The sequence below is a fragment of the Phyllopteryx taeniolatus genome, chromosome 2 (genome assembly GCF_024500385.1).
Source record: "Phyllopteryx taeniolatus isolate TA_2022b chromosome 2, UOR_Ptae_1.2, whole genome shotgun sequence".
NCBI lineage: Eukaryota > Metazoa > Chordata > Actinopteri > Syngnathiformes > Syngnathidae > Phyllopteryx > Phyllopteryx taeniolatus.
In genome coordinates, this window is record NC_084503.1 from 18,772,303 (window position 1) to 18,844,391 (window position 72,089).

The 72,089-nt window shown below is 41.9% G+C and overlaps 1 protein-coding gene across 5 annotated transcripts; it reads left to right on the top strand.

Annotated features, from left to right (window-relative positions):
- The first annotated feature begins 14,928 nt into the window (after positions 1–14,928).
- acsf3 (acyl-CoA synthetase family member 3) lies at positions 14,929–57,086 on the top strand. 5 transcript variants are annotated; one of them, XM_061764062.1, is made up of 11 exons: positions 14,929–15,008; positions 16,059–16,947; positions 19,829–19,984; positions 23,664–23,818; positions 24,323–24,468; positions 31,281–31,378; positions 34,126–34,252; positions 53,806–53,940; positions 54,393–54,504; positions 56,419–56,550; positions 56,682–57,086. In XM_061764062.1, exons 2-10 carry the CDS (start codon positions 16,234–16,236, stop codon positions 56,531–56,533), a joined length of 1,758 nt encoding a protein of 585 aa, XP_061620046.1. In that variant the 5' UTR covers positions 14,929–15,008; positions 16,059–16,233; the 3' UTR covers positions 56,534–56,550; positions 56,682–57,086. The 5 variants fall into 5 exon arrangements, 4 of the variants coding, with proteins under 4 accessions (XP_061620046.1, XP_061620044.1, XP_061620049.1 ...); XM_061764060.1 differs by having other exon boundaries at positions 56,419–57,086; XR_009786820.1 differs by lacking the exons at positions 54,393–54,504; positions 56,419–56,550; positions 56,682–57,086 and adding an exon at positions 48,896–49,208.
- The last annotated feature ends 15,003 nt before the right edge of the window (positions 57,087–72,089 follow it).

Genomic DNA, 72,089 nt, shown 5'->3' on the forward strand with positions numbered 1-72,089 from the left:
GCCACCTCATTATCGCCAGGTTACTATCTGTTTCACGACAATGTGAGGAGCTGCAGCAGTAACACAGTAATAACAGACTGTAGCAAATTCCTTTATTTTAAATTAATAAGTTCATTAAAGTACGTTTTTGTACACGATTTTATAGTACAAACGAGGAAAAAAAGCTTTTTTATTAGGAAAAGCAGGGTTTGCCTGATGAAAACTTGATTTAGGGCTGCGATTGAATTGTCAGGAAACAATTTGGCCCAGGGCCAAAATTAGTTGCCGAGCACTGATCTTGGGACTTGGTCTAATATACAAAGCATGGGTGTTTCTCATTAACAATGGCTAATTAATAATGACCCCATTAGACTACATCTCACAGGTTCATATTGGTACACCTTTTGAATAGCACTGTAAATGTTTGATATGAAGTACATCATATTTCTAGATGACGCAATATGACACAATAATGAACTCAAGCAGTCACCCAAGCATGGGCACGAGGATGTATCCTCTCATGCATCATTTGTGTGCAGTTCTAGGTCAGACTTATGCAGAATGGCCCACCCACCAGATGGCCTTGATCCAACAGGTGGTCTCTTATCAGGGGTGGGCCTGAGAGGTCTGACATCTGCCTTGCAAGGCAAGCTCGTCACACAAGATACAGTTGTTGGAAGCATCACTCTTTCCTTCCTCTGTATTTCCTCCATGTACATACAGTATCTTTTGTCTGGTACATACTGTCCAGTATAAAAGCTTTTTCCCCAACTCTGCATGTTCCTCTATCATATTTTACTCACATCACAGCTCAGTGTGCGCTCAATTCCATGTCTTGAGCTTCAAACAATGACAATCATTACCATCCATTGTGAATGTAATTTTTATCTTATACATAATCACAGATCGTTGTGTTTGTTTGGGCTCGATCACAATAATATATTGTGGGCATTATTGCAATTGTTTCCTGATCTTTGTTTAATTGCTTATATTGTATAGGAGACTTGATTCACGGATGGGTTGAGCCTGAAAATGTGGCAACATAATGGCAATGGATTCCCACGTTCAATTAAATGTTAATTAACTTTTTTCGTAAGGGAGCATCACAGAGCTGTTAAAATAATGAACAACATGCTTTCTCGATTGTGCCCATCAAGATATTGAAATGATACTTAGCAGTAGGAATTAGGATCTACTGTATTCCAGCTTCCTATTGTGAGAGAGGCAAGTTCAATAGCCCAGGTTACATTCCCATGTCTTTACAACTAGCTAATTTTATATGATAATGCCTGAAAACTATCTGCAGTATATGTCACAGACACAAGGCATTGCGATTGGCACATGTTCTGCAGTTTGCAGAAAAATTGGCCAGGTGGTGCAAGAAAAGAGTGTAACACACTGTGACCTCACCGTGAAAGTTCAGCCGAACTTGGTACTAAAGTTGAATTATTCATCACACGTCAATGCCATTCTTGTCTACCTTTTAATTGACAGGTGTCTAGGTGAGTCCATATGGCACATGTACGTGGATACACATATATAACACAGACACACATCAGTGCACACACTGGAAGGGAGGGACGTGCTCTGGGTTCACAATAGATGATTCGCACTGTGTATGTGTGTGCGTGTGTGTGTGCGTGTGTGTGTGTGCGTGTGTGTGTGTGTGTGTGTAGTGGAAGAGAAGTCTCGTTAGCACTACAAGTGTATGGCTAAATTAGTCTCCTCTATCCCCCCATCACCTGCTCTCAGACACTGCAGCTGTCACGCAGCTATCTGTCTCTGGATTTATTTATGAGAGGTTTAAAATTTCATTCCATACAGTATATCCAATGAGTCTACGCTCCAATGCTGTGTAATATTCTTTACCAGGAAAATAAAATAAATTGTTATCATAATGTATTATTGTTAAAGCAAATCCCCTTTTATCTATAGTGAATGTTAAGAATGCAGTATGTATACTAATACCGTAGTAATTGAAGATGATATATTATTATTCATTCATTCATTCCTTTTCCGTACCGCTTATCCTCACAAGAGTCGCGGGCGTGCTGGAGCCTATCCCAGCTATTTTCGGGCGAGAGGCGGGGTACACCCCGAACTGGTCGCCAGCCAATTGTAGGGCACATAGAAACAAACAACCATTTGCACTCACGTTCACATCTGCGGGCAATTTAGAGTCTTCAATTAACCTACCATGCAGGTTTTTGGGATGTGGGAGGAAACCGGAGTGCCCAGAGAAAACCCACCCAGGCACGGGGAGAACATGCAAACTCCACACAGGCGAGGCCGGGATTTGAACCCCGGTCCCCAGAACTGTGAGGCAGATGTGTTAACCAGTTGTCTACTGTGCCGGCCCAGCTAATACAAGCAAATAAAATCAAATACAAGTAGTTATGACCAAACCAACAATGAATAAGCCTCTTTAAAGAGGTGTGTTTTGAGTGAGTCCGAACGTGTTCCAAAGATGGCACTAAGCTGATGAAAGCGCTCTACCCAAGGGTGATCAGACAGAGACATGGTAGATGTTGAACAGATGAGGATGACCTAAGACAATGATCGGGTGGGTCTGTTAATGTGGAGGTTTGTGCAATACTGAGGGGAGAGATTAATGATCATTTTGAATGTGAGAAGCAGGATCTTATATGTGACGCAGTGTGTAATGAGCAACCAGTGAAGTTGCAATAGAGCAGGTGCGATGTGACTTAAACTGGAGCGGTCTTGTGAGAATGCGAGCGGCAGTTTTGGACCAATTGCAATTCAAAAGTTCAAACGCAAAAGCCGTCAAGTGCCATTTAGACAGAAATAGAGCCACACCTACGTGTACTAGCAGAATGTCTATATCACGCACAAATCAATGGTGCATTTCCTAACCCTGAAAACCAAACCACTAATAAGCAAAGCTGTTTGAAAATAAAGATTTATTTGCCGAAACCGCCAAGCGCCATACGCATTTCAGTGCAGTTACCGTCATCTCCATTTAAGCCAATCACGAGCCCATACGCATTTACATCATTACAATGTCATCACTCATCAGGTTTGTCCTCAAACATGGCTCAATGAATTGTCCTTGAAAATGAGTTTAAAATATGATTTAATATGATATGATTGCGTGAAACTGTTCAAGGTTATGTCACGAAACTCATCTGTGTAGTGATGTATCGGCCCGAAGAAACGGTCCCATTGTCACTTCAAAGAGCAGGCTGCAAGGCGGCGCAATCAGGGTGACAGTAGGGAATGAGCCCCTCCACTTTTTGGCCTGTTTGTGATGTGCCCCGTTGCTCCTTTGGCCACGTATGTTTTCACAACTCTTATCAGTAGCATAATTACATGTAGCAACTTATCAAAGTGCTGTGTATTTAATTTAGGAGCATGGTTGCCCTTTTTGTTGGATGTGCCCCATGATCACTCTGTTCCCCCAACTCCACAAGTTGTTCCGCCAGCTCTGGCAGGGTGTATGTTGCTTTGTGTTCCTTTCCTTCATCGACAAACAATTTTACACAACGTGTCGACGGTGCAAAAAGAGGGAATACAATTTTGGACCTCCTGTTAGTGATCGGGTCCACAGATTCTTCGAGGAAGCCTTCACCAATGTTGGTTGCAGTCAATTGGGTCAGGCTCTTGAGTAAAGCAGCAAAGAAGAAATTAACTGACTGAATCAATGTGACTTTACTATCCCTATGAAGGATTAGGATTAGGGGTTCATTTGAGATAAGTGTGAGTTCAAGAGATTGTAGTTCTAATACACTCACCTGTTATTAATCTTTATTCACATAGCATAATACTTACTATTTCAGTGTAATTTAATACTTATAAGAACATTTTGGACTTCACTGTATTTAAACAAAATTATTTTCTTGGTGTTATCTGGTTATGTGATCATTCACTGCCAGCCCTCACAGTTAACATGCATATTTGACGTACAGTATATATAGCTGTAAATGGAAGTGAATGAATTAAATGACATTAAAGTACTCTTTGAAAGACCTTTTCAATAAAAGTTGGATTTCTTTTTTCCAAATTGGCCTCTTAATTGCATAATACACATTATCTAAGCATACCCTCCCCCCCCCAAAAAAATACTAGCTTTAACCAGAAAACAGAACTTCATTTAACTCAAGTACTCAGAAAATGGAGATGTCTGCTTTTGCATTTGAACTCTTCAATATATGGGTTTGCTAAACCAGTGAGAGTGAGTTGCAATTACCATGAAAGGATGTGAGTCATGTGACTAGGGTATGAATAAGAGTGGCAGTATTTTCGGGTAAAAGGGTTGGATGGAGACTGGAGATGTCGTGGCGGTGAAAGTATCTGAAGGAATTACTGTGTGACTGAATTGAGTGTTATCAGGATGACATCCAGACTTTTCAGGAGGAGTTGGAAAAAGAGCCGATTTTGGTGGATTTGGTGGCAATTAAGATAATAAATTTCACTTAGAAATCACAGAAATTATGCCTATAGTTAAAATTAGCAGTAGACGGTGTTTTTTGTTTTTGTTTGTTTGTTTGTTTTAGGTAATTTATTCAATTAATGTGACAAAAAAATGACTTACCCATAAACTTTTAAATGTTAATATATCCTTAACATCCTCAGTCTATACTCTTCACTATCAGCTGATCCCTCTCAAAAAATGTTTGGTTCGAGCTCCTCCTGTGTCTAAAACTAGGAACTAAGTATTCTCAGAGCAGAGTATTCTATATCTATTTTTAGCTCTTTTTCAAATCCTAGTTTGGATTAAAACTTTTAATCTATGTTAACCTCTCAAATTTTATTCAAATGGTTCCAATGCATTACTACAAATTCTAGAATGTACTTAAACATCAACATTATAATTTTATCAAAATGTACAGCTACTGTACTGTAAATTAATCTGTTATATTACATGCTCAAACATCTGCTCCTGCCCTTATCTGCTGTTTGTCTGACTGCTGTCACTCTCTCATTTTATGTCTTGTTTCCATCAACTCATTATGGGATGCCCGTTTGTTTCCCTACTCCCTCAATACTGGAAATACGTAAGTGGGGGAAAGGAGCAAACTGAACAGAATGAAAGTGAACAATAGATGAACTAAGTAAGAAGGGTAAAATGTCACTGTGTCACGACCCCTGTAGTTGTCAGTATGGTGTCACCAGCTAAGGACCTTTTATTGATGGTCAAATCATCTGTATCTGCCACTTCAGAGGGGCCATGGCATATGGTCACATTTCGGGACAATAGCCATCATTTGTTTTTATTACTACTTGGATCAGTCTTTATTTCTTACTATTATTTCACTTTCCCCTCTACTCTAATTGGCATGTGACCTTCCTTCCACAGACAAGAGACACCCTCTCAGTACTGCTTCAATAAACAAACAATTAAAAGAGAGGAAGATGTATCTGGCGGACGTGCTTCACAATAGCAACGCGTTTAATTTGGGATTTCACAGTCCTTTGGAAGAGGGGACAGGGGGCAAGGCCAAATAGAGGGTCTCTTTCCTATATGCACACACACACACGCACACGCACACACACACACACACACACACGCGCACACACACACACACACACTGTTCTGGGCCTACTGTTTTTAAACAGCATGTAATTACATCTCCAAGCTTCGCGTCATGGCTCCCATTTTCAATTTAATGTATAGAAGTAATGCACTGTGGCCAGAAGAAAACATCCATCTCTATCTGGGTTTTTACATGCTGCTCATAACTGAAATGCATGGTGAATAATTCAATTTGCAGCCATATACAATCAAGACGTGTTGTGGAGGGTGACCGCACTTTCAATGCACGCCTAATGGATTGATTCAGTGATAACAGTGGGCTGAAGTAAGTAGTTTTCCTACTTGCTTGTCTAACCGCAGTGTAGCAATAAAGAACAACATGATGCTGCACGTAGATCAATATGAACCATCAGTCGACCAGATTGAAGCCTCTCTTCATTCAAATATTCATACCAAATAAAAATCATTTAATCCTCCTCTTTGGCTTGCATTCAGGTTCGTTTAGAACAACTAATCCTGTCGAGAGCCTCCCATGTAGGGCTCAAACATTGTTGCTAAATAATAACAACGTGTACATTTTTAGTACTTAGCATTGTTATTTTTTGATGACGAACCCATCTGAGTTGTAGGAGTTAGCAGCCAGGCAGTGGCGTGTCGTTTATTGTTTTTTTTTAATATCCATCATCCATTTTCAAAATCGCTTATCCTGTTCAGGGTTAAGGCAAGAGCTGGAACAACATCCAACAGAGTACATGCTAAACTGGTTGACAGTCAATCCCAGGGCGATTTTGAATGGGGCATTGGGTGGCAATCGATCCCACAACAGCTGTGTGAACCACTATATTACAGTATATGATATTTAAATACATCGCACCGATTTTAGTGTCTGTCATGAACAATACTTTTTCGAGCTTGTCCGTCTGTCTTCCAGTTCTTGTTGGCTCTCTATTCAGGCTTCTCTATACACTAAATTGTCTAAAGTATTAGCTCACCTGCCTTGACTCACATATGTTCTAAAGTGATATCCCCTTTTTCATCAATAGGTTTTATTATGACATCGGTCCACCTTTTACAGCTACAACACTCTTCTGAAAAAGCTTTCCATAAGGTTCAGGAATGTATGTCAGGAATCTTTGACCATTCTTCCAGAAGCGCATTTGTGAAGTCGCACAGTGATGTTGGACGAGAAGGCCTGTCTCAGTCTGCACTCTAATTCCTCCCAAAGGTGTTCTATCAGGTTAGTGTCAGCACTCTGTGCAGGCCAGTCAATTTCATCCACGCCACACCCTCTCATCCATGCCTTTATGGACCTTGCTTTGTGCATTGGTGCGCAGTCTGGTTGGAACAGGAAGGGGTCATCCCCAAACTGTTCCCACAAAGTTGGGAGCAATGAATTGTCCAAAGGTGTTGGTATGCTGAATCCTTCAAAGTCCCTTTCACTGGAACTAAGGAGCCAATATTTTGGACAATTCCATGCTCCTAACTTTGTGGGAACACTTATACCATTTCATGCCAGTACATTGACACAGGAGAAATTTACTGTCCCAAAACTATAAATTGCCCATATCAGAAACTGCCCCTTCCCCTGGACATACAGGACATGTGGGCTTGCTCACCTTCATTGCTGACATGTTGTTGTTCTCTGTCTTTGTGTTGGTATCATTTGCAGCACATATATATCTGATCACATTGTCGAGCAGCACACAAAGAGACATCAATTAGGCAGCTTGTCGCAGTCTCTGGCATCATGATTGCTTCGGCTCGGCCGCTGGCTCATTACCTGTCTCAAACATCCTTTGACGGGCTGTAACTTAACCCACCCTCTGCTAAAAATAGCAGGATGCACACAGGTCATGTTCAGCTAATGATCACGTTTTACAGGTCAAACTAGAAGAGTGAGGGCAGCATGGACTGTTTGTGAGGTGATCACTGTTAAGAACACAGTAACACATATCCTGTTGAAAAAAGTCGCTCACTACGAAGACTGTTTAACTCAAGGCCAAATCTACCTACTACACAACCCTAATCCATAAAAACGAAAGCAACTCCAAGGCACTATTCTCCCTGCTTGGCAATATTTCACACCCACCACACTCCATTCCCACTTGTACTCATTTGTTTTCTGTAATTCCCTTCTGTCATTTTTCAATGCAAAAATCATATAGATCCACCAGCAACTTTCTCCTTCCCTCTGCCTTAGTCTATCCTCACTGCCTCCCCCTGTCCTACCCGTCCACTCGCTTTCAAGTTTTACTCTGCCTTCTGCCATGGACATTTCAGAAATCATCAAATCAGCAAATTGATCCAAGCCCACCACTTGCCAACTTGACCCTTTTCTGGTAAAAGCTTGGCTCCCTTCCCTTGTCCCCCTCATCATTAACATCATCCACTCATCTCTCTACTGGTATTTTCCCCACAGCATTCGAAACTTCAGATCCAAATAATTTCAAAAACCTTCGTTCCATCTCCAACCTCCCATTTCGCTCAGATTTTTGGAAAAAAAATCACCAAGCTCCACTCCAACCTCACTTTCAACAATCTCTATGAACAATTCTGGTCTGGCTTCCTACTCATAGGTACCAAGTCCATGCTAGCCAAAATTGACAGTTTTAGTTTTTCCATTACACTTGAATATTCCTCTGTTTGCCCCCTCCCCTCAGGTAAAGAGTCTGGGTGTCATCGTCAACAGCACACTCTCCTTCCAAGCAAAAATAAACAACATCACTTGGTCTGCATACTTTCACTTATGAAACATCAATCGCTTCAGTCCTTCCCTCACCCCCCACACTGCCGCCTTTTTCATAGCCTCGTCCCTTCCTGCCTAGATTATTGCAACTCTTGCCTCTTTGGTCTCCCCCACAAATCACTACAAAACTACAGCTTCTCCAGAACTCTGTTGCCGGTATTATCACAATACAATCTGATCTGCACATTCAAGGCCATCAAGACCTTCAAGGCCATCAATAACCTTGCCCCGCCATATCTTGCTGACCTCCGTCATGTTGCAATACCCTCCCGCTCTCTCAGATCTTCATCCTCCAGCCACCTCATTGTCCCTTCTGCCTGTCTATCCACCATGGGGGACAAAGCCTTCAGCCGCTCTGCCCCCCGCCTTCGGAAATCACTTCCACCTGACCGCCAAAACACAGAATTATTAACCCTCTTCAAATCCAAACTCGAGACACACCTGCAGAAGCCTATAATGTAATGACAGCCCCATAATGTAATAAATGGTAACGATAACGTTACAACTTTTGGCCAATAATGTGAATAGGTGTGTGTGTGTGTGTGTCTGTGTATGTGTGTGTGTGTGTGTGTGTGTGGCTGCGCGTGCGTGTGTGTGTGTGTGTGAGTATACATATACAGTATATATGGTCTGATATAAATCCAAAATCAGTGAAGTCCTTGCTTCGTGTTGATACTCTCTTGTCACAACATTACACAATGCACAATTTGGAATTGGAGCTCTGTTTGAAAAATCCTGCCATATTAAATATAATAATGGCTAGCTTTATTAGACGCTGTCAGAGTGATGATTAAATTTAGCAATAATATATTTCTTAAACTTGAGAGGTGCCACAGTCCTCTGCATCATAGCTAAATAATTACATTTTAGAAACATGTCTGAGTATGATATAGTGCAGCCCCCCTCCTTCTTTACAGTACTTGTATGGTACTCTGCAGGGCTGTTGCTGCCACAATATGATTCATTGAGGAGCAGACTTTCTCATGCCATTGAATGAAGAAGTGAAAACTGACTGATGATAATGTCTATTTGACTATTGTTTATTAAATTGATCAAGCTGCTGCTAGCAGCTATTGTTAAAATGTTTATTTTAAGACATAAACATCCATAAACATCAAGTCAGAAACACTGAATCGTTGAATGACAAATTTAATGCAAATTGACAGTGACTTGAACAAGCATATTTTGCCTATACAAATTGCAGACAATTGCATATTTCACGTCGACAGTTAATCCCCAAAAGAATTTGCAAAAATAAAGAGAAAAAAAAAACATTTGCATATGTCAACATCCATTAATATTTTTCATGTATGTTTCCACGGATAAAGCAGAGGTAAATATTATAGTGTTGTATAAAAAGATACTGTTAATCTGTCCGCAAACTTCATGGTTTAAAAGAACCGCAGCTAATTAACAGCACACCATACAGGAATATATTTTAATATTGATCTCCTGCTGTCCCTGGGGCATTGTCTGCAAAATGTGTGAGTGCATTTGTGTATGTGTGTGCAAGTCAGTGTGTGCAGGCAAGAGTATGATTATGAATATTTTAAGAGCACATTTAACATGGCGAAGCTGGAGCAGGCTCGGTGAAGGATTTGTGCCTACTCTTCAGCTAATGACCTCAGGCGCTTCCAGCAAAGCTTCTTCATTTTTTAAAGAAAGTCGATAAAGCTGCAGCCCAGTCAGCAGCATTAAGATTCATACAGACGCCACAGGGACCCTGAAAAAAATTAATAACACGCGTGTCTAACAATCAGTCCTGCGATTTAGCGGAGTAACCAAGATCTCAGCCTCAAATGCAAAGTAGTAATGAACACATAGATGAGATCAATTCTGAACACGCATCCCTTACCTCTCAAGTCAATGTACAAACACAGTTTTGCTCCCTGTAGTTCCTTCAGGCCTCTCTCCACACACAAGCACGTGTACCGCACCAACATCTGAGCAAAGGAACCCAAACACTTAAATCCCTTTGCAGTCTGAGATTACACTGTGTTTCACTCCATTTGCCAAAAGAGAGAAAACACAAATCCATGCACCATAAAAGACATACATTTTCCCCTCTAAACAAAAGCCTTTTTTCACATTTTGTAGTGTTATTGTGATTTTTTTTTCTTCTGCAGATGTTATGAGTTCTCCCAACGCAAGGTCAGCCATTGTGCAGAATCCATCTAAATGGCTCTTTGTTTACATTTTGTGTTCACACTGCTAGTGGTGCTTAGCTGTCTGCCTTTCATACAGTGCCAAGGGACTAGGCACTCACATGAATGCAAACTGCAGGTATGTAAACAATTAACAAATGCAAAAAGAGTGGGCGAGGACAAATTATATTAAATGCTTTCAGATTTTTTTGTGTGCACCTCAGGTGGCATTTGTCTGGCTTTATAAGCAGAACAAAAAAATGTCTTCCTGGTGTTCGTAAAAAACAACAAAAACATCACACTATCAGATTTGATTTATTAACATTATCTGTTTGTTAAAGAAATCTTAGCCAAAAATTGTAAATATAAATTATTTTTTTCAGGGGAGTTTTTTTTATGGACAGTAGGTGAGTTGGCGTGACTTAGGGAGTGAACAATCATACAGCGGTAAACTAAATCCTCCCTGAGAGGCTAGACAACATATGGCATTGTCTCCAAGAGAACAACGCAGCACCCAAGCTGCCTGGCAGTGGTCGGAGCACGTGTGTCGTCTGTGGGAGAGACAGAGTGAGCAAAATGGTTCTTGAGTCTCTAAAGAGAAAATAATTGAGCAAATATAAACTGTACAATATGAAATGTAAGTGAATATAAAATGGCCACATCATGAACTAGTCTTTCAGAAACTGTTTCAGTGTCATGCATCATCTGAATATAGCAAAGTAAAGAAAATGAAAAGATAAGCATGTGAGTGATGTAATACAAGCTTGTGCAATTTTGTTTGTGTTCTATGCTGTAACCCTCTCATCTTGGCAGGCTGCAGACACTCAGAGATTCAGACAAAGGCAGCGAGCTGATTTAGACTCAAGGAGCGGAAGTCCTGATCATCTGCCTGCAGAATAGTTTCCATTTCCTTGTGTGGGAGTTAAAAGGGAAAGAAGAGAATCAATAAGGCTTTAATGGAAAGCCATCAAGAAATTCTGAACCTTACTAGAGCCAGAAGGCCAGGAAGCTCGACAGAATTTATTTAGGGCGAGTTACCTTAAGACTCCAGTTGAATCAACTTTATTCTGTCCATTTGACCACACAGCTTGCCTCTGTTATTCACAGACCAAGTAAATTAGAATAACACGTTACAGGGGAAATAATCTGTATTTTCAAAGTATTCCCAGTAACTTGTTCTTGCAATTTTATAGTAAACTGAATGAAAAACTTGCAGACGAATATACGTGCTCTCTAAGCTGTTGGAAAGCAAAATCCTGTGCCAACCCAAACAATTCAGACCCCCAGCATATAGCCACTTCAAATCCTCTCTCTTGCTCACTCTCTCTCTCTCTCTCCTTCTCTCTCTCGCTCTCTCTCTCTCTCTCTCTCTCCAAGGCCACAATGAGAGGGTTGTTTAAGCAGCTCATCAGCAGCCTGGTACCCCATATGTGCCTCACACCCCACCGTCCCCAGTGGGTTCCAGCTCTGTGCAGTGATACCATCTCATCTGCCAACATGGGCCACTTGGAAAAACCCCAATCCTTCCTCTGTTTCCCGCGTCTGCCCTTCCTGGCTAATGTCAGGATCTGGACAGATAGTGTAGCCAGTGTCTGCTAAAAAAAAATGCCTAACTCATGATAGTCAAGTTGGAAAATGTATATTAGGGTGGCAAGCAAAAACCAACTGAGGTCAACTGAGGTAAAGCACAACTGTAAATACTGTAAAAAAAATTATATTAAAAAAAAGCAAAACTCACTTAATAATACTCACGTAAACACAGTAAGATAATGCTTTGAAACAGACAGACTTTTGGTCAAATAACCAAGGTGTAAATCTTCTCAGCCAGTTATGACGTGGTGGGAAGCAGACAGACTACGATGTAGGGTCCAGTGTCATATCAGCCGTGTGTGTCTGCAGGTCCCGCACGGCGGCGGTCTGCTTATCCCCCTGCCACCGCACATATGTTTGGGACATGGAACAGTTGGACGTGGCCGATGGCTAAAATGGGTCAGGCAGACACAGATGGAGAAAAAAACTCCCACTGGGTCATTGTCAGATGACTTACACCCTCGGAAAAATGTGGCAACATGTGTGAGAGTGTTGTTGTGTCATTCGAAAGGAAAACAAGAATTTAAAAAAACGGTACTTTTGTGCTTCGTTGTCACCTTCTGGGGCGTTTTTCCCCTTACATCTGTATATGGTATCTCATATGACCTTATGGCTACTTCCATCAAGGAAATTATGGTTTCATTGTTGTTGTTTTTTTAGTAGGAATATGACGAAAAACATTAAATATTATTGGGTCCGGTACAGGCTCACAGGTTTATCTTTTCCACATATGATAAAAAAACAACAACAAAAAATGATACAGTTTCCAGTACAAAAAAGGGACCCCACTGAAAAGTTGCCAACCAACCCTTTCTTTTCATATCACAGTCATCATGTCTCTAGAGCATGTCTAACTCCTTTGTAAGTTGATGTCATCTTCACATAAAGCTGCTACACTCTTTCCCGGCAAGCCGTGGTGTCAAAGCTAAAATGGATTCTCCCCAAACGTTCTTGATATGTCAAAACCCTCATTAGAAAACTGATGTGAGGCAATAATCATGGATTTGAGGTCCATCCATATGTTCTTTATTCTTTTTATCTTATCACGTCAAACAAATTTTTGATACAAAGTGAAAGTAATGTTAATTCCTTTTTATTTTATTGATTTATTTATTTATTGCTGCATTATTTTTTTTGTATTTTTTTTAGGTTTTAAAACACTAGTTTGTGGTAATCCAAATATTACTTTGATGTAGTCTCCTCTTTCAAACCATGACGTTCATCCTAGTTTGTTCAGTCATACAAAAGTAGTATCTTGCATCTTTTACCTCAAATGAACCATCACATAACATGCCATGATTTCAGCCATGCATTAGTATGTGGATGACATGTGCTCTGTAGGATAGTCATATGTTGATAATGAATGCCTTGGATTAAAGTCAAGTTTGCAGCTGCAGCATTGGAATAATCCATTGGCCGCTTTTTTACCCTAGAGGAGCCACAGGTAGTTGATGAAGTGGCAGTGCCAAGACTCCCAACTGGCAAAGACGCAGCGCAGCTGCCGGGAGTCAGCACGGCCAGATGCCGTTGCTGATGTACCATGTGTTCCAAGCAGGGCAACAGTGTGTTTGTGTGAGAGCCGGGTGGGAGGGAAGTGTGCGAGACGCTTGCCAAGACATTCTCTCGCTGATGCCAACCTGACACATGCTCGGGTAGTCCCCGTGGTTCACGGTACCATATCAGCCTCTCTCCTGAATCTGTAGGGGGTCCTCTCTTCCTCAGATGCAGCCCTTTGCCAAGATGGAAGTTGGCACCTGCTTACCGCTATTCTGCCCATCGGCAGCGAGAACGTTTCAGGTAGTCCTTGTCGAATAATGTGTTGGCAGCAGGCCATTGCAGCTTTACTTGGTACGATCATGTCACTATAACCTTTACCACGTATCCTGAAAGCATCATGTCCACTCATACATAAATATAACCTTTACCACGTATCCTTAAAGCATCATGTCCACTCATACATAAATGTAAACTATGCCTGTCATGATCCTCTAATCTTCTGTCATGCCAACACATCCTCCTGTTGTTTAAACGAGCCTCTTGATGGCTGCGATTCCTGTGCCCGCAAGCAAAAAATATGGCTGACTTCCAGGAAACAAATCCCAAAACATTGGTCGTTTGCTCACAGGAGGCAACATTCAATCATCCTCAGGTTGTATCCTCGGAAAATTCGTCACCTTCATCTCCAGGAGAAATACCGAAGGGAAAAATCACAATAAATAATGCGTTTTTAAGAAACAACGTTATTACTGTAGTAGCATAGCATCCTCTTGAATAGTGATTCCCCACAAATGGGAAGGGTTGATCTTTGACGATACTATTGCTGAGAGCGGAGGGGTTCTCTGATACAAAGAATCCACATTCATTAGGAACATGCCATCATCGTTTGCGGTGTAGGGGGTTTTTGAGGGAAGTGAAAACTTTTTGAACGTGTGCCATGTCTGTACCATTCTGTTATCCGAGGCCCTCGACTGCCAGCTGGCGGCTGAATGCGCCTACTTTCACAGTGATGCCAAGCTAGTTGGCCCACTCACATGTGATGTAAAGCCAAATGTGTCTCTTTGTGGTGGCTACATATATGCAGTACTCACCCCTCCCATGTCCCCCTCTTTTCTGATGAGCACCTCTCAACTGCATCTGTAGCTCTTCAATAATGCGAGTTGATATTGACAGTATCGACACAGCTTGAAAGTCATCAAAAATAAACGCACTTTTTTTTTTAAGTTTAATTGTATTCATGATAGGAAAGTTGGAAAACATAATGAGGAAAAAACCTGAAACCAATTAAAAAATATATATATATATATCCTAAACATTTTGCTATTTTTGTGAGGAACTAAAAATAAAACAACACTGAAAGTATGAACCATTATATATAAATTGTTTTTGAAAATGGGATTTTATGAGTCTTTCTGACCTACTTTGCAGTGGCCTCAACGCAGAAAGCTCTGATAATCGTGTTCACACAAGTAGGAACTGTATGTCGCACGTGTTCGTGTTTCGAGCCGGCACTATAATTGGTTACACCGTCCTTCACCATAAGGCTACCGGCGTCTAGGTAAGGTGAAAATAATATTGTAATGTACAAGGTGGCATGTTAACAGTAGTGATCTTTTGTCAGACAGAATATTACACAATTTTCTTGTTTGTACACGTTAAAGGGTATTTTATTTTGTCAAATGTCAAACCGTCGCATTTTCCATTCACTTCTGCAATAGTGTAAGGAGTAAAATTTGATTTAGTCTGGGACAATTTAATGAGTTTAAAGGTTGTTTTTTTTGGGGGGGGGGTTCGTATATATTATTATTTACCCCTCTTGTTGTTTAACACATTACAGACACAAAGTAAAACCCCATACAGTCCTGAAGTAATGAAAATGAAATAGTGTAATCTTCCAAGAATGAGTCTTCTCTCAATTAATAAAGCATGATTTTATATGATCGATCATGATCCATTTTTGAAGCTTTTTCTTTAATGTGAAGCTTTAGGTAATTAATACATGTCATATAGTTGGTGTTGCTCCGAATGGGGTTAGGACAAATTGTCTTTACTAGTTGTGTTAAATCATGAAATATACTTTGGTTGTTGTTTTACACTAAGTTACTTGATGACTTGGGCAGCACGGTTGGTGTTTAGCATTTCTGCCTCTCAGTTCGGCTCCTGCCTTCCTGTGTGGAGTTTGCATCTTCTGCCCTTGCTTGCGTGGGTTATCTCCGGGTACTCCTGCTTCCCTCCATGGCCCAAAAACATGCATGTTACGTTGATTGAAAACGCTAAATTGTCCATCAGTGTGAGTGTGAATGCTTGTTTGTTTCTTTTTCTCCTGTAATTGACTGGCAACAAGTCCACGGTGTACCCCACTTTTTGCCCAGTCAACTGAGCTCGGCTTCAGCTCACCCCTAACTGTATAGAGCACAAGCGGTGTCATGATTAACTGCCAGTAGACAAATATTCCTATATATATATATATATATATATATATAGTCTTTTATAATTGAATAAATAATTGTTACGTGTATATTACATTATATTATACCTATTCATATGTGCCTTAATATTGAATTTAAAATAATAAAACCTAACTATCTTGTTATTTCTCTCTGATCAGATGCGGAGGAGGCTTGTGCATTATTTAAGGAAATGTCCACCAAAGTTAAAGGTTGATTGATTGCTTCTAAATCAACACATTTTATCCTGACATTCATCTACTGTACGTGAGAACAAGAAGACGTCATCCATCATGATTTTTAAAGTCTGAACATTCTGAACAAACTACCTCAACCATGTTGTCAAGATGTGTCGTTGCACGCAACTCTCTGAAGTGGAAGTGTTGCTGGAAATCTAATGTTGACATTAATTATTGGTCTTCCAATCCAAGGTGTTGCTTTTTTGCAAATGTAGTCCAGAGGAAAACTCATACATGGATGAGAGCACCCTCATCAAGGATAAGCCGGAAGCCGGTGTTTGCTCGTGCTCCAGCATTTGAAAACAGAACGGCCGTGATAGACAGTAGTGGCAGCCACAGCTACAAGCAGCTGTATGCTAACAGCTTGGGCCTTGCAGGGAGAATCAACGCCGCACTACACTCTGACTTAGGACGGCTGGAAGGTAAACCAATCTCCTTCCTGTGTGCTAATGATGCTTCTTATACGGTGGCCCAGTGGGCGACTTGGATGAGTGGTGGGACAGCAGTTCCACTGTACAAAAAACACCCACCATCAGAACTGGAGTACATTATCACAGATTCGCAGAGTGCCCTGCTGGTGGCGGGGGACCCCTATGCTGAAACGTTGGAGCCCCTGGCACAGAGACTGGGTCTGCCTTGCCTGACACTTCCCCCTACTTCAAAACTCAGCACGTTACACAACAGTGACAACCAAGACATGGAGGAGGCCAGCAAGGACTGGGCTGAGAGGCCGGCCATGGTTATTTACACCAGTGGTACTACAGGGAGGCCCAAGGGTGTTCTACATACACACAGCAGCATCCAAGCTATGGTAAATAATGTCGTTCTCTACTTAAACTACAGTAGAACATTCAGTCTATCAAATAAGGACTTCTACGTTAGTTAGTTATTCTTCTCCATTCTTCATTTAATCTTATTGTAGTTATTCTTTTCCATCACCATGTGCCATTGAGTTTGACAATTGCTAATCATACAAAGGCAACACAAACATTTCAAGTGGAAAAGTCAGGAGGTATACCAGTTTCCATTGTCCGTATATTTCTAGCTACTGGGACGCCATCTGATGGAAAAATAACCTCGCTCATTCTTTAAACGTGGGGTTGTATAATAGGTATATTTGTTAGTCTGGGGCTGGTACGTTTCAAGGGTGACTTTTCATCAAAGGTTTTTACTTTTAAAGAGGAAAAGATAGCTCCTCGAGCCAACACTGCGGTGTGCCGCTATGTTCACCGTCAACTTGGTTTTGAGTTTCAAAACGTTTCCCATGTTGACACTATGCCTTTGCATGGGTAACGGGAAGTTACCACGGCTCTTTACCCCAAACACGGAAGTGTTGCGTGCAGAGAGTCCAGTCACTGCTGGAGGCTATGAAGCAGCACAGTAGAATTCGGGACATCGGCATCATGTCCATGAACATTTTAACATGTTGAAATAGTGGTGAGGCTTTGGTGACTGTCTCGGTACACTATTGCAGTGTTTCCCAACCTTTCTTGAACCAAGGCTCATATTTTACATTGGGGAAAAAAATCTCACAGCACCAACTTAAAAAATCACTAAGAGTAGTTAATTGTGCTGTACCTTCTGCCATCTAGTGGAAGCGCATTTAACTGTTATGCCTGTCACTATATGTCCCTGGCGTAGATAATTTAACTAATACATTAATTGTCATGATTGATCATTTTATTTGAAGTGAAATTGAATAATTTACCGTGGCTATATCTCACTACATCAATCAAGGCAATTTTAATATCATCATATACTGATATATTTTAATCAACGTGTTTTTATATTTGAAGTTAAAATAAAATTCTGCGGTACTACTGTTACAGTAACCCATTGAGCATTTTTATGAGACAAGTACCTAGTGACTACTTTTGTTCACATTAAAACATTTGAAGACCCTCAAATAGCTATTTTTAATTTTGAGCCCTTCTACAGAATGTGTCAGGCATGAAGGAGAGCTCCACTTCATTATCCCATTAATTCAAAACATATTTTTGAATTCAAGAACGGTGTGTAGACATCGTCACATCACCTCCAACACGCACACAAACACACACACGCACACACACATTTTGATTAGCATAATTCCGCTTTTGTTCCAGTCTAGCTTTCTTAATTGGCTCTAATTTATGCCATTAAAGATCTCACAAAGATTTTGCTCTATGTTTTAAATTCAAATTGACCCACTTGTCCATTAGTGTGGAAAATCAAATCATTCCAAATGATGTCAGAGCTTCATCTGTCTCTGCTTGATCTGTGGTGGTGAAGAAATGATTAGATTAAGGAGTGTTTTCTTGGAACACAACAAATTCAAGTTATCCAAGTTCCATGAAAACTTCACTATCATGTTTGGAATTAAAGATGATAATATAATTGTTAATTTCCTTTTTGCAGTGCAGCTAAACATACCTGAACAAATTAAACTGCTTCAAGAAGGCTTCAATTACTATATCTATGGGAAGTAAAATGGAATTGGTCCCTTATACAAAGGCTTCCACACTTATGGGAAGACTTTCTATAAGATTTCAGAGTGGGAATTTTTGTCATGCAGAAGGAAATTTGTGAGGTCTGATGTCGGACTCAATTGTGTTTGTTGAGGTCAGAGTTCTCATGTTCTTCCAAATGGAAACCATTTTGGGACATGGCTTAGTTGCACATGCTGGAACAGAAGAGGAGCAAAATGTCTTGGCAAATTAAATGATTTACATTCAGAAGAACTCACGGATCCAGCCCAACATTGATTAATTAATTGATTAAGTGGTGTTGTAGTATTGAAAAAGACTCCTTTGACATTTCCACATCAATCCATCTGTCTGTCATCCCTGTTTTTCTTTTTCACATCCCCTTGCCTTAATTGCAGTGCCCACACACTGAGCATTGCTGCAATTTGTTCACGTAATTGTGGGGGAAATAGAAGTGTTTGCCAATTTCCTCGCCTTATTAGTCGGGTGCATATTCACTGTGTTTTTTGCATGACCATAAAACGTGCCGCCAGGAACAATAGCGAGCAATGAACAACATTTGCCTGATTAGTTTCTGGATTGACATACCACCGTGGCCAGTGGTGGGATTTCTCACATGCTAAGATTCCAGCTCTGACCTATATGTACCAGTGTTCCTGCAAATGTATCAGTGGTGATCAACAATCTATTTAAGTCTTTCACAGAAAGAGTGGAAATGTCTGTTTGCATACTAAATAGTATCAGCCACTAGTGCATATTTGTACAGAAACCATAACACTTGAACAATATGAGGCTATTCAATGCTGAAAAGGCTCAGAGTTTCGTTACTACCTTTTCAACGCAACCAAAAGGAAAAAGCACTCAAAGATGATCTTTTAATTTCTATTACTCACCCGACCTTATGTCTTCACTTAATGATTTGACACAAATGGTTTATAAATTGAGATGGAAAATTTAAATGTTCACTATTGTTCAGATGAAGCTCCCCATAGACAAACAATGATTCAACATAGGAACAACAATGACCTGATTATGTTAACTCCAGGAGGTACCCCTGAATCATGATAATCATGCTAATTGTGTTAATCACTACAGTCAGGATTCACATGAAGGACAAATAGCATTCTTGATGTTACTGTTGCAAGGAATTCAAATAAGTCTATTGCAACATCTATTTAATCTGAAAGCGTACCATTTAACAATCGTGACTTTTTCTGTCCTCCTCAGGTGGAGTGTCTGGTCTCTGAGTGGGCGTGGTCCCAAGATGACATCATTCTCCACACGCTGCCACTCCACCATGTCCACGGCATTGTAAATAAGCTGCTGTGCCCTCTCTGGGTCGGTGCCACTTGCGTCATGCTGCCTGAATTCCATCCTCAAAAGGTTGAGTCCCACACTGTACAGATACCAGTATGAAAAAAAGTATAACTAGTCGTAGTAGGCAAAAGTAAGAGTACTGATTCAACTTCTTAAATGAACTTCAGTATAAACCTAAAATGTAAAAATGAAATTACAAAATGGATATAGGAATAGGAAAAGTTTCTCTTTTTTATTAACTTGCAGTGGTCGTACTGAGAAGGAAAGAAAAAAATTACTGGACACGCTTGAAAACGTGTTGCCTTAGCTTTGCTATTGTTGTGAACTGACAAATATGAAATGCTAAATTAGCTAATGATTAAAACTTAAAAAATTACACTTTACCAGTTTGTGTTTTTTCAGATTAGAAGGATAGTTTTTAACACCAGAAGCTGGTGTTTTTAGGCTGGCACCTTCTTGTAGCTGATAACATCAAACTATTCTCTTAAATAAGTCCATGGATGGGGAATATCTTGTTTCTCTGAATCTGTTACATTGTCATCATTAATACCTACCAGTTCGTGTTCTTCCATGTTGCTGCTGTGCCTTTTTTTCTTTTTTTATACACCTTATAAAGCCCCAAGATCTAGGTCAATTAAGATTTCAACTGCAATGGACTTACCCTGTCTCTATGGAGTAGAAAGTACAGAATCTAGTTTCAAATTTAGGGAGTAAAAGTAAAACGTTGTCAGAAAAATAATCAAGTAAAGGTACCTGAAAAATCTACCTTAGTACAGTCACGAAGTGTTTGTACTTCATTACTTATCACCACTGTTTTCTTGGTACTGTTTCCAGGCGTGAGAGTTTCAACTCTCTCAACATGATATCCTCCGTCTGTAAGCCTATATGGTTATCAGTTTCTCTCTTTCTCCATTCTACTTTTTTTCTCTCCTTGCTTCATCTCCTCTTCCGCTCTCCTCTGTCAGTCCCCTCCTTCCATCCCTCGCATGCTGTCAGACTAAGTGTTTTGGGCCCAGTGATTAATTGCCCTGTGTGGCTTTGTATCTGACCAATGCCGACTCACGGTAAGAGCTTAAGCAGCAAGCAGATCAATCGATGAGCTGACATTGAAGAATGATGGCGCTTGTTTGGCCCTGAGAAAGGAGGGGAGCAAGGTGTGTGTGTCTTCAGAATTCAAAAAGAGTGACCATTCAACTCTTTTCCAACATATAGGTGTTTTTGTAGGACCTCAAGAGCTTTAATGGCTGTGAGCATAGATGGGAAGCAAAGACCCTTGAAGGACACTTGGATCTGTCAGAAAGGCATTACTACACTCTCATCATACTCGTCAGTATTTGACTGTTATCCCTGACCTTGTGTACCAGACCACAAAGCCCATTCAGAGGGGAATAAAAATATTCTTTGTCCTTCCCCTGAAGTTGTAGTTGCTTGATGAAATGTTCGAGAATCTGTTTGTTTTATCCCTCAAGTTCCCTGAAGGGTAAGCCAGGCGGTACTTTTTTAAAGATAGTCCTCTAGAGGTACAAAATGTTCTTGTCATTGACACCATAATATACTGTAGATGGGGCAGATTGTTTTTACTGGATGTCTTGCTCCAAATCAACTATCAGGAATATTGGTATTATGGCTCTGGCTGTTATAGATATTTAATATTTCAATGATTTACTGACACATTTACATTTTAATTGTTTTTAATGCAACGGTATTACAAATGGCTGCAGTCAATGAGTTCTTCCGTTATCACCTAATCTCCTGACTCCTTAATTTGATCTTCATAATCAATTTATAGAGCTGTAAAACGTTAGACGATATTGGAAAAATGTCCATCATGATTTCAACCCAATCCAAGGTTAATTCGTACAGTTGGCTTTTTTCTTCTTTATTACATTGAAAGACTAAGAAATGCAATGCAATCTCCTTTCTTTCATTCTTTCTTTCTTTGATCTTGTGACCGGGAATCTTCAAATTGTATACTGTATCTATCCTGCCATTTTTATTTTTTTTTACAACAATCATGATGGGTGAAGTGTCTCAATACACGCAATGCCTTTTTGTTTATTGTTTTAGCTACCAACTATTTTCAAATAATTTAACATAACGTGTTTTTTTTAATGAACAAAAACAATCCATATGTCATAGAATATATTCAAACATGGTTTTGATTACCTGAGGCTGCATCCACTGACAGCTTTCAGCACATTTTGGATGCAAGCTGTGTCATTTTATAGGAAAAGCCAGCATTTGTATTTCACTCCCACCTTGAGTTCAGGTTCCAGCAGCTCCCAGAGGTATTCAGCATGCAGCCCATTCGTTTAGGTTCTCACTGCATCCTGTCCCAGAGGTGGACGCTAGCTCTTTGACGGACATAAATTGCCTTCCTCTCCCCTTCTGAGTGGACTTGGGGGAAGCGCTCGACTGGACTTGATGGACAGCACCCACAGTGGTCAAGTCAGAGCCAGTTAATAATTCGCCAGTCACTATCTACCGGCAGCAGGCACACCCTCCTGTTTAGAGGAGCTTGTAAATACGACTGTGCTATAAAAGGAAGCAAATGTGAGAGGTGATTTAAAAAAGAGGACCTGATTAGAGGATTATAAAATCTCAATGGTGTCGTCTTCATTTTATGAATTGTGAAATTTTGGGGTGAAAAAATTAATAAATACACTCAACTGTCTAAAAAATGTTTTTTGTTGTTGTGATTGCAGTCCACAGCTCTGTAATCAGATCCCATCCAAAAGAGTGGGAAATATGTAGAATGTGGTGCACTTCTATACTACTATAATTTATTACCACAATAATACCCATATTACCACTTTTGGAAATGTCTATTGGATCCTATTCAAAATTGCTGTCGCTGTTTAGCAATTTTTAAGTCCAGGAAGTGAAAATTAGCTGAACAGGTGAAATTGGAGTCCGTGAAAAGGAGTGACTACATGAATGCATGTGTTAAGGTGAGTGAGCGAGAGACTGGTGGTAGTGAGCAGAGACAGGAAGATGAAGGAGAGGAAGTTAAGAAGAAAAAGAAGTACATCACTTGGTAAATTGAGGTAGAATTAATGTAGACGAAGTGAGGATAAGTTGACAGAGAGACAGTTGGGGAGGAGCATTTGTCTTCTAGAGAGAGATAGAGGAGACTAACTTAAAGAAGATGTCGTTCACCTTCACTTAATTCATGCTGCCGTCTCATCTTCCCATCCGGCTCTAATGCGACGCGTGAGAAGGGGTGTTTTTTTATTTTTTATTTTATTTTTTTAAATGCTTTGTCCTTCATGAGGATTTTACGTTATTTGAACAATGTTTGTGTATAATGTATGTGCTTGTCCATTCCATTAATGAAAACATGTTTGAAGCAGCTCCTCTATATGTAAAAGGGCATGTGTAGCCTCTCCTATGAAGTAAAAAAGCACATTTATCAAAGGTAGCTGCATGAAAGACCCTTCAACTGACCAATGTGTCAGTTATGCCCAACAGCAGTTTCCTGTTTTCCTCTCTGTGACCTTTTCAAAAGCTTCCTTTTTTTGTGTGTGTGCATTGACAGCTTTAATATGAAGCTTCTTCTCCCACCTCTGCCTTCCATTTGCATTGAACAAAAGAAACAAAAAGGCACTTTTCTAATGGCATGCAAATGCGGATGTTTGTATTGGTCCTGTCCATCACTGTCCTTATCACCCTCTTCCTTCTGCCCTCTTCAGTCAGAAGCCAAGCTCATCTCTGTTTTTGCCCCGTTCCCTCCCTTTCTTCCCAGGTATGGGAGATGCTGCTGAACTCCAAAGCTCCACTGGTTAATGTTTTCATGGCTGTGCCAACTATCTACTCCAAACTGATCGACTATTACGATCAGCACTTTACTCAGCCCCATGTCAAGGACTTTGTCAAAGCAGTGTGCAAAGAAAGGATAAGGTATGGATTGTGAAATTAACAAAAGAACCAGTTCATGCAGGCGTGAACGTGTGTGTATACCAACTGATATTTAAGAAAATAAATTTGTATACACTCAGTGGACACAACTCGAGGTAGTCTGGCCCAAGTTATGTAAAAATGACAAGATGTCCAGTTCAGTTGCTTTCGAGAGAGCTATTAACTTAATTGATCATGTTTGCCATTGTGGGTGAAGTTTGTCGTTGACCCCGTCATACAGTTAAATAAGTTAACCAAAACACTCTCATTATGATGCAGTGAAGTTCTACAGAGCATTATTATTATAAAAAATTTGTTTTTCTTTCATACAGCTCTTGCATTTGATTAGAGGATGCACCTAATGTTGTGGCCTGTGAGTGCAGGTTTAAGTGATAACATACAGTATAATTTAATGCTTTATTTTATTTTACTCTACTATTACTACATCTCTATCACTCACACATTAATATCAGGTGACAGTTTCAAACCCTAACCATCTCTCCTCAGACTCATGGTTTCTGGGTCTGCTGCTCTCCCGCTGCCCACTCTGCAGCGCTGGGAGGACATCACGGGGCACACACTGCTGGAACGCTACGGCATGACTGAGATTGGCATGGCACTGTCCAACCCTCTGAAGGGCCCTCGCATCCCAGGTACTCACATGGGTCACACGCACATAAAACACGCAAACAACTTACTATAACAAACAAATATTCAGGAGCTGTTGATATTCGTTCCTGCCTGAGTTTAAGCAAAGCAAATTTATTTATATAGCGCATTTCAGCTGGCACGGTGATCGACTGGTTAGCACATCTGCCTCACAGTTCTGGGGACCGGGGTTCAAATCCCGGCCCCGCCTGTGCGGAGTTTGCATGTTCTCTCCGTGCCTGCGTGGGTTTTCGCCCGTAGGTGTGACTGTGAGTGCGAATGGTTGTTTGTTTCTATGTACCCTGCGATTGGCTGGTGACCGGATTAGGGTGTACCCCGCCTCCCGCCTGACGATAGCTGGGATAGGCTCCACCCTAGTGAGGATAAGCGGTAAAGAAGATGGATGGATGGATGGATGGCTAGCGCATTTCATACACAATGTGCTTTACATGATTAAAAACATTTAAAAACAAAGAAAACTGATTATAAACATTTAAAACAAAGAAGAACAGCGTACAGTGCAAGAAATATCATTTAAAAGTGGAAATGCTCTAAAAAGCATGAGAAAAAAGTTTTTTTTTAATCTGGACTTAAAAACATTCACACTCGGGAGTGACGTCGCTTCTGTTGGCAACTTATTCCATTCGTGTGCAGCATAATAGCTAAATGCTGCTTCACCATGTTTGCTTTGGACTCTGTGCGCCACTATTTGACCTGAGTCTGTCGATCTCAGAGCCCTCCTGGGTTTATATTCCATTAGCATTTCTTTTATGTATTCAGGACCTAAACCATTTCGTGGTATATAGACCAGTAGCAGAACTTTAAAATCTATTCTAAAGCTAACTGGGAGCCAGTATGAAGACTTTAGAATTGGAGTAATATGCTCTGACCTCTTTTTTCTGGTCAGAACCCGAGCTGCAGCATTCTGAATAAGCTGCAGCTTTTTAATGCTTGTTTTAGGGAGCCCAGTCAGAAGACCATTGCAATAGTCAAGTCTACTTGAGATAAAAGCATGGATGAGCTTCTCCTGGTCTGCTTGGCACCTGCAAGCTTTCACTCTGGATATGGTCTTCAGATGGTAGTTTTACTAATTGATTTGATATGACTGTTGAAAGTCAGGTCGGAATCTATCAGTACACCAAGGTTTCGGACTTGGTCTTTGGTTTTTAAAGAGAGTGACTCCAGATATTTACTAACAGCAATCCTCATTTCTTTATTGACAAAAACAATTATCTCAGGTTTGATGTGGTTTAATTGAAGTTTTTGGCTCATCCAGTTATTTATCTGTTTTAAACAGTGACACAACACATCAATTGAACTGTAGTCATCTGGAGACACTGCTAGATATAACTGTGTGTCATCTGCATAGCTATGATAGTCAAAATTAAAGTTGTGAAGAATTTGAGTCAGTGAAAAGTATAGCATATACAGGCTGAACAGGAGGGGTCCAAGAACTGACCCTTGAGGGACCCCATAGGTCATTGGCATTCGATGAGATTGAACACTTCCAATGGTTACAAAATAACTCCTTTCCTCCAGGTAGGACCTGAAAGATTTAAGGACTGTTCCATTTAGTCCTACCCACGTTTCGAACCTGTTCTGCGGTATATAATGATTTACTGTATCAAAAGCCGCACTGAGATCCAACAAGACCAGAATTAACACCTTTCCCGAGTCAGTATTCAACCTATCATTTAGCAATTTGATAAGAGCGGATTCTGGACTGTGATGAGTTCGGAAACCTGATTGAAATTTGTCAAAAAGTCAATTTAAGTTAAAAAAAAATAATAATAATTTGGTTCAAAATAACTTTCTCAACAATCTTGGCAATGAAAGGGAGAGTTGAGATGGGTCTAAAGCTTGCTAACATGGAAGTGTCCAGCGTTCTATTTTTTAGAAGAGGTTTAATGGCAGCTACTTTAAGAGCTTTTGGAAACTCGTCTGAATGAAGTGAGCAATTGATTATTTGCTGCAAATCAGCTAGCACAGACTTTGCATTAGCTTTGAAAAAGTCAGATGGTAATGAGTCAAGACAGCTTGTTGATGGTTTCAGCTGCTGAACCATTTTCTCTACAGTTTTTTGCTCAACTGTATCAAATTCTGATATGGTAATAGAATTTTTCCTGGGTGGCTTCAGACGTAGTATCATTTTATCATTTTGCTGATTTGTGCTGATATTTAACCTGATGGATTGTATTTTTTCACTAAAATAACAAGCAAATTCATTGCATTTATCTGCTGTTAGGAGTTCTGGAGCTATCTGATTCACGGGGGTTGTGAGCTTATCAACCAGAGCAAAGCAGAGTGCGAGTATTGTTGAAGTTCTTACTGATGATTTCAGAAAAATGTTGCTGTCTAGCCTTGACTACCTCTTGGTTAAAATTACAAAGACTTTTGTCTGTAGAGGTCATTGTCAATTTGGAGTGTAGTTTTTCTCCACTTACGTTTTGCTTTCCTACACTTTGATTTAGAGGTCTTTACCATCATTGTGCTCCTCCACGGTGTTCTCGGTCACCTCAAGAATGTCTTTGTTTTAATAGGAGCGACAGCATTCATGGCATTTCAGGTTTTCCAGGTGAAATGATCCCAAAAAATCGTCAACTGTCTCAGCATTCTCAGTTTGTGGCACAGCTATGGTCTCCATAAACTTAGTGGCAGTACTCTCATTTATGTACCTTTACTCAATAGACATTGAGGTTGTCTGAACTTTTGGAAGAATCTGTAATTCAAAGAATAACTCAAAAATGATCAGAAATAGCCATATCCTTAATGTCAGCTGATAGAATTTCAACATCCTTAGAGATGACCAGGTCTAAGATGTGACCTTGATTGTGGGTTGGACTCTTAATATGTTGAGAGAGGTCAACTGTGTCGAGTATAGTAGAGAGTTCTTTCGATTTCTTTCCCATGTTATTGTCAACATGAATGTTAAAGTCTCTCGTTATGACAAATTAGTTGTAGTCAGTACAAATAAATGACAGCAGTTCTGAAAAATCCACCATAAATTTTCTATTGAATCTTTAGGTCTATAAATTATTAGAACAATAACCTTTGGGTCACCTTGAACTAAAAAAACAGAGATATTCAAAAGAGCTAAAATCATCCAGTAAAATTTATTTACCACTCAAGTGACAAACCTTTGACTGAAACTTTGTGTACAAAAAATATTAAATGGAGATGTAGGTGGGATAATTTTCTTTTCTTTTAATCGTACACATATTTTTGTCAGGAAATATGTGGGGACTATATTTTTTAAATGGTCAGATATTATATAGAATAAAGGCATGACAAAATATTCTTTATAAAGATGGTGCATGATATTGTCGATCATGGGTACATTTATTCCTATCAATATGGTACTTATTCTGTGACTTCTGTCACTGTTTTTTCAGACTAAATACACGGCGACCACCATATTAGGGTTATCTGGACCAGGGTTGTCAAGTTAATTTTTGCCGTCGGCCACTTTATAGTTATGGTTTCCTTCAGAGGGCGGGCCCGTTATGACTGTGAAACCATATAATTGTTTAATCGCCTCATCGTATTATTATATATACAGTACACAACAAATTGATGGTTAACTAGTTTTGAAATCAGAAGTCAAGGTAATATTTTGTTCAACTATTGTTCAAGCTTCTGTAAAAAGGGTTTTGGTAACCAGAAATGCTTAAAATATCTCAACGGAATTATTACATAGAACAATTTGAAATGTTTGTACAGATTTTAGCAAGAATTATGAAAGTTGGCACACGTGATTTGCTTTCACGGACCACATAAAATGATGTGGTGGGCCGGATATGGCCCCTGGGCCTTGAGGTTGACACCTATGATCTGGACAGTCTTAATGAGATTCAAGCATCAAAAACCATTTGCAGCCATGTATCCCTCCATCCATTTTCTATACCACTTTAGAATTGTGGGTGAGGTAGAGTCCCAGCTGACTTTAGGCGAGAAGTGGGGTACACCCTTAGCTGGTTGCCAGTTAATCGCAGGGCAGGCACAGACAAACAGCCATTAATACTCACACCTACTGTATGTACAACATGCAAACTCCACACAGGAAGGCCAGACCTGAGAATCGAACCTCTGAACTGTGTGGCAGATGTGATACTAGTGGTGCATGTTGAGAAAAATATTTGAAACAACTCTGAATGTAATGCAGTGTAATTTAACTCCCTGCAAACAACAGCAACCATAATGAATACAAGTATTTTGTCGAACAGTGTCATTTAAAACTAAGCACTAAAAGATAAGTTCTGGCCATATCTGCAGCCTGGAGCAGTGGAACCCTTGACTGATGTTTCTGAACGTTTCACAGCAAGCATTTTCATACGCCATATTTTATCCACAGTCAGGTAAAATCCCATGATCCCAAATCTATGCGTTGTTCACACATGCACAAATAAAAGCAAAGTCTTGAAATGAGGTCGCATTACGGGCTTTCTTCTCATTTCTCTTCTTCAACATCTCTTCCTCTACTCCCTCCACCTTGTCCTCCACTTCCCCTCTCCTTTTTCATCCTGCCATTCCCTGGCCACCTCTCCCACTGACAGGTAAACCTAATTAGCTTGCAGGTTGTCTAGTGTCTTTATGGGGGTTTTGTTTTTGTTTGTCGGTCATGTGTTGTTTGGCAGAAACAGAACAGGCTGCGTTTGATTCCTCTCAGGTGGTTATTAGTATTAGTTTTAGGAGACATTTGCTTGGCTATGGATGCTTTCACAGCAGCACAAGCACGTTCACGGAAGAAATGTGCACAGTTGTGGCGTAAACAGGCATGGGTTGGTGCATGTTGGAGTGGGGCTTTTATTGTTTTGTCTTAAAGTAGGTTAAAATAGATCAATAGCAAGAAGAGGAAACAGAAAAAGAAGTGGCTACCCTCTGTGGCTCTGTTTCATCCAATTTTTCTTTTTCATTTCATCCTCTGAAAACAGAAAAGACAGGTCCTATCACACTTTGTTGACGTTTTTTATACATTCCTCTCTGTATGTGGGGCATCTATCTATGTCTAGCCTATTTTTGTTGTGTGTCTTACAGTTTTAGAACATTCCAGATAAACAGCATATGTGATTCTAGGTCATACTGCCCTTGCAGAGATGTAAATATGTGGGATGATCTCATCTTCATGATTTGCATCTCATGAAAATATAGATGCGCCAATGTATCACCTGTATATCTGTAGTGGCAAATGATATTGTAGTCACATAGATTACTTTAATTTATTTCAAGGATAAATGTTTTTTTTCTTGATGTGAGATAAGCAAATGGTCAGCTGTACCATACACATGCGTGTTAAGTGTTCATTGTAGGCGTGACAACAATGCTGGACCAGTCTCTGCTGCTCAAGATAATCAGTTTTATATTCTCTAAGTGTACATGTTCTTTACTGCTACTGTGAAAAGTGAAAAGATTTATTACTTGTATGCATCCAATTGTAAACCCACCTCGTCGCTGACAAAGGGTGTTCAAAAGACTTGTTTGAATAAGCCCCATGATGACAAGCACAAATGGGTTTCTTTTCACAAAGATATCTCCAACTACCAACCCAACAACAAACCATATTGCTGTGTAAATATGCCCTACTCTTTCAAAACCTCATCAGTTCTCATAATAATCTATTTATGTTTGTGGTCATCGCAAATGAAACGGTATACAGTAAGGTCCTGAGGCGAGGTGGTACACATACATACAAGTGCAGAAGATCTGTACTGTCACCACTAGATTTGCTGAAGTAAGACTTGGCTTTCAGAACATTCCCATTTTAGTTTTGTATGTTTAAACTGAGTTTTGTATGTTTAAACGGAATGTGCTGTTTGTTTTACTTAAAACCTGATTGCAGGTTACCTGATTATTATTATTTTTTTTTTAAGCTTGTCCGCTTAATTCAACAATTTTAACAAAACTACGTTACACAGAAAGGCCTTGTCCGGCACTTAGCTGCAGTCAGGCAGTATTGAAAGAGGCAAGCTAAAAGGTTTGAGAGCAAAAGTAGAGCCAATTTAAGTGGTTTTGTAAAGGTATGAAGTACTACAGGCATTTTGTGTCTGAGGAAGTGTGTATTGTTTTTTTTGTGGTAAGTTAATGTTCTAGGTAAATGCTTGACTGTTGAGGAAAAAAAAGGTCTGTGTAGACTATTGCATACGTTTCACATTCTTATAAGCTAGCACAAATGTGACAGTATCCTTTTAAACAGTGAGTTACCAGTTTGTGGTCCAAACAGCGACTTCAGCACTGCTTCTGAGCAGGCTGGTGCCAACTGAGACGAACGGCTTTCAGGTCACTGTATTTTCCAAGCTCAGCAAACTATTTTGTGACCAGTTTTACCCTGTGGGTGGAGGTTAACATCATCCTGGAGGAGAGCATTCTCTCTGTGGTGGAGAAAGCGGTTCATGATGGTAACTCTGATGTTTATTGGATGCCGCTGGTCCTTTTTTTTTTTTTTATTTATAACTGGTGGTCTGCCATGTCCACCACCTTAGAGATTTTGTTTGCACAATACAGACCGTAGTTTTGTTTAGAACATGTTGACATATATTTTATTTGAGAGGTCAATATGGACCAAAAATGATATCACCTCTTAGTTTTGTTGAATGAATGGCAATTATTCTAAAATGTTTAAGACCCTTCCAATTTATCAACTTCCCTACTACATTAGGTAGGGTAAATACACTGTAATTATTTTGGTTTACATGAGCAAAAAGAGATGATGTCTTTGACTATGCACTTAGTTAGTGTTTGTGTGTGCATCCATTTGTGTCTTTTTTGTTGTGTGTGTGTGTGTGTGCGCGCGCATGTGTGTGTGTGTACATCTGTGTGACAGGAGCTGTCGGGTTGCCGCTGCCAGGTGTGGAAGTGCGAATTGTAATGAATAACACAACCAACACCACAATTGTAGAGGGAAACCACAGAGAAACTCAGGTAGGTAATAATTTGGAATAATACATAAATAATGCCTTAATGGCTAATATACACTTTCCAGCCACAACAATAGGCTTGTGTGTTCTAATGATCCAGAGAGCGTTACTGCCCGGAGATTGCTCCTGGTAAGGTCACACTTGGCGGGCCAGTCTCTCAGGGAGGTTCTAGACCCACGGCATGTTGGCACATCTGCCACCGACAAACAGATGGACAGCTCAAGTACAGATTGACCATCGTCACAGGCCCCGTGTTGCATGGAATGTCAATTTTCTCTTTCGCCAAAGAACGGCCACCGCACTATCGAGAGAGCTCAACCGCGACATAACCCTGGCCGGACTCTGCAAATCACGGTAGGAAGGCGACGGTGAACCCACACCGCAGGCGTGCATTATCTCAACTGACTAAAACAAAGAAAGGCGGTGTGGCCTATTTGCAAGTCGCTCATCAGCTGGACATGGTGAGCGACAGACTACTGACAACCCGCTTTTCTCTATCAGCCTGGCAAGATGACAGTTGTCGTTGCCTATGCCCCCACTGATGTCACAGATGCAATGCTGGCCTTCTTCGACCAGGTCCATAAGATTGTCGGGCAGACACTCCAGCTGGATTCCCATCAACAACAGAGTCTCACAAGGCTGTGTGGCTGCACCAGACCGACAGTATTTAATTGTGTCATCCATCTGTTGACCAAAGTCTGTTAGCGGGTCCCCAGTTTGTCCTTTGGCAACTAACATCTCACTGACCTTGAATAAGCTGTGAAACCATACTGCCCAGCTCTTCTTACAGCCTTTTGTGCTGGAACAGTTTTTCTGTGCAAAAGGGGAGTTTGAAATACTGCCTCTGCGGTGCGCTGGGCGCTGGCCCCATGAGTCAAGCCAAGAGAAATGTGAATAACCACCACCAACCCTATTACTATGGTTACCAGGTCCTCGACTGGCAACCATTATTCCTGTACCGTGATCTTGTGTGGTGGGGTGTAGTATATTTATATTAGGGGGACTGGTAGGGGTGAGGCGAGACAGTCACAGGGCAATAATGACCCGTAACCGTCACCCCCACCCAGGCCAACCAGCTCCCCAAAGGATGTCCGAATGTATGTGGTGCATTAAAAATCTATGGGGGAAAGGCATGGCGGGCCAGAGAACAGGCCGGAGTGCCGGGACACCTCACCGAGTGTCCTCCCCAGCCTGACACCGGCATCCCCCCACAGATGCTCGCTCCATCATGCCTCGTGCCAGTACCCCAGGGGACCCTGAATGAGATGTGAATGTGCCCAATGTGTGAAGTATGTACAGTGTGAGTACTAAAAATGTACAGTGTGTGTGAAGTAAGAGGCTAGACTCCTGCGGGTCTGGCCCAGCCCGACCGGCTGGAAGACCACAGAGAAAAAGGGGGCAGCCCCTCCCCACCTTACAGCTAAGAGTGCATCGCCCAGTGACCAGAACAGGGCCCAGAAGGCGGCCCGTCCAAGGCAGGAGACACTGACGCCCTGCCATAAGCCCCAAGTCAGCCGGGGACCTCACACAGTCCGAGGGAGAGAGGGGCGATGACTGCAGCGGAGCGCCCAGGGGAGAGGAAAGAGGAGGACACGGTCCCAGGACGCAGCAGCACGCCTGTCACCACGCAAACACCCAACAATAGTCATACTCAAGTTTGCATTTCTATACCAAGCAAAGTACAACAAATATAATAAAATGTATCAGTACATGAATACCTATCAAACAGTTCTATTCAAAGCTGAGTATTATTACTAGGGATGCACCGATACCACTTTATTCGGACCGCGTATGAGTACAAGTACTTAAATATGTGTACTCGCCGATATCGAGTACCTACACTTATATGTTGCAATTTTGATGAAAATGTGTTTTATCTTAATCAAATATTGTTTAAAAACGCAGCAGCATGAGCATGGCATACGTTTCACTCAAATATAACACTTTTTAGAGTAACAACTTACTGCCATTATAACATTATAACTTACTGCCATTATAACATCCATTTGCATTATTCTAAAGGTCTTGCCACACATTTCACTTAAATGTAGCCTGTAACAAAGATTTCAGTTATGTGGTGTCTCAGTCTGAACACTAGTGGACACGATGCAGAAGAAGCACACATACAGTAGAGAGTGCATGAAGAATTAAGAAGAAATGAACAAGAATGTAGTCTGGTAGTAAACCCATAGGATGCCCTGTTAGCTCTCTGTGTTAACTACGAAATAATGTGGGTCAAAGGAAATCCAAGACTGCTTTTTGAGAATAGCATGTTATACAATAAGTGTGTCATAAATGAAGTGTTACTTTATCATACCATTACTTCCTTTGCTGGATGTGCCGCCTGCCTGGCTTCGTGACGGAAACGCGGCTGTCTCAGCCTAAGCCAAGCAGTGTAGAGCGGAGATCGTCCATTTTTCAGAGCATAATTTGTCGTCTCCTAAAAGTGTTGTTATCCATGTCCTCAAAGTATCTCCACAAAGCAGACATTGCTCTTACTCCACCTATGGGAATTTATATGTCAGGTGGGAAAAGCGGTATCAATGTGTACACCCAGAAAATCTTTTCGCGTCAGAGAGTATGCGTACTACAGACATACGATATCAGCACTGGTACCAATACTGGTATCAGTGCATCCCAAAACATTATCTTTGTAAAGACAAACTTTTAAGTTTGGTCCAGCTCTTGCCTAGTAGTCAAAAACTCTCCTTTTAAACTGTCTTGGTCTCTCCCTCCCTCTCAATATTGCAGGTACGGCCAGGTCTAGCTGGGAAGGAAGGGGAGCTCCTGGTCCGAGGTCCATCTATCTTTAAGGAGTACTGGAACAAACCTCAAGACACCACAGAGTCTTTTACAGATGACGGCTGGTTTAAAACAGGTATCAAACACTTTGGGCTCTGTTTTCGTGACTAGCACAAATCTGGCGCAGCGTGTGGCGTAAATACAGCCGACTTTATTTGCCGCAAATCAAAGCGGCTAATTTCATTCATTCCCTTTAAGTGAGGTGCAATGATGATCTCACATGCATGGAGAGAGCGAGCTGTGCATGACTGGAGCATTGTAACTTGGCCGGTGTGGCAAAAGACAACCTGATTAAATACAGTATGAGCTGGTGATAACTGCAGGCGACCTAAATATGGCTGCGGAGCTCATGAATCCACCCCCACCCATAAAGGATCGTTTGTGCATGGTGATAATAATAATGATGTGTTCAATGAACGGCTTTCTACAAAGTTTCAGAGGGTTCGATGTCCACTGTTCACATATTTATGAATGAAATACGTCTGATCCAGCCCACATTTACGCGTAGCTCGTATATCTGTTTGCCCACTCTGCGGGGAGGCAGGCTAGACCCAGTTTTGTTACTTTCGTGGACCGGCGCCTTTAAAATAGGATGTCTGCGCTGGTGTGGTCATCACCATTGCTGAGTTCGATCCTGTCCAATTGAAGCGGGTTATTGCATGCGATGGCTCCTTTTTGTGGGCGACTTCCATGGTATGCCTGAATTGCCTCCATTTACGATCGTTTGTAGTTCTACAGTAATGATTAAAGAAAGAGCTGATGAAAAATCATTGGCGACGTAAATGTGTTCATGGACCTCATTGAGCTATATCCCTTCTGACGATCGTGTACCCCAGCCCCCCAATAGCGGCGTACCAGCCAGTACGTCGATTTAAAAAAAAAATATATATGTAATGATGATGATGATGATAATAATGCATTGATTTCTACAATGATTAATAGATTTGGATGCCCACCGTTAGAATAAGTCTATCATACACCACACACATCTGATGACCTCGCGTGTCTGTATGTCTGCATGTACACAGTCTTGTGCTTGCACAAAAAATTCATCACTGAAAATAGAACCCTCAGTCACCAAATTTGTCTCTGTGCAGAGGCCATAGGACACACCCTCGCGGCGCCGACACCGCCCAGTTTGGCGCAGAGAGGTCTCCAAAATCGGCAAACACGTGCCGTGACCCTTGCGCTGGCATGAATATCAAGATATACTCCATTTGCACTCCAGCACACGTCTACGACGATAGAGCCCGAGATGTCTCCTCTCATTCTATCGCTGTCTTCCTTCATATTTTATATGTACTTTACTCTTGAACTGGATACATACACACACACACATGTACACACAGAAACACATACATTTCCTTGGATAAAGTGAATTCTGACACGAATTGCATAAATTGTCTTGTTAGAAGGAGTCACAAAAGGAGGAAAATAGCGAGCTGGAAGATGAGCTTGGAGAAGGGTTTATGGAGGAGGGGTTAGAAAGAGTCCGCTCAGACAAGGTGCGGATGACTAGTGGATGGTAGGAGCTGGAAAGCAGCAATGCAGTGATGGAGAGCAAAGTTAGGAGGGCAGAGTGTGTTTAATTGGCCTTGCACCCTGGAAGGACAGAGATCCCCAGAGCACAGCACGCTGTTGTCACACTCCATTTAAGCCACTGGCCACATAATAAGTGCCTGAGCAATCAGTTCCCCACAGACCGGTCAGTACCTCAAGCCACCCATGCGCAAACACTTGCACGCACACACACACACACACACACACACACACTATATAATGTCAAAGGTGGAATCAAACACAGCAAAAAGTCCTAAAATAGTCTACTGTTTACTGTGTACAGTCTTAAGTTTACCGAGAATGTCAGTTAACCAAGAATATAAGCAAAAACAGGTCATTAAGAAGTCTGAGCATTTTGGTAGAACAAACTTGGAAGTAAGTTACAACAAGTCAATGCTTCTGTGTTGCCTTATTGTCTGTTTAAAAACGGGGGTTTTGGTTATTCAGAGATCCAGATGGCTACGTTATATATCCGTGAAGCTGAGAATAAAAGGCATTTACTTATATGTAAATTGAGGTCTACAGTTGGTGGAAAGGTATTTCAGCCCTTTATAATTTCTTAAATTTCTGGATAAATTGCTTATAAAATGTAGTCTGATCATCCAAATCACAATAATAAACAGTTTGCTTAGACTAATACCACACAACTATGTTTTCATATTTTTATAAAACCTTACATGCAAACATTCACAGGACAGGGAGGAAAAAGTCAGTGAACCCTTGGACTTAACTGGTTGACCCTGCTTTGAGAGAAATAACCAGACATGCACAACGATGAGGTTGAATTCCTCTTTCCAAAACTTGCAGTTCAGCAAGATTCCTGGGATGTCTGGTGTGAATAGCTTTCTTGAGGTCACGCCACATCATCTCAATCGGGTTGAGGTCAGGACTTTGACTGGGCTGCTCCAGGACACATATTTTCTTGTTCTGAAGCCATTCTGTTGTTGATTTGCTTTTGTGTTTTGGATCATTGTCATGTTGCAACACACATCCTCTTTCATTTTCATTTTCAATAAATTTTTCCATTAATGTTACCAAGCTGACCAGGCCCTGAGTTAGCAGAAAGCATGCTCATACCATGATGGTCCCTCCACCACACTTCAGAGTTGGAATAAGGTTGTGATGTTGGTGTGCTGTTTTCCTCCACACATGGCATTGCGTGTTGCTCTCAAACAATGTAACCTTGTTTCCCGAATATTTTTCCAGTAGTGCTGTGGAACATCCAAGTGCTCGTTGCCTAATTTCAAATGTGCACCAATGTTTTTTTTTTTTTTTTTGCTATGAATTAAAATCGGCCATGCATTCCTGATTTCTAGAGGTTTTTCTGCCGAGAGGCCTGAAATCAGGTCATTCCAATTTCTCGATCTCTCGATCTTATCCACGTCAACTAGCAAAGCTCTCCGCTAACCTCTCTGCTCACGAGCCAGCGCTGTCACCATAACAAACGTGTGTACTCTCACAAGTCGGTCTTCTACATGCAGGCAACCAATGTTGCCAAAAAGGGGGCGTCTTAGTCAAATACGGACAAAGCTGATACAAAACTGGGTCAAACAGAATTAGCTGTCAGAGGGGCCTTTTCTGGACACTCGTATGACAAAACCAAGGTGGTTTTTTTTTTTATGAAATTGACACTTTTATACAAAGTCCATGTTAGAGAGTCACTCTATGGAGGTCTAAATAGCCAAAATGCGGGACCTTTAAGATAATAGCTCGACTACTAGTGACTACTTGTCACTATATGGACAATTTAATCCATCCATCCATTCCATCCATTTTCTGAGCCGCTTCTCCTCACTAGGGTCGCGGGCGTGCTGGAGCCTATCCCAGCTATCATCGGGCAGGAGGCAGGGTACACCCTGAACTGGTTGCCAGCCAATCGCAGGGCACATACAAACAAACAACCATTCACATTCACACCTACGGGCAATTTAGAGTCTGCTATTAACCTCGCATGCATGTTTTTGGGATGTGCAAGGAAACCGGAGTGCCCGGAGAAGACCCACGCAGGCACGGGGAGAACATGCAAACTCCACACAGGCGGGGCCGGGGATTGAACCCCGGTCCTCAGAACTGTGAGGCAGATGCCCTAACCAGTCGTTCACCGTGCCGCCACAATTTAATCCAGTGATTATAATTTTTTTTTATAGCTTTTAGTTTATTACTCACTATGAATTGCTGAACAGCCTGGCGTCAGAATTTGTAGATATACTGTACATTGTATGCTGTGCAGGCAAATCATCATGTGTAAAATTGCTAAACTGGTTACATTGGTCATTCGGAGTTCGGCATCTTACACTTTGCACTGTTCTTCGCTTATGCCTCACTTCACCCCCACACTCTTTATTCTCACACCTGCTCCATAGTTCACAGGCCAGCTTTCTCTGTCTGGTCCTCACACTTCTCTGACTCTCAGCCGATCGCTTCTCAGCTTGAGCTTTTTATTTTGCCTTTTCGAAGTCATCTAGGATTTGCTTGGCGTAAGATCGCAGAGAATTGAGTGACGCACAGCACTCCACTGCTTTCCAGATATCTGACTAAGTTGTGTTTTTATGTATCTTATGCATCATTTGCTTTCAAGCAACCCCTCCATCAGTGTGATGATTGTAACAAGAGCTGGGAGCCTTTGTTGCAGCCTCAAAGAGATTTTGTAATTGGATTGCTCTACATCAGCATTTAACAGATTTAATGGTTTGGTTAGAGAGATACTTTTTTTTATCGTGACGAAAATTCTGTAACTGATGGGCCATTCTTTACTTTATGGGTCTTAAGGCATACTTGCATGTCTTAGTTCAAAAAATAAAATAAATCAATCAAATGTATGTATCCTATTAGTTACATTCATCTAATTTTCTTATTTTCACTTTTTATTCATGCTACCAGTTCAAAAGAATAATTAACTGTCACAGAATTACATTACAGATGTATGTAGGCCGACTGAATATTAGGTCGAATAATTGTCTGTGGAGTACTGTGGAGATGGTCTACAGATCCAATTTCTGGAGAATGATTTGCTCATATAATTAAGTGCACTGCATCTGCTATAAATAGCTGTAGCTATAAATATCATTACATTCATCCTTATCATTTGTACTCTTGCTACTCTTAGCACTGCTCCATGAGTGTACCGTAATCTTCATTCAGCACACACACACAATATGAAACTTTGCTGGCTCCTTCTTTCTGAGCCAAGCAAATGTGCATTGTATTAGATAAACCAGCAGAATTGTTGAGTTCAAAGAAAAGAACTCATTGGCCATAGAAAATGAAAAATCATTGTTTTTGTGCCAAGACCCAGCGAGCAAGATGAAGTCTTAGTCGAAAGGCGCTTCATTGAAGACGCTGACAGGTGCAAAAAAAGATGAACTGGCCAAAGTAACATGGAATTTAAGAATTCAAATCAATAGCTCCTCAGCAGGCTAGAGGTGTCTCCACCAGTGTGAGTGGGCCTGTAGAACTTGACTGGCAGGTCTATAGGGAAGCTGTCGCCTTCCCCCAAGTGCTCGCTCTTTCCACTCAACCTCACAAACATCTCGAAGCACATTGATTTTTTTGTACTTTTTTTAACACCCCTTTTGTGCTCTTTGCCCGCGTCTGTCCATCGTTTCCAGAGCTACGTAGCGCTTCCAGTGGCAGCTCATCTGTTGTTGTTGCGCATGGACGTACGCCAGTCCCATCTCCAGAAGACACTGCTAATGGAGCCATAAATAAATTGATGAACTTGTAAATAAGCCATGGAGAACAATTATGTATGTATGAACAATATGTATGTATGAACAGTATGAACAATTATCTCAATTTTGGAGTTCAGTGTCAAATAACATCTGGTTGGTTCTAGCAGTTCAAAATGAGAAGTTTGTGATGTTAACTTACTTAATATTTGGGCGCCAAATGTTTACAGTGGCCTAAAAAAAATGCCAGTTTAATCTTGGTTTTATTCTCCATCAAGTCAAGCAAGTCAACTATTTTACAGATGGAGTTTTGTTAATTATGGTTCAGGTGGTAGAGGGTCAGCAGTTCGAATCCCAGCTTCGACTTTAATGTGTCAAAGTGTCCTCGGGCGAGAATACACTAAACCATAAATTTCTCCCAGTGGGCCTGGCAGCACCTCGCATGGCAGCAGCCGCCCACTGGTGTATGAATGTGCTTGTGAATGTGAGCTTCTATAAAGCGCTTTGGGCCCCGTGATGGCTTAGATAAAAGCGCTATATAAGTACACTCTTTACCATTTACCATTTTATCCGAGAGTTTACATTGGCTGCATTCTACAGTTTGGGGCTTTTCTCTTCCCAAGATGCTCTTGTTATATTTTGGTGAGAAGTGATTTGATCATAAAAACTACATATAAAACTTAAATGTCAATGCAGCGTAAGATGTATGTCAAACCAAGTTCCATCAGGATCAGATCCAAATTGCAAATGTGGCAGCAAATAAATTAATCATGTTCATGCAGTTATACCTTCATTTCATCAGATCAGATTTAATTTGTCAATGCTTTAGGATCTAATTACATTTTGTTCCCTTGGATCTAGAATTTCTTCTGGATCTGGATAAAGCAGTAGCTTCTTTCAGCTATTAAGAACCAGGGTTGAAGCTGTTAATTCATATATTTTTTTTTAAATGTCAAGCCTTGGCGGAGGTCTGTGTTCCTTTACTTCTCTTGTTTTATCCACTCATCCATTTTCCTACCGTTTGTCCTGTTCAATAGTAGGTGACTCTTGTACTCCATCTGAATAACAGTTGAGGCACCAGTCATTTTCTGTTTCCAACAACTTAAGCAATGTCCTTATAAACACATGCCTCTGAAAACGTGTGACCAGATACGTGTTTTGTGTGTGTGTGTGCGCGTGTGCAACTTCCTGCTTTGTCCGTGTACTACTAGTCTACTGTGTGCAGGGAGGGGTATGGCAAGAACCGAGGAATTTAATTCTACTGCATATCCAGAACTTTTTAAATGATTCATAAATATGATCCATTGTAAAAACACTGATCCACAGATGGCAGTCTTTGTTTCCTATTGGTTGATTTCCAACTTTCCAAACCTTTGCAGCCATTGCAACCTGGTCAGCCCCCCACCACCTCCACCCCCAATTGGGGGGTTCAGATCAGGGGATGTCGTCAATTATTGGCAACCCTGGGCCTGGGAAGCCCTTAGACAGACTTGTGATTAAGGGCTATAAAAATAAACTTGACTTGACTGGCTGTCTTCCACATCAGCGGTATACTGCTCTGTTTCTATTCTTTCTAAGAATACAGTATATTACTGTGTGGCATTATTTGTTTTCATCGGCATGGGTTTGTTTGTTTGTGTGAAACTCTGTGGCAAACATTGGCCTTGGCGGAGGTCTTCACTTTCTGAGTGCTCTTCTTATGTATATCCACGTAGTCGACAAAGAAGTACTAGCCCAAAGTGAGGACTGTAATCAGTGTGTCTCAGCTTTCGGATGTCATCGTCATGTTTTCCAACTTCAGATTTGTGTGTTTGACTGTAGAACAGAAGCATGTAAATTGTAGTTAAGTAGTTTTCTCGATGGGCGTTGCAGATCTGAGACAGACATCAATCCTCAAGTTCAGCTTGTTATCGGCTTGTGAAGAGGCAGAGAGCAAGCAATCTCATCAGAAACATTACCATAAAGCAATTCAAGCTCCTTTAATTGCATTATATTAAACAAATTAGATCAGTCATCCAAGTGCAAAGTGCTGTTTTGTGTGATATTAATTACCAAAAAAGGAGCTGTGACAAAAGTTAAGGATGATAAATAATGTCAGAGCTAAGATTTCAGCGCTTTGGCTGTCTGTTATTTATCCTCATTAACTCCTCCATCTTGGCTTTGGGGCTTTAATGTAGGACATTAATATTCATGTATGCTAAGTGTTTACAGTCCCTCTGAAAAGAGGCAGGACTCACATTTACACTGCTAGTCTTTGAGCAGATAAGGGTTGCCTCCTCTCAGTAATCGAGGGCACTCGGCTTGAACCTGCTGCCGTAGGTTCTGCTGAATATTGTGAGCAACCATGACTCCACTTGTACGCCGTCTAAAAGGAAAGTCATGCAGCTCACACTTCACCAGTGTCAACGAGCACAACACTCCTCCCCAAATATCATGTGTAGTTTCAACTGTTGTGTTTGTATGCAGTTTCCCTAATGTGAAAATGACCAGTGCCAGTTAGTGACCAACTGTATGTGTATGTATATATATATATATATATATATATATATAGAGAGAGAGAGAGAGAGAGAGAGAGAGAGAGAGAGAGAGAGAGAGAGAGAGAGAGAGAGAGAGAGAGAGAGAGAGAGAGAGAGAGAGAGAGAGAGAGAGAGAGAGAGAGAGAGAGAGAGAGAGAGAGAGAGAGAGAGAGAGAGAGAGAGATACCCCACCTGAAGCCGTCACCTTATCGTGGTGGTGGGTTTTGTGTCCCAATGATCCTAGGAGCTAAGTTGTCTGAGGCTTCACCCATGGCACACAGGTCCTTCGTGAGGGACCAGACAAAGCACGGCTCCAAAAACCAAAAAGCCTCCGTCTGCCTTCGGGTGGGGGGGAAAGGTCCTGACTGTTTGTGCCTATGCAGTTCGATGATCGACTTTGTGGTCGTGTCATCAGATTTGCGGCTCCATGTCTTGGACACTCAGGTGAAAAGAGGGGCGGAGCTTTTAACAAATCACCTCCTGGGGGTAAGTTAGCTCCAATGGTGGGAAGGAGTTTAAACTCCCACCTTCGGCAGAACTTCACCCACGTCTCGGGGGAGGCGGGGGACCGTGTTCCACGCCTCCATTGCCGAGGCGGCCGACCAGAGCTTTGGGGGTAAGGTAGTCTGTGCCTGTCGTGGCGGCAATCCCCGAACCCGTTAGTCGACACCAACTGAGAACAAGGGGGTTTATGTGGAAGTTACATTTTAAAACTCACAAAGACCTAAAATGGTGCGGTATATTAAAAAATAGTGATCATCATAAAAAAAAAATAAACAAATGAGTCAAGAAATTAGTAGATAAAAATAATAAAAATCGGGAAGAAGATGACATCATGTAAAAGCCAGTCTAAAAAAAGTGTGTTCTAAGAAGTGATTTAAAAGACGCCACTGAGTGTCCAGCTCCTGATGGAAAATGCTCTATCACCTTTAGTTTTAAGCCTCGACTTTGGAACAACCAGAAGGGAGGATGTGAGACCTGAGGATGTGCAGACTGCGGGCTGGCTCATACGTCGTTTAAAGTTCAGTTATGTAGCTCGGAGCTAGGCCCAACCATGCTTTACAAGTGATCAGTAAAATCTTCAGATGTTCAAGCTCTTGTTTGATAAGTGTTGATTTTATCCTGGCTATGGTGCGTAGGTGAAAGAAACATGACTGGACAACTTTATTATGCGTTGTGATAGTGAAATCTGAATCAAAAATGACTTCTAAGTTTCTGGCTGTGTAGGTGATGTCAGAAAAGGAACCAAGGCTGGATTTGATAATTTCAGTGGTATTTTGTGAGTTCAATAGAATTATTTCGGATTTGGCGTTATTAGGATGTAGGAATTTTGCGCCATCCAGAAACTTATGTCAGAGAGGCATTCATCAACAGCAGCTAGGCTTCTCGGGTTCCTCTGGTCACAGGGGAAGGTATATCTGTGTCGTCTGCATAGCAGTGAAAGGATACTTTATGGCACTCAATTATTTGGCCAAGTGGCAGCATATTCAGTAGACGGAGAATAAAAGTGAGCCTACAACCGAACCTTGCGGTACACCACAAGCAATGGCCGAGGTAATTGAGCAGTAGTTAACTATGGTGACCGCAAATGTTCGCTCTAAAAGATAAGAATAAAACCAATTTAGTGTAGTATCCCTAAACCCCACCCAGTGTCTAAGCCGATTTATTAAATCTGAATCATCTTTATTTGTCAAGTATGTCCAAAAAACACACAAGTAATTTGTCTCCGGTAGTTGGAGCCGCTCTAGTACGACAACAGACAGTCAATTGACAGAGAACACTTTTGAGACATAAAGACATTGACAAAAAACAGTCACTGAGCAATAAAGGGTTAATAGTTGTCTGATAATGCCAGTACAATTTTTTTTTTGTTGTGCAAAAGATGCAGAGTATCAAAATAGTGTGGTGGACTGTCGAAAGCTGCACAAAGGACAAAAACTCACATAGTTCCATGGAGGGGGTCATTAAAATGAGGAATTGGGGGGTGTAGTAAAAGAATGTAAAACTTGAAATAAAATTCTAGGGTCTGAGTGGTGTTATAAAATTAAATTTGAATAAAATGCTGCCCTTGCGTCTTTAACTACCTTCTGGTAATTTTTCAGTGATTCTTTCCAGTTATTGTAACATACCTGCAGCCCTGTTTGCTTCCATTTTCTTTCATTTCTTCTTTAGATTCTCTTGAATGAGTGTCTGGCTTCTGTGAACCGGGGCTGCTGTGTTTTAGATGCTTGCTTTATTTTAAAAGATAGTCCAAGACACAGTTAGTGACCAACTGTGTGGATAAGTCATTAAAAAGAGAGATGAACTCTTCTGTGTTAAGATCTGGGTTGTAGGCAGTTAAAGACGCAGTTTTAAAAAGCTCCAAAAACCTGCTAGCAGACGTTGAATTCAAAACACGATGAAAGACAGGTGTGTTATTGATAGAAACTGGCTGGGATTTTAAAAAACATTTTAAAGAAAACCAGTTTGTGGTCTGACACACAGATATCCTTAGTTAATACATTATAGGGGTGCAGGCCACAGTGTAAAACAAGATCCAGAGTGAGGCCTTTTGAATGGGTACGTTCCTGTATTGCCTGGGTAAGATTAAAAGATTCCACCATGTCTAAAAAGTCAGCGGAGAAGAGGCTGCGATGGACAACATAGATGAATGTTAAAAATCTGCTAAAATGAGAACTTTGTCATATTTGAAGATGAAATGTGTCATACATGCTGAAAACATTTGGATAAAACATTGTTTGGTTTTGGTGGTCTGTAAATTATCCATCCATCCATCCATTCTCAATAACGCTTATCCAGTTCAAGTTCGCGGTGCACTGGAGCCTATCCCAGCTGACTTTGGGTGAAAGGCGGACTACACCCTGAACTGGTCGCCAGTCAGTCGCAGGGCACATATAGACACAGACAACCACTTGCACCCACATTCTGAGTGGTAACAGAACCCACGCTGTCTGTACTGGTCAGTCAGGTGAATGCACCACTACACCATCAGTGACTGGTCTGTAAGTTATTTAAAACTAAAACTGGAACATTATGATTGATAACAAAAAAGGTGTTCAAAAAATTTATGGTCATTATAAGGAATCAGTTTGCAATTAAAGTGCAAAATAAGTTCACTTAAGTGATTTTTTTTTTACAGTCAGTATATGATGAGAACAGCATTTGCGTTCTCTTGCAGCAACACACGTTATGCATCTGGAGTATTGTTTTGTCAACAATGTATTGGTGGATAGAAATAATGTAGCGAGGCTCAAGGAGCTCAATTAGGTATTTAAACCCGACATTGCTCACAAGTGCCTTCTTGCCGTCCCACGGGTGTTTGCAACGTTTTGCAAATGTTTAGGTCAGCGTTGGTTGTTTGAGAGAGCGAGAGGTTAGTGTCTTCACCTCTGTGGTCTTGCGAAAAACCTCATGTTGTTTATTGTGACTGCTTCAAATGCGCAATGAAGTTGGTCCCCTGTTCTGTGCCTCCACAGGACAAGTTTTGCACTCATCTGCAACATCTTTTTTGGACTTAGGCCCGGCCACTGATAAAGACAATTGGCCTGTTTTTGTGTTGATTTTGCTCCTTCTCGACCAAGCATGTCAAACGCCAAACAATCTTAAGTCTTATAAGACTATCCTATAAGATTGGCCTTAGGTCTGACTTGTGTTAAGAGTGAATTCGTCCCCATTATAGGGTCCGAAACAGGTCGGGCCAACAATCTTAAATAATGAACCTGTTCAATATTTACGACCAAAATGCTTTGTGTGTTGGGAACGCCGACTTCTCCCGAGTCATGGCGCAGAGAATGGTACGATATAATCCGATACTCGTTTTTTTTTTGCTGATATCGGACCGTCGGGACACCCTTAATAACAATACACAAAGGCATGGGTCCCCATTCCCACGCCCAATCCAACTGTTACACTAAAATGCACAGGTTGGGAATTAACAAGTCACTGAAATGTGCACAAACACAACATAACGTGGGTCGAGCGTTTTCTTGAAGTGACCAAACCACACATCTTCAACCACAGAGAAGGGCCGCAAACCTTTAGCAATAAATGCTCCTGCTGCTCAGGTAATTTTTTGTGCTTATCTTACTGTAAGTGGCACTATAGGCTTGTTCAAACGCATTCTCAATAGACGCTGTCGACTCAATGTGTCGCTGCTGTTACTGTTATTCCAGCCATACTTTTTTGTACCGTTTCTCCTCATGTGAATTGTGGTTTTGCTGGAGGCCAGCACTGCTGACTTTGGGTGAGAGACAGGGTACACCTGGTACACTTGACTGGTTGCCAGTCAATCGCAGGACATGCAGTATATAGACAAATAACCACTCACACTCTCACCTATGGGCCACTGTGCTGCCTCTACTGTTATTTAACTTTTTATCCCAACACCAAGAAAAATTGCAAGCACTGGAGTTGCTTCTTTTTATTTCCATTAGACAGCGACTAGTTTCACTGCGTAATTATACACCTGTTTTTTCATAACCTGCGTTACCCACGTCTCTCATTTTCTAGTTGTTGATTGAATTAAAAGTTTCACTTTTTTCTTGAAAAAGTGAAACTTTCTCTGCCCTCCATTTTCAGTTGGTCTTAATCAGTTTTTATTTCTTTTTCTTCTTTGCCTTCACTTTCTTTAATGCCTCTGAATGAGATGAAAGCCCAGTGCAATTAGGCTTCTTATCGTTTTAATTAAGAAAGCCATTCGGCCATATCTTCCTCTGACGCCACAGCGCATAAATGGTGGAGCGTCTCTGATGCCTGAAGTAGTGCATGTGTGTGTGTGTGTGTGTGTGTGTGTGTGTGTGTGTGTTTACTGCCTGTGTAAATACTGTATATATGATGTATTGGTGTTTGTGTGGCCCAGTAACACAGTTACCAACATCTCTGTCTTGCTGGTTTTTTTTTTAATTACCTATTATTTTTATCAGCCAGTGTTCTCCAATCACAATTCCCACTTGTGCCACTCCCCGAACATGCTGTTCCAGCACAAGTTATCCCCTCCTTAAAGAGACAAGGTCAGAGAGTCCTGGTGAAGTACTTCACACTCAACACAAGTATGTTGTGAGCGTTAGTTTTTGTGATTACTTAAAAGCATTATTCATTTTTGACAAAGAGTGAAGGTTACAAAATTTGTCAGCCTCAGTTAGCAAACAAAGAGGCCTGCAAACACAAGAAGAATAAATATAAATGCCTATCAACCCAGACAACCGCAGTCAGAGACGATAGCTACAAGGCTTGGAGCAACTTATTTCTATCTTTTTATTTCCTTCCTCATCTGAAAGCAAGTGGAAGACAGAAAAGGAGAAAGTGTAACAACCCCTTTACTGCTGTTAACACCCACATCCCCCCCTTGGTTTACTCCCATCTTCCCTCCCCTCCCCGGTTATCCTGGCCTATCAGTGCAAAGCAGTGGTCTGTGAAGAAATTCCCTATATCTAAATTTACACTCTGTATCAATCTTGTTTAATAGACTGGAAAGCTTATAGCCACTGTGGCAAGCCAGCAGAGAGAGGAGCGGTGATAAATTGTCGGTGTGCAGGCGACAGCCGCCCGTGATGTATAATGAAATATTTATGATTTATCCCAGCTAATAAACTGAAATGAAGTGCATGATGTATGGGAGCAGATGGGCCCTCTATTGATGCGGAGGCATAGAGGCAAGTGGAAGGAGGAGATGGGAAGATAGTTGGAGAGAAGGAAACAGATGATGTGATGAGAGATGCTTTGGAGAGGTCGGAGGAAAGGATGAATGATGGAGTGAGGAAAAATCAGGTGTATTTGTCGGGAACAGGAGAGTCTGATAAAGGCAGCGGCCACAACATTAAGTACACCAGCAGAATCTAAATACCCTACAGTGGTATTGTCTTGACGAGGGATGTCGGATACCACCTTTTTTTCCGACCAGTACCTGTACAGCTATCCGCTCTTGAGTACTTTCCGATACAGAGTACCGGTACAACTAGTACATTTGAAAAGTATACCTTATCAATGCACTGAATAATAGAATTCTCTTATTCTCAGTTGATAAAAGCAGGCACATTTGTAAGGTACAGTAAGTATACGCATGAAATATGGAAATGTTGAAAGTAGTGATGGACTGAAATGAAAATTCTTGGCTTGAAAGTGAAAATGAGGAAACTAAGGCCGAAAACCAAAACACAGAAAGAAATGACTGCGCCAATTATTATTATGTAGAGCTGTCAATCTATTGATCTATATTGTCCGAATTTCCATATTTTTAAAATTATGTTAAGAACATTACCACACAACAGTTGTTGCACTATTTTATGTACTAGGATAAAAAGATGTCTGCAAACTATTCAATTGCACAACAATCATTTCTCTATAATCGTAATCATTAAAAAAATATTGTTTTAGTATTTGTTATTTTAATGTTTTTACTGCATCAACCTTGTAATGGCGGATGCAGTTCTGAGTTGACCACCCTTGAACTCAAAAACTGGGATCATTCAGGTCTAGAACAGCTAATCTGAATTAGTTCAATCAAGTCTAAGTGCACTCACCTTGAGCTAAGCTCGTTCGCGGCCACAACCAAAAGACATCATCAATGGAGCCGCGATGTCGATTCACCATGGAAACCAATAGAAACATTTCAAGTTACTTACTTCCCATTTGGAATTTGAGGTGCTCATGCCGGTTTGTTTAGTGGTATGACAATATATTTCATTAAAAAAAATAAAACAAGTAACACTGCTGCAAAAGTGAAGGAAAGCGAAGCAATTGATGCATGAGTGGAAGTTTCAATGCATTAATTTTATTCATACTAATTTACATTTATACTAAAAATAAAATACTACTACTTTTTTTTTTACAATAAATCAATGAACCAATGTTAGAATTAGATGAATAAAAAGTAAATAATTATGAATAAAAATGCAACAGTTTATCATTTATTTTCATTTTAAAATGTACTTAAGTTAACTTAAATAACCATCCATCCATTTTCTTCCACGTATCCAGAGTTGAGTCGCAGGGGCAGCAGTTTAAGCAGGGAAGCCCAGAGTTCCCTCTCGTCCAGCTCTTCTAGGTGTATCCCGAGGCGCTACCAGTCCAGCCGGGAGACGTAGTCTCTCCATGGTGTCCTGGATCATCCCCTGGGCCTCTTCCTGGTGGAACTTGCCCGGAACACCTCACCAGGGAGGCGTTCGGGGGCATCCTAATAAGAGCTCATCGGGCTCCTCTCAATGCGGAGGAGCAGTGGCTAGACTCTGAGCCCCTGCCGGATTACCAAGCTTCTTACCCAATCTCTAAGTGAGACCAGACACCCTGCATGGTAAGCACATTTCGGCTGCTTGTATCCGCAATCTTGTTCTTTCGGTCACGACCCACAGCTTGTGACCATAAGTGAGGGTAGGAACGTAGATCGACCAGTAAATTGGGAGCTTTACCTTTCGTCTCAGCTCCTTCTTCACCGCGACAGACCGATACAGAGTCCGCATCACTGCAGACACTGCACTGATGCGCCTGTCAATCTCCTGCGCCATTCTTCCCTCACTCCCTCCCTGACCCAGAGAGGGCACTCAACCTTTTTGTGAATGAGGACCATAGCCTCACATTTGGAGGTGCTGATTTTCATTCCTGCCGTTTCACACTCGGCTGCGAACCGTTCCAGCGAGAGTTGGAGATCACGGCTTGATGAAGCCATCAGAACCACATCATCTGCAAAAAGCAGCGATGTGATACTGAGGCCACCAAACCAGACCCCATCTACGCCAAAGCTGTGCCTAGAAATTCTGTCTATAAAAGTAATGAACATAATCAGTGACAAAGAGCAGCCTTGGCGGAGTCTAACCCTCACCAGAAACGAGTCTGACTTACTGCAGTGCGAACCAAACTCTGACACTGGTCATACAGGGACTGAACAGCCCTTATCAAGGGTTCCGGTACTCCATACTCCCAGAGCACCAAACACAAGACCCTCCAAAGGACACCGTCGAACGCCTTCTCCAAGTCCACAAAACACATGTAGACTGGTTTGGTGAACTCCCATGCACCCTCGAGGACCCTGGGGAGGGTGTAGAGCTGGTCCACTGTTCCACACTGGTCCTCCTGAATCTGAGGTTCGACTTCCCGATGGACCCTCCACTCCGGCACTCCAAAATAGACCTTGCTAGGGAGGCTGAAGAGTGTGATTCCCCCTATAGTTGGAACGCATCCTCCAGTCCCCCTTCTTAAAAAGGGGGACCACCACCCCGGTCTACCAATCCAGAAGCAGTGTCCCCAATGTCCACACAATGTTGCAGAGGCATGTCAGCCAAGACAACCCCACAACATCCAAATCCTTCAGGAACTCTGGGCGGATCTCATTCACCCCCGCGGCCCTCCACCGAGGAAATAGGACAACCGGTCTCAGAGTCCACAGACTCTGCTTCCTCATAGGAAAGCATGTCGGTGGAATTGGGGAGATCTTCAAAGTATTCGGCCCATCGATTCGCAACGTCCCGAGTTGAGGTCAACAGTTTCCTCCGGGTTTTCACAAAACCTGCTTGCTGGAATACTCTCCTGGACCGAAGGCGAGTCCGACTTTTGTTACAGTGACATTCAGTGTGCTGGATCGCGGCAGTTGAGTGTTAACATTTGGCCGTCTCCTCTTCCGCGTCACTTAGCAGCAGTTTGCAATGCCGGCTACTTGCTTCTACTGGCAGAAGCAAAGCCCTGTGTGGGGGCTAAAAAAAGTGAGCGCCCTTGAAACAATGTAACTCTTGGAGGCAAAATTTCATTCAAAATACTGTGTGTATGTGACCCATTTTCAAACACATAGCCACTGTTGGCTGATTTAACCATAACCCCTCTGTGTGGGAGTTGTTGTTATGTAAATTAGCCCCACTGTTACCCAAGTACAGAAAAGCTTGTATTTTCAGAAAATAAGCAGATAACAAAAGGGTTCACTTAGTTGTTTAATTTTACTCTTTGTTGGTGGGCAGGCACTGCAGAGACCCAACTATTTTTATCTTTAAACCGTGTAAACGTAATTTCTTTTTCTTTTTTGGGGGGGGGCGGGGCTAGAAGGTGAAGCGTATTATTTATTAGCTGGTCCCAGTCACTTTCTGGTATCGCTGCAATGTTTGCGTGCCCCACATTGTTATCCCATTAGTAGGTTTTTCCTCAATACAGAACAATGCTGCACGGTGTCGCAGTAGTACGTGTGTGGTGTATTTTGCTGACCTCTCATTCCACCACCCAAGCTCAATCGTGACTCATTTTGCACCTCTCCCCCTCCCCTCCTCAGTCCCAGCTGTGAATGCACTACCTGTAATAAGCCAAAGGAACATCTTCCAGTAATGTCCCGTTTTCTTTGCTTGCTGTCCCCTAGACCAGCTGAGCTCTTCCAAACTGTACGTGTTGTCCCCACACCTGTCCCCGATGTGTGCGCGTGTCTGCGTGTGTGTCTGCGTGTGTGTGTGTGTGTGTGTGTGTGTGTGTGTGTGGATGCAGCACTCTGAATTGGTCTTTAGGACACACGCAGGTCGAACTGAAACGACTGTTGAACTTAAAACTTGCTTTAAGGATGTACTTTTCATTATGTACATATTATCTGTTGCAGCATTGAGAATACTTTTACCGAGTACGCGGCCTTCGTTTAAAATTCCAAAAACGTGTATTAGGTTCTTTGAAGACTAAATAGTCCCCAGGTGTGAATGGCTGTTTGCCTATATGTAATTATGTGCCCTGCGATTGGATGGCAACCAGTTCAGGGTGTACTCCACCGCTTACTCAAAGTCAGCTAGGACAGGCTGCTGCTCACCTATGACCCTAATAAGGACAAGCGCTATAGAAAATGGATGCATTCTGTCTGCTTGTAAATGCACTAATTATATCCTCTATTGTAACACAATAATTTGCTAATGGAGTATTTAATTCATTCACTTTCCGTACTGCTTGTCCTCAGCAGGGTTGCAGGCGTGCTGGAGCCTATCCCAGTTATCTTCGGGTGAGAGGCGGCGTACACCCTGTACTGGTCGCCATCCAATCGCAGAGCACATATAAGCAAACAACCATTCGCACTCACATTCACACCTACGGGCAATTTAGAGTCTTCAATTAACCTACCGCACATGTTTTTGGGATGTGGGAGGAAACCGGAGTACCCAAGAAAACCCACGCAGGCACGGGTAGAACATGCAAACTCCACACAGGCGGGGGCCGGGATTTGAACCCCTGTCCCCAGAACTGTGAGGCACATGTGCTAACCAGTCGTTCACTGTGCCGTCCTAATGGAGTATTTACACCAGAATTTTACTTTTTAGGTGCTTTTTATTTTACTACTAGGTCAGGTCTGAAAAAATATTCCTCAGTCTACTGTGTGACCCATTTGTGTTGTTTATTATTGTATTTTTGTTATCTATGTCACAAATAATCAGTAAATTGGCATCTCTTCTAAAAGTGGCACGTGGTGCATATTGTTAGCGTGTCTACCTCACAGGCCTTCCTGTTCCAGCATCTTCTCGCCTAACTTGCATCGGGTTGTATCCGGGGTACACCGCCTTCTTCCCACATTCAAAAAATATGCGTAATTAATTCTGAATTGCCCATAGGTGTGAATTTGAATGTGAAGGGATGCGTACCTCTTGCCCAAAGTCAGCTGGCATAGGCTCCAGCTCAACCATAACAAACAGGGTATAAACAGTAGAACAAATCATGAACAGGTAATATCCACTTTTAGAAAGAAATCTTATTAAATGTACATGTCATCTCGGGCTATCACTATTGAATCTTTTTTGAATCGATTAACCTATACATATATTGTCGAGTACTCATTTATGAAGGCTGGACCTCTATCTTTAAACTGTATATGTTGGTACTGAGTGTATTGTATAAACTCTGTCCAGAACTTGCGACAACAAAAATAGCCTAAACGGTTAGCATTCACTATTAGCATTAGCGCACTAGTGATAACCATTTTAGGTTAAAAAAATAAAAATAAATAAATAACGCTAATTACTCATACATCATGTAATATGTACAGTATATTACACAGCTAATACAAAAAATAGAAAAATCACTTAGTGTCACGGGTGAGCTGGAGTCCAACCCAGCTGGCTTTGGATGAGGGACGGGGTTCACCCTGGACTGGTCTTGTGACAATCACAGGACACATGGACAAACAAACCACATCATCAGAGTCGCATTCGCACCTATGAACAATTTTGAATCTTTATAATCATTAATCTAACATGCATTTTTGGGGGGAATGTTGGGGAAAGCCAAAGTACATCAGAATCAGAATCATCTTTATTTGCCAAGTATGTCCAAAAAAACACACAAGGAATTGCAATACATGTAGAAAATCCACGCAAGAACAGTCAGAACATACAATACAAATCACACACAGGAGGGGCGCATTGAGATTTGAACCCGAGACCTCTCGACTGTGAGGGAGACCGTCCCCACTGTGCTGCCTTCAGGGCACTCTAGGTCATATAATTTTAACTAATGTTCATGCACCACTGTCCATTTTACATTACTACATTACTATTATGATTTATTTTATTGGCTATGCCATTTTATCACAACGGTCATAAATCATTCTGTATTGATTCCTGATGACTGCATGGAATCCAAATCAATGCAGACTTTTTGACGTTGGCTAATTTAAATGTGTCCAAGTAATCAATATAATATTGTAATGGAATGCTATGAGTCATTCAAATGAGAGTTAATGGGGGTTTTACATCAATGGTCGCCATTGTTTTTCGAAACTAACCTCTATTTGTACTTTACTTGTTTGAGTAATATCAACCAAAAATCCAAATTTCTGTTTCAATTATTTACCTGTTTTGGTTCATGAAGGACTTATTGGAGTGTTATGATAATATCTTTCCATTTTGTGACCTGAACATACGTTAACATTCATTTGATTTGACGTACAGGTGATACAGCAGTATTTAAAGATGGTGCATATTGGATCATGGGCCGCACCAAAGTTGACATCATCAAGAGTGGCGGCTACAAGATCAGCGCCCTCGAAGTGGAGCGCCATCTCCTGGCCCATCCAGACATCATAGGTAAAAACATAAAAACAATCATAATGCTTTTGTGAACCTTTGTATACAAACTATGTCACTGACAAGTGAAGGTCTGAACAATGCTCTCAACTCTGCTCACAATAAAAAATAAGCCTTGGTTAGTTCCACAAAGGGAAAATTCCACCTTTACAGCAACAAAGTGGACATTAGCAGCATACAACAGGAGCTTAAAATATCTTTGTCTATGTTTACAACACCGGAAGATGAGACTGAGCAAAATCAACAGCGTCAGTGGCAAATATGCAGGAATAGATATTGTATGTAACAATGATAGTCAGCAACATTTCATGCTTCAAAGAAACAAGTAAAAAGAAATAGAAAAGAGAAAAGCAGTTGAGAATGAAATAAACACCAACAGCATTATTAAATATCAGCAGTGGAGTGACAACTTTTTTTTTTTTCATGTGACATCGCCACTTTGCAATGTAAAGACATCGCTGTGATCGGGGCACCAGATGATACATGGGGGCAAAAGGTCACTGCAGTGGTTCAGCTGAAGGAGGGTCAGAGTTTGACCTTGCCGGAGTTGAAGACATGGGCAAGGTATTGTTCTTTTAAACGTAATCTTTCTTTTAAGATGTGACACGTATTGTTCCAACTATCCAATTTATTGTAATATGTATGCAGTTCAGTAACCCCTTATTCTATTGCAGTTCATTTCATCACAGATTTTTTTAAAGGTCAATGTAGTGCAATTACTCACCTGCACATCTCCGATACGGTCTGCTTTATATGCCAATTGATTTAAATGAGGCAGCAGTGACTCACAGAGAGTGAATTGGGCTAATGTCCTTAGCAGATAAAGAAACCTTACTAACCTATCCGTTTAAAACACAAGCCACCGCCAGAGTTTTATGAAATAAATTCACAAATACCAACCTTAGCCTGATGAATGGCTAATGCTCTCACTCGTAACAATAACAACAGGAACAGATGCAAGTAAAGAGCAAACTTTAGCTTGATTTTCTACAGCTACTGTCCTGTAGTTAAAAACATCACCGCAAATAATTCTGGGTACTGGGTATGCTTTTTGCTGACAGCACTGCCAGGACCGTGAGTATGAGGAGCAGTGCAAATTTGTGTTTATGAGAGCAAAACTTGTGTGTATGAGAATGTTTGAGTAGTGTTTATGAGAGGGTTTGGGTAGTGTTTATGAGAGCTTTTCAGTAGTTTGTGTTTGTGTGAAAGCATTTGAATAGTAAATGTGAGAGCTAATCCAGAATAATGTCCCTAACGGCCCCTCATAGGCAATGTTTAGCTTGATTTTCAACAACTACAGTACTGTAGTTAAAAACATCACAATTAATTCTGGGTACCCATAATGCTTATTTATGGGTGCCCAGAAAGTTTAGCTTGATTGATTGATTGATTTCATTTTTGTGTATGAGAGGTAATCCTGAATTATATCCTATCCTTGCTGGCCCCTCCTGTGTGTGTGTGTGTGTGTGTGCGTGTGTGTGCATGCATGTCATAGCTGTGATCCATATGGTGGTGTGTTCAACGTTATGGCTTACTCGTGCAACTTGCTGCAATACTGCTTTTGTGCTGACCCATAAGGCTAAAACACACACACACACACACACACTCCAGCCAGGGGTGCAGCCAACGGATGGGCAGCACCAGCACACTTGCCGCCAGCCAGTGAGTTCATACTAACAGGGAGGAAGAAGGAGATAAGATGGGACATAAACAAGTAGATGGATGCTCACTCTTCAGTGCCCTGGCTGCATCTGTCAGTCTGAATCTCTGTCACACGTGCCCAGGCTTCACCATGCATGTATACACGCACAAGCACATGCACACTGCCCCAAAGAAGTTGGCAACACAAGCTAACGCCATTACAGATGTGTAGGCATGCGCATGTACCCAGTGACACTTTGCTCAGACGTGCTGAGAGCGCAGTGTGAGTCATTCTTTTCACTTGCAGCACAACACAACACAACACAACATGTCGCACATGCACACAAAGTAGGTTAAGAGATAATAGAAAAGCTCCAGGCTGCAACTTGACTCAACATAACAACCATGCACTGAATACTTACACTTATATACACTTTTAATTAGCCGAGCCTACTGTTTTGCCTTTGACGTTTATTTATTTTTCGGGGTTTTGTTTTATAATTTCATAACGATTATATTGTTTTGTTGGGAGGGAATTGTCTGTGTCTGGAAGGTAAATTTGGGTTATTAGTGAGGAAAGCTACAGCGAGGGATGAAGGACATTTCTTATCTCAATTACTCTGCCACAGGCCTCGCCTTTGTTGTGCAATTGTTTTCTATTCTTGTTGTCTTTGTTGTTGCATTTGTGCGCACACAATTATTGACACCGGTGTGCACGCGCCACTGTTGTGTGTTGCCATCCTGAGCCTGTGTGTGTTTGTTTTTGTGCATCTCCTCTCCGCAGTGAGCAGTAAACAAGTGCATTAACGTCCGTGTGTATTGACGATGTCTTTGCAGAGAGCACATGGCGTCCTACACCATCCCCACAGGCCTGCTTCTAGTGGACGAGATACCAAGGAACCAAATGGGCAAGGTCAACAAGAAGGACCTCCTCAGACTATTTTTCCCATGAAGGCACCACAATCAACTGTATGACATATTTTACATGTACTATATGTTTATACCTCACAGCAAGAGAACATGGCCTCCTCTGATGAGGTATGTTGGCTTAAAAAAAGAGGTAACTTTTGTAACCTTTTTTTTCTGTACTTTGCCTTTAGCCCGAAGGCTCCAGCTCACCTGCGACCCCAATGAGGACTCTAAAATTGATGGATTCTCATTAAATGAGAGCATGTTGCAAATAAAAAGTCCCTTCCACCTAACTGTTGTACTGTATATGCAGTAAATGGATTGCTGAAGAGGACAAATGTGTGCTTGTAATTACAAGTTCATGCTAAATTGCAAACTTGAATAGCAAGCTGGAAGAAAAAACACAGCTTTCCAAATCAAAGGAAGACCTTTCAAATGAAACCTTGCCCTTACTTACCGTAATTTCTCATGTATAATGCGCAACCCCGAAGTTGACCTCAAAATTCTGGAAAACCCTTCAACCTATGTATAATGCATTTTTACAATCCATGATATTGCTTCTACCCATACGATCAAAACATGAAGTATTATCTGTATTTTGTCAGTTTTTTCAAAGAATTATTCTGAAGTTAAGCACTTTATTTGAACACATACTTTTATTTACTTGCTCTTACTTTGAAATTCACAGCCCTACTTTTATTTAGTAAATGAGAAAACACACAGTTGTGCTCATATGTTTGATTAACCAGGCAGAATTTGTAAGATGTGTACAATTCTTAAGAAAACATGAAGGACCAGGCGAAACACATTTAATTTTATTTTAATGAGATAATTGAAGACTCTAAATTGCTTATAGGTGTGAATGTGAGTGCGAATGGTTGTTTGTTGAAATGTGCCCTGCGATTGGCTGGCAACCAGTTCAGGGTGTACCCCACCTCCTGCCCGATGACAGCTGGGATAGGCTCCAGCACGCCCGCGACCCTAGTGAGGAGAAGCGGCTCGGAAAATGGATGGATGAATGTTTTATACAAGTGTGCGTGTGTGTGTGTGCGCGCGCACAGCTGTGGTGACACAGGTGCGACGAAAGCCTGGAGGCAGATTCTTCAGCACCCACAGCTGGATGCCCAACACTTCATCTCAACTCTTGCACTGCAGGCTCTTCTCACCTCTCATCCTTTCTCATCTCAATTTCCCAAACACTTGGCCTCCTCTGTCCTCTTCACGACTCCGAACAGATTGTAGCGGGCCCGACTTGACTTAAGATGCCTTTTTGAGTGAGCCCTGGTGTGCGAAGGCACCAAAGAAAAGACAGAGGAGTTATGAGAAGGCGCGACGATCAGAAATATTGGCAGAAGAAAGGGGGATGAAAGACGATCCAGTCAAGATAAACATACCTAATGAACTGTCAGAAAATTCCAAGATGGAAAGACATACAAGTGCAACCATCACTTGGAACAAGCTCCTGTTTACACACATGCACACACACACTGGTCTGGCCTCAGCCACCAGAGACCTGATTAAGAGAGCAGAGCTATCGATCTGTGGGCTGGCAGACTAGGATGGATGAGCAAACAGGAGCACCAGAGGACGGCGTCCGTGCCCCCAAATCCCACCCCGCTGCCCCACCCAACCACCCACGCTGCAGCTGGAAGTGAGCCAGGGCCACAGGCAGCAAGGCATCGCCTTTCACGTTTAGGAGCATTATAGCCGTGTGTGTGTGTGTGTGTGTGGAGGGGGGGTATGCTCAGGACCCGTTACAATGTTCACATTGAGGAGGGGAGCCTGTTTATTCCCTTGACTGAAGCTTGATCGAGTACTCGTGCCCTTGAACTATGCTCCACCTCACACACACACACCTCTTCCTGTGTTTGCTGGTGCATGGTGGAAGATGTTGTCTGCAGATGGCTGCTTATTGGACCCCAGGGTCCAAGAGGATGGCTTATGGGGGACACGCACAGAGTTTGGTCACATGTGGGTGGTGTTATACATAAATAGCTCACATTGAGATGTTTTGGTGCTCCTTTGCCAATATTCTGCTTTTTATAGCAGTGTGCCTGTGTGCTGATTTTATGATGGACACATTAGGCCTGAACAGAAAACCTGCTGGCTTCACAAATGCGCCAAAAATGGAAACAGCATTACATTTACAAATGGTATTTTGTTGTTCACAGTGTTTAAATGACACTTCATTGGATCCCTGAGTGGACTCATTTGCTGCGGCCATTTTTCCAAATTCATATTGGTTAAGACAAATCTGCTGACACAAACATATGCACAACAGTTAACATGTTATCCTTTCAATATGCTTCAAATATATTGTCTATTGTCTTACACACAGAAAAAAAAAACATGAAAGCATGTGCAGGAAACAGTATTTACATGAGAGAAAAATAAATTAAGCACTATATTATGTTCCTCACTGGTTCATCCGGTAGTGTGTCATTGAGCAAACTGCAGGGACTTGTACACAAAATAATAATTTTTTTTATTATCTTTAAAGCTGTTGAGCCTATTATTTATTTTCATTTTTTAACGTTATATTTTATTCAGTGGTGGCACAGCGAACGGCTGGTTAGCACCTCTGCCTCACAGTTCTGAGATTCAGAGTTTGAACCTCAGCTATGGCTGAGTTTTCTCCTGATACTCTGACTTCATCTCATATTCAAAAATATATGATAAGTTAATTAAAGACTGAATTGTGTTCTAAATTCTTCACTGTGTGGGATTTCAACATTTCCGGTTATAATACAATTCTGCATTTTACATACGGTAACATTGCCGCTGTCAATGTTTCACATGGTCCATATTTATTATTATTATAGCTCTCAAAATTAAAAACAGAAAAGTATTTTTCTTATTTAACTGCTTTTTGAGGCCAGTGAGATGTGCGCTTTATAATTTGTCTTAGAGACACAATGCTCGCTATAGACTGAAGACCGTCAGAGAGGTACTGATTTAACAACGTTTATTGTTGTGGTCGTCATTTGCAATGGTGTAGAACTGCACTGCATCATGCTGAGAGCTGTGCTGCATTTCCCTCACTAATGTGTAAAGTATTGAGAAACACTACTCGGGATGATTCAGTGCAGTTTTTCAGCACAGCACCTAATTTAGTGCATTGTTTTACTTTGTGGCTGAAGGCAATGGGCTGCAAAAATCTGTCATGAAGTTGCTCCCATCACTCCTCTTCAAACACAGACTAACAAACAACACAAAGAAAAGCCTCTGGATTCACAGCAGAGCACCCACATCCTGCTGACCCATTATATACCACACACACACAATGAAGCAGTCAAAACACATGCACACTTTTGACATTCACAAAAGGCTCTATTCCTGCAGCTACTTGACCACAAGGGGTTTTATGTTTGGAGGTGTGTATAGGATGAGGAGGAGGGATGAGAGCATGACAAGCCTCAGGGACACTCACAGTTTGTATATACACAAATGGTGAAGCCAGACCCCCAGCACGCCTGTGTGGGTGCCTGGTAGATGCTTGTAGGTGGCCTCTTGTTGTTTACACGCTGCTCATGTTTATTCTAAAGCTGCATTCACATCGCTGGCTCAGCCTCAGGCTCGTTCTCTCTCTCTCTCTCTCTCTCTCTATTTCCTCCTCCACCGCTGTTGACCTTTTCCCACTCCAGTCTCTGAACTTTCAATCTCTTGACTCATTGTTCTGCATACACTTCTTTTAGGACAACTGTAACCCTACCATCAAATGAGATCCAGTACAAGAAGTGTAAAAACAATTCTGCCTTACCAAAGCTAATCATGCTCGGTTTTGATGGACTCTCTTCAGTTTATATGAACTATACCTTCTGGCTGGAAATGACAAGAAAGTGAGGGGAGAAAAACTGCGAGGTGTTGTGTCAAGCAATATTAATTTAAAAACACACTCTGGAGAACCCACATAAGCACAGAGAAAATACACAAACTCCACACAGGAAAGCCAGAGCTGAGATTCAAACACTTAACCTCAAAAGTAAGAGGCAGACATGCAAACCACTATTCAGCATGCTGCCTGGGAAATTTTTCATTTTTGTACTGCCTATCCTCACGATGCTATGAATAATTCTAAATGTAAAAAAATAAATGTGATTTTTAATATTTGTTCATCTCTCATAACATAACACCTTATGGAATTTTGTCACTGTGTCATTTATGTCATGGTTAGGCGAGGAAGGCAAGGCAAAAACGTGGAGGACCCAAGTGCAGGGATGCAGGGAGGCAAGGCGGGATTGCAGGAGTCTCAAAAAATTATATTTAATTAAAAAAAAAAAAAAGGCGATCATGGAAAAACCAAACAGTCCCCCAACTGATAACCAAAGTAACAAAGAAACACTTGAATAAACCTATAATAAAACATGACTGGTGAAATGATTGAGCGACAACCGGCGACTATGATGTGGCACAGACAGAGACAATGACACCTGGAAATGAACCGACAAGAACGGAAAGAAACCAGGGAACTAAATACAAACACCTGGACAAGACACGAGTGGCTGGAGGGAGCTGATTGGTCGACACAAGGTAGAAGGTTGACGAGAACAGATGGACACAATAACAAAATGAGCACACGACATGAACAACATGGAACGCAGTAAAACATTAAAAACAAAACTAACCACAACCCAAACCAAAACACAGAGCATGACAATTTACATCTCAAAATGTGGACAGGGTACAGTAGTTGTGAACTTTAATGTACATGAGAGGGGTGTGTTTTCTGTTATTAGTACTAGTAGGTAAGTACATTTTATTTACATAGCACCTTTCCCAGACAGGGCTTACAAAGAGTTTCACTTAGTTCAAATATTTTCATACATATGTAAAACAGACAATCTCAACATTTTACAGTAAATCCATCAACCATTTGCACTCATATTGACATGAAGGAAAATAGTTTTCAAATACCCTAACATGCATGTTTTTGAAATGGAGGAAGCTGGCGCACCTGAAAAACAACACGAATCAATCAAATCCAAATAAATGCTGAATCAAAACAATCTCGTCTTACCGGAATGTCTGCCTAAACAAATGTGTTTTCTAAAAAATGTATCCCATTAGAATATGAAGGTCTATGTTTTTTTTTCTTCCACTCATCTTTGGTTCAGTATGGAGAGAAAAGGACAGCATTAAAGCACCATTTCTTCACAGTTGAACAGTCCCAAAAAACAGAGAATCAATAGTGGATTTTATCACGCGTGAGTTCTCATAAGTTGGCCCACTCCACAATGGAGAGACAAGGTCACGAGAGAATAAATAGTAGGCGGACTCGCTCATGATCGATCATTCTGGACAAGCGACTGCACCCAAGAGCAGGCCGCCTGACAAGATCATTAATAAGAGCTGCTGGGAGAGTGATCGATCAGCTCGATGAATGATCAGAGGCACATATTCTATAAAACACCTGGATGTCCAGCCATGTCTTTTTTGAAGAGAGGCTTGCAGTTTACAAAAGCAAAATCTGGAATTCTAAAGCGATCCAATTCTCTTCCTCAAAATGGACTGTGCGGCAGCATGTGTAATTTGGTGCAAGTGGTGCGTTGGATGCAGCGTAATTGAAGGTAGACGAGGGGAAATTGGCAGGGGTCGTGAAGTCGCCTCGCTCAAGTGTAATGGAGGTATTTATTATCGACGCTCAGCGCTCACAATTCCACTGAGCTCAACAGTGGGGAGTCCATTTCAACAATGAGCTACCGCCTCCTTCTTTTTATCTGACCTGATCTAGTATGTGTCTTGCAGCCTTTCACATCAGCCCACCCCCACACGCACAAATATATCTTACTCAGCATCTCATCTAGATTCCTAATCTTTTCACTTAGAGGGAGAATGACTTGAGAAGGACTGTACTCTCCTCGCGTGGCTGCGTGTATCAATATCTGCCCATTGATCTGAGCCTCGCCTCTCCTCCTCCATTTGTGCACATATAGATTGGTTTTCCCAGCAGGTATCTGTGCCTACAATCTGGCTGATGGACGGCGTGTGTGTGTGTGTGGCGGGGGGGCTGTATTGAACCACAGCATTACACGTGCCACTGCAATGAGTTAGATCACTGAGCTAAAACGGCTACAAAATTGTGACACACAAACAAAGATGAGTTTTGTAGCAATGCAGTGAAACTTTTGGGACATTTGAATTGTCAGGAATAAACAAACCACACAACAATTAAACTGAAAGATACAAAAAGAAGTGAAAAAGTGGACCAATGAAGCAAAGAAAAAACTTCAAAACTGTTTAGACTGCACAGACTGGAGTGTCTTTGAAAATTCAGCTGGAAAGCCTGGATGAATATACGGACACTGTCACATCCTACATTAGTTTGTGTGTGTACCAACAAAGTCATTTCGCACATTCAATAACAACAAGCCGTGGTTCACTGCCAAATTTAAGCAACTTCGCCAGACTAAAGAGGACGCATATCGAAGTGGGGACAGGGCCCCGCATAATCGCACTAGAAACCAGCTGACTAAAGAAAATAACAATGCTAAAAGAAACTATGCAGCAAAGTTGGAAAAACAGTTTAGCGCTAACGACTCTAAATCAGTCTGGCATGCATTACAATAGCTAACCAATTACAAGCGACGATTCCCCCCCAACCTGAGAACAATAGTAGACTAGCCAACGACTTAAACAGCTTCTACTGCAGTTTCGAAAAGGACACTTTCACACCCCACACCCACCCAACCGCACCACCGACCACAATCACACTTCTGGATTGACCATCCACGAACAGGGCGTGAGACGCATCTTCAAACAACAAAAGATTAACAAAGCGGCAGGCCCAGAACATGTGTCGCCATCCTGCCTCAAAGTCTGCGCGGACCAGCTCGCTCCAGTCTTCACATAGATCTCTGGAACTGTGCAAAATACCATCCTGTTTCAAACGCTCCACCATCATCCCAGTCCCCAAGAAACCTGCAATCTCGGGTCGGAATGACTACAGGCTTATCGCCCTGACACCTGTGAAATCCTTTGAACGCATTATGCTGGACCACCTCAAGAGCGTCACAGGTCCCCTGCTGGACCCCCTGCAGTTTGCCTACCGAGTGAACAGGTCTGCGGATGATGCAGTCAACATGGGACTGCACTTCATCCTCGAACACCTCAACAGCGCGGGGACTTACGCGAGGATCCTGCTCGTGGACTTCAGCTCAGCGTTCAACACCATCATCCCTGAACTCCTTTCATCCAAGCTTCTCCAGCTCAGCGTCTCACCTGCCATCTGCCAGTGGATTTACAGCTTCACAGCAGCACACAGCAGGTGAGGCTGGGGGAGCCCACCTCATCCACACGCAGCAGCGTGCAAAATCCTCTCGGACACTCCACATCCTGGTTACCAACTCTTCCAGCTCCTTCCCTCAGGTAGGCGCTACCGAACAATGCAAACTAAAACTAGCAGACATTCCAACAGCTTCTTCCCTCTTGCCATCAACTTCTTAAACAGCTAACTTACAATTCCATTGCAACATGATCTGTTGTCGTACTCCAACTACCGGAGACAAATTCCTTGTGTGTTTTTTAACATACTTGGCAAAATAAAGATGATTCTGATTCTGATTCTGAAATACTCACATTTGTGGAGTATGTTTTGACATCTTGCAATAGTAAAGAAGTGCATAATTGCTGACTTAACTCCATTTGAGAGTATTATAACTAAAGACAATCTATACATGCCAGATAATGAATGTGTGCGTTAGGCTTCAGATAAATTGTAACTAAACGACAATAGCAAAATACGCATGCGGTTCACCACTACTAAGTAACCATTAATGGCCTTCTCTACCGGCCAAAACACTATCAGAAGCATGTGAATGCAAGCTGTAGATTATTTTTTTTGTCCAGTCAGATTTCAGCCTCTATGTACTTCCATGTCCGTCTAATAGGTCCAAGGCCTTCCAAATTAGTAGTGTTGGCTGAGGTAACTTAAACTATATTACAAATAGTACTGTTTCTTTAACCAATGAGATTTCAAATTCGCCTCAGATGTCCAGCTAGCCGGCCTAATATAATGTCAGGATTCCCCACCCCTTCTTATTGGTTAGTTTGATGAGCAAAACACATCTGCAGTGATCTGCCCACATTAAGTACATTAAACTATTAGCATCTGTGGTGAGAACGATGTATTTTATTCACATTTTTATATTTCTGTCATGTTATGAGATAAATATTGATTCTGAAGAGTTCCAGATGCAAGTGGCACAGTTGTGTGCTGTTATATTGTGTTTGTGTATATTATTGATTATTTCTATAATTGCGATGTGATAGTGGTGGATTAAGTTTGGTAGGTACCCACTACAAAGGTACCATATGCAATGTAAATATCAATAATAAACATATACAGTATTCTTAAATTGATACATTAATTGTGCATACTTTCCTGTGTCATGACTATCCGTCGGTTCACTTGTTTTTCGGTTCTCTCCTGTGCCTGCAGTGCTCCTTTTACCTTGTATCAACTCTTCCCACCCTTCGTGTCCTGCTCACCTGTATATCATCGTGTCTGAATGTATTCATTTTAGGTCTTTACTTTTTTCGACTCTTGACAAATCCTTGTCGTGGCTTGTGTGGTCTCTGTGAGCACAGGTTAGTCTCTTTTTTTCTACCTTGTGTTTGATTTAGCAGTTCTGGATTTTTGTCATGAGTGAGTTACATTTTTGGAAATAAAGACCTTTGAGGGTTTCTTTTCCCCTGTCTTATTTGCCAAATGGTTATGTTTTGGGAATGACAAAAAAAAATAGGCTGCAAGACATTGTGTTAAGGACTGTGCTAAGGCTATTTTCTATATTTTTAACTATTGTTATTTATGTTTTGACAAATAAAATCCTGTGTCCATAATTACCCATATAGCCATACCCTTCCTCAGCATATGCATATCTAATTGTAGTCAAGTTAATTTGTATTGTAAACTTAGGTTTGGAGACAAATGTTGACTGTGCGAATGTGATTCTCTTTTGATTGCAGATGCTGCTGATCACGTCTACATTATGCTATTGCTGAACAATAACCTGAGAAGTATTTACGTGCATATTAGTTTGTGTATCGAAAATTAAAATGCCTTTGATTGGAAGTAACCAGGGTCATTTAAGTGATGCAATAGATGTGTATATATAGCCAGAAAATTCAACAAATATTTCACCCAAACTCCCACCACCATATAAATAATTTTGCTGTAGGTGCTTGTGTTTAGTGCAAAGCAACACTTCATCATTTTACACCAAATAAGTATATGTCATGTTTTAGCGTACCTGAAGAGCATCAACATCATCTTTCATCCATCCGTCCATCCATTTTCTTTACCGCTTCTCCTCACTAGGGTCGCGGGCTGCTGGAGCCTATCCCAGCTATCTTCGGGCGGGAGGCGGGGTACACCCTGAACCGGTCACCAGCCAATCGCAGGGCACATAGAAACAAACAACCATACGCACTCACATTCACACCTACGGGCAATTTAGAGTGCTCAATCAACCTACCATGCATGTTTTTGGGATGTGGGAGGAAACCAGAGTGCCCCGAGAAAACCCACCCAGGCACGGGAAGAAAATGCAAACTCCACACAGGCGGGGCCGGGGTTTGAACCCCGGTCCCCAAAACTGTGAGGCAGATGTGCTAACCAGTCTTTCACCGTGCCAGCCATCATCTTTCAGTACAGTGTAAATATGTTGTTCTAAGAAACTTCAAATTATGTCAAGTGTCCTCTAAAGATAACACAAATATGTTTTGCTGCTGTGTTTATTGTTACTATGCTAAGGCATAAACCTATTGGATACAGCTCACGCAGCCAATAAAAAGTATTGCTTGTATGTGTACATCTACATGTGAGTGTTGTGTGTGTGTAAGTGTTTGTGTGTGTGTGTGTGTGTGTGTGTGCATTTGGTGAAGTGGTTTTGATGTGTGGATGCATTTGTCTGTATGTGTCTGTGCTGTTGCCTTCAGTGGCCAACCATAAATCAGAGGCCCCCAGGCCGGGGGATTGCCCGGCTCGTGGCTCCATGTGTAATTACAAAGCTGACATTTAAACAGCAGCAGCCATATTTCACTCTCCGTGTTGGATGCACAGTGGTCTACGGGCGGAGTAAAAGTTTTCCACTGATGAAAAAAAAGGATGGAAGGAGGAGGAAGGAAAAAATCAATAGGAAATAGAATGCATTCTAATGCCTTGTTAATGGACCCGCATATTAATTATTCAAGTGTGGCCATTTTGACTGCTCATTAAAGTGGCAGCTGCGAGGAGAAATGTGCTGCATTATCCTCCATGTAGTGCTCACACTTTCATCTTTTTGTACAACTGCATGCACCAAACAAGACGCTGTTTGTTGGTTTGATTACATTCATTCATGTATAGTTGTTGCTACAACAACACACTCACATTAACTTAACTTTATTTCAACAACAGCTACGGATTTATTTTTGTATGTTAAAGTCTTAGCTGACTTTGGGCTGAAGGGGGGGCACACCTTGGACTGGTCGCCAGCCAATCGCAGGGCACATATTGATAAACAACCATCCATCCATCCATCCATCCATTTTCAACACCACTTATCCTGGTTAGGGTCACAGGGCGCTGGAGCCTATCCCAGCTGACTTCAGCCGAAAAGCGGACTACACCCTTAACTGGTCGCCAGTCAGTCGCGGGGCACATATAGACATGGACAACCATTTGCACTCACATTCACACCGTCACTGAGTGGGAACTGAACCCACGCTGCCCGCACCAAAGGCAGGCGAGTGTACCACTACACCATCAGTGACTGATAAATAACCATTCACTCATATTCACGAAGACCAATTTAGAGTATTCAATGAACTTAACATGCATGTAAATTTGTGAAATGTTGGAGGAAGCCAGATGGAGTAGGCTACCCAGAGAAAGCACTTGTACACATTTAAAAGTGTACAATTTAAAACATTTTAAATTGTAAACTTGTGGGGGCGGGTAGGGGGGTTTCCATTTCAAAGCAAGTAAATCACAAATTACTATTAAATCGAAATGAACGCTAAAACAAAAGATGGTATATTTTTAATCAGATTTGCCATTTTGCAAACTTTTTAGACTAAAATTAGTATTCAAGACATTTACTCAGCAGTATCTCATGACAGCCGTTGAAAGTAGGCAAGGCCAGTGGGTTAACCATAGTTTGGAGGTTACATGCATTGGTAGGATGAGTGTGGTCATTAAAAACGGAGGGGAGGTAAACCAGTGATTAAGGGGTGAAAATTCAAAGTCCTCCTCTTCTTCTTGGTGTCAGTCGGCACCTGCTGACTGTTCAAACGAGCAGCCGCATGACTGGATTCCTAATGGCACTGAAGTAGCCATCACCACCAATGGCTCTTTGTTGATTTATTTCTCCATTTACAGCACCGCCACCACTGCTCCTCCTTTTTCTTTCTCAGCGTTACCAGTCAAGCACTCCATTTCTCTCTTTGTCGCATCGACACATAGTGAGAGCGTCTTCTCCTTAGCACCATGCCGGTGGCAGGGAACATCTGTCTCGAGGTCCCCCTGCCACACAGTGTTAGAGTCAGGGTGGGTCACTCACTCGAGCGGCCTGTCGGGGAGGGCCTGTGGGCAGAACGGGGCTGGACTGGCTGCACACACGAGCGCGTCCATGCGGAAACGTGTCCCCGGGTCCATCCTGCTTGTCTGTCTCGTGCCATTTGTAGCCGCGCACTTGGTTTTGTACGACATTTTGCAGACGGTTTCTTTGTAGGTCAGAGGGCACAGTAGCAGCAAAAAAAACAAAAGTCTGCCTCTCGCTGACCTCTCATTCTCTGTGTGTCCTCGATGCTTGTCTTTCTCTCTGACTTTCTGTAATGTGCATTTGCTATGTGCACAACGCTGTGTGTGTGTGTGTGTGTGTGTGTGCGTGCGTGCGTCCATGCGTGTGTCTCTGATTCTTGCAGCAGTGCATAACTATAGCAATCACGCATTCCTGTCCACTGCCAGTGTTTGGCCAGCTTCAATCTTCTTACTTTTAGACTGTTTAAATTGTCTCAGTTTAGTTAAGTTCTTATTTACCAAAGCAAAGTGGAATGCTATCAGAGGCAGCAGGCAGTAGTCTGTAAGTCACAGCGGACAGCTCCTTTATGCAGCCACAACCCAGATAAACTGGGAATAGGAAGGGATTTAGTTGTTAGTCAAATAGTGGAGTGGTAGTGAAATATATGTAGACAATCAGGTGCATTTAAATTTGTATCTATTTTCTGCATCCTTTTACAATTTCCTGACTTTATTTCACCTTCAATTTTATAATGTCTCTGTCCAGTTCTGCCTCTCTCTCCACCTCTCTATTTTAATACCTTAAGCTTTTCCTTTCGCTTCATATCCATCCATCTCGCTGTCTGGCCTTTTCTGAAGCTGGAGTATCTATCATCCGTATAGCAGGATGTTTCTAAGCCACGCTGCGTGTGATAGATGGACGAGTCGCTGATGTGCAGCTACCTGCAGAGACAAAGCAGAAAGCTATTTAGTAGCAGAGCACGACACATTGCTTTTCTTTTATTGTTTTCAAACTGCAGGGATGTGTGTGTGTGTGTGTGTGTGTGTGTGTGTGTGTGTGTGTGTGTGTGTGTGTGCGTGCATGTGGTAGGGGTGTTCAGAAGGAGGTTTTTGAGGTTGAGGAAAGAAAGAGAGGAGGAAAAACAACAACAGATGCTTTTTGGCTGTTCAGCAACATGCAGCAACTGTACACAAGATGAGCTAAAATCTATCTACAGTGTATCACATCGTTGTTGTTGACAAATCAATGGCTCTGACAGTGATGACTGTGTGTGTTACAGCAAAGCACTCAGACTGTCTCCCAGCCTGCCTGCTGTGGAGACTTCAGCAAAGGAGCACTTGAGGCAAGAATACTCTGAGGCGTGAGGGGTGTGTGAGTGTGTGCGTGTAACTGTGTGTGTGTGTGCGTGTGTGTGTGTGTGTGTGTGTGTGCGTGTGTGTGTGTGTGTGTGTGTGCGTGTGTGTGTGTGTGAGAGACAGAAACAGAGTGACTATTTTAGAACACATGTATTCTTATGAGGGGCCATTAGGGACATTATTCAGGATTAGCTCTCACACTTACTATTCAAACTGTCTCTCTCTCTCTCTCTCTCTCTCTCTCTCTCTCGCTCTCTCTCACACACACACACACACACACTACTAAAAGGCTCTCATAAATACGAGTCAAACACACATGAACACTTGTCAAATGCTCTTATAAACACTAGTCTAACACTCTCATACACACAACTGAAAAGTCTTGCTCTCATAAAACTATTCAAACATGCTTACGCATCCATGCCAATTATGCTCTTGCACGCATGTCACTAACGCTCACATACACGTCAATCTACGCTCGCGCACACGTCACTAATTCTCACGCGTGCATGTCAATCACGTTCACGCGCACGTCACTGGTGCTCACACACGCATGTCAATAACGTTTACGCACGCATGGCACTGGCGCTCATGTGCACGTCGGTCATGCTCACGCATGCATGTCACTATCGCTCTCACACGCATGTCAATCATGTTCAGGTGCGCATGTCACTGACGCACACGTACGCATGTCAATAACATAACCACTCATGCGCGAATACTGTCGATCTTAATTTTGTTACATACTTGTACATATATTATATATATATTATACATTCTAATGTATATACAGTGTGTCGTACACTTGTTGATTATTGTGTTACAATAGCGCTTTTCCTCATTGATCAACATTAATATTGTTGCTTTTAATTTGTAAGTTCTATAGGCTATGACGCTGTGGTTGGCCAATCAGAAGCCGTGTCGTGTATGACGCAGGGCAAGACTTGTCCACCCAGACCTAGACACCATTAACCGAATGCGGATGCCGCCAAATAAATGTGCCTTTTGGGGGCGCAAATGCGCAAATGGACGTGCGTGACCATTGAGTTTATATTCTAGAGATTCAAGAAATGTTATGGTCATATCAACCAGTGTTCCCACAGTAACCTTGAAAAAGTAACCTCGTTACTTTATTGATTACTTGATTTCAAATGTCCATCCATCCATCCATCCATTTTCTGAGCCGCTTCTCCTCACTAGGGTAGCGGGCGTGCTGGAGCCTATCCCAGCTGTCATCGGGCAGGAGGCGGGGTACACCCTGAACTGGTTGCCAGCCAATCACAGGGCACATGGAAACAAACAACCATTCGCACTCACAGTCATGCCTATGGGCAATTTAGAGTCTCCAATTAATGCATGTTTTTGGGATGTGGGAGGAAACCGAAGTGCCCGGAGAAAACCCACGCAGGCACGGGGAAAACATGCAAACTCCACACAGTCGGGGAATGGCATTGAACCCGGGTCCTCAGAACTGTGAGGCTGACGCTCTAACCAGTCGGCCACCGTGCCGCCTCAACATGAACCAATAACTTAAATATTAGTATAGTTGAAGCCACTGTAACGAATACCCCCTATAAAATACATTTGTCAATGGCACCCCCAAGAGCTAATGACCTTTGCATTCCTGCCTCCTGACCCTCGGCCAGCCGATCAGTTTTTGCAGGACACAGGAAACCTGGTCTATCTCAATTGAGCCCATAAACTGGTTAAAAGTCATCCTCCCAGCCATTTTAATGTTTCCCCCAACAAAGACCTTTTTCTGCGGACTTGACTCAATGACCAAGAATATGGGAAACCCCCTGATTAAATTTGACAGTTTCAGAATAATTGACGACAATGGATTTATTAGTTAGACAGGCCCCAATGGATTTATTAGTCACCGACCTTTGCATGAACTTGACAAAGGAATTACAATGGACTCTCTGGGATCATTGGTGGAGTATGGGCGACGCCCGCTGGCGCTTAAGAGTCACTGCAAGCTGAATGTTCCTAACTACAGATTTAGCGTGTTAAATGTCTGTTTACGAACCCTGCATGCTCCAAGTGTATATTGTGATACCAATGTCACCATTGTCACCAATGACACGGGTGGCTGTGGATCAATTGGTAGAGCGAGTCGTCCATTGACCCAAGGGTCGCCAGTTCGAATCCCGGGTCCAACTGTCCGCATGTCGAAGTGTCCTTGGGCAAGACACTGAACCCTAATTGCTCCCATTGGGTGTGGCAGCGCGGCACGGTGGCCGACTGGTTAGAGCGTCAGCCTCACAGTTCTGAGGTGCGGGGTTCAATCCCCGTCCCCGCCTGTGTGGAGTTTGCATGTTCTCCCCGTGCCTGCGTGGGTTTTCTCCGGGCACTCCGGTTTGCTCCCACATCCCAGAAACATGCATTAATTGGAGACTCTAAATTGCCCCTAGGCATGACTGTGAGTGCGAATGGTTGTTTGTTTCGATGTGCCCTGCGATTGGCTGGCAACCAGTTCAGGGTGTACCCCGCCTCCTGCCCGATGACAGCTGGGATAGGCTCCAGCACGCCCGCGACCCTAGTGAGGAGAAGCGGCTCAGAAAATGGATGGATGGATGGGTGTGGCAGCAGCCGTCCATTGGTGTGTGAATGGGTGAATGTGAGGCTTTGTAAAGCGCTTTGGGCACTGTGATGGTGTAGATAAAGCTCTATATAAGTGCAGACCATTTATTTTCTTCTACACGTCTGCTGTTAAATCTGTTTGGAAAAAATTATATGATTG

What these genes read in the sequence shown, in the direction of transcription:
- acsf3 (XM_061764060.1), top strand. Translation starts at nt 16,234, where the DNA reads ATGTTGTCAAGATGTGTCGTTGCACGCAACTCTCTGAAGTGGAAGTGT. An exon ending in GAAACCACAGAGAAACTCAG is followed by an intron (nt 31,379 to 34,125) that starts GTAGGTAATAAT and finishes TCAATATTGCAG; the next exon opens with GTACGGCCAGGTCTAGCTGG. An exon ending in GAGTTGAAGACATGGGCAAG is followed by an intron (nt 54,505 to 56,418) that starts GTATTGTTCTTT and finishes ATGTCTTTGCAG; the next exon opens with AGAGCACATGGCGTCCTACA.